At 39.8% G+C, this 72089-nt stretch overlaps 2 protein-coding genes across 2 annotated transcripts in view; one reads left to right on the top strand and one right to left on the bottom strand.

Moving 5' to 3' along the window:
• Positions 1-5040: 5040 nt before the first annotated feature.
• On the bottom strand, positions 5041-49433 carry aldh1a2 (aldehyde dehydrogenase 1 family, member A2). The gene is made up of 13 exons (XM_017711647.2): positions 49197-49433; positions 29536-29640; positions 28762-28902; positions 26925-27054; positions 19830-19891; positions 17992-18120; positions 16542-16655; positions 10869-10971; positions 8877-9061; positions 8212-8376; positions 7727-7884; positions 7280-7354; positions 5041-5891 (listed from the first exon to the last, which is right to left on the bottom strand). Exons 1-13 carry the CDS (start codon positions 49314-49316, stop codon positions 5819-5821), a joined length of 1560 nt encoding a protein of 519 aa, XP_017567136.1. The 5' UTR covers positions 49317-49433; the 3' UTR covers positions 5041-5818.
• A 9394-nt stretch (positions 49434-58827) lies between these two features.
• aqp9b (aquaporin 9b) overlaps positions 58828-72089 on the top strand; it is a 26576-nt gene continuing 13314 nt past the window's right edge. The window contains exons 1-3 of the mRNA XM_017711648.2: positions 58828-58967; positions 63972-64098; positions 71816-71953. Of these exons, the coding sequence (XP_017567137.1) occupies positions 58866-58967; positions 63972-64098; positions 71816-71953 (367 nt within the window). The 5' untranslated portion in view covers positions 58828-58865. The remainder of the gene's footprint in view (positions 58968-63971; positions 64099-71815; positions 71954-72089) is intronic.

The raw sequence follows: 72089 nt of genomic DNA on the forward strand, positions 1-72089 counted from the left end.
TCTTGCATTAGTTTCGAGAACTATTTGGCAAAGCGCAGAAAATCCATACATCATTAGAAGTGATTCATTTCTGCGGAAATGTATGTCCATGAGCCAACTGAGAAGATTTTACTGAGGGGCTTAATACTTCCTCCTATTCAATAGATGGTAAGGTTATGCAGATCTTTCATTATAAATCTTCTCCAAGAGCATAGGGTAATGATCGGTGAATGATACTTATCAGACACCGTAAGTGCTATGTTCAATAAATGTATTACGTGGGGCAAAAATATTACGATTCAAATCCTGATGGATGTTTTATCGCCACTTAACCTTGGACCGAATCCAAGATGGCTGAATTGGGTGGGGACATGGAACATCCTGCAGGCGGGGAGAGTGATTGTTTTCTCAATGAAATATGTATTCACTTGAAGCTTAATTCGGTAACTCCATATGAACAGCTTTGCCTAAGTGCACTGTGACACACTCTGAAGGATTTAATGATTCAACACTTTCTGAGATGATGCACGGACATTGTTAGGGTGTGTACGCTGGCCTTCAGGCTGACTTTGCCACTGTCCACCACCCAGTCATTGCCTTAGAGTTGGGTTAATAAAGTTTCTGTCGCTTACATTCTCTTTAGGCATCTTGCTTTCAGCTTTTCGGAGAAATGTCTGGGGATGTTTTTCCACACAAATCTGCAGATTGATTTAAACAGCAGATAATTTAACTCCAGGTGTGAGACTTTCTCAGGGTTTATAAAGAGAATGGCATTTTAATTTAGCAGGTTATCTGTCTAAAGGGCAAAAAAAAAGTTTGAAATGAAATTAAATGTCTCATTTTTAGACCGTTAGTTTTTTATGTTAGTTGTGCTCCAATATGTCCAGCTGATGCCCAAACTGTATGTAACTTTATTTTGAACAAAGTATCTATTCCAAGGTTTTAAAGGTGTCAGATCATATCAAATCAGGTTTATTGTCACATCAGATTTACACAGTTGCGAGGGTGAGTGAAAAGGTGCTTAACCCCTTTGTAGAATTTTAATACATATATATATACACACACACACACACACACACACACACACACATATACACACACTCTATGTTTCTAAGCTTGTAACATACATTGTGATATATCATGAATGAAATTGTATGAAGTAGTTGAACATGTCATGTTAGGCCTTCAGTTCAGTGAAGTTCTCGTGAAGTTTGAGCCAATGGTAGTGCTCGCTTGGCTGTGTCTGGTTAGATACCACAGGGGAACATCCTGACAGTTTTCCTTGGGTGTTTCAAGAATTGAACCCTTTTATTTCCTTATAAATGCAAAAATGAAATAAGAACATTACTACAACACTTGCGAGTTTAAATGCAGCAGGCGTGATGGTTCTACTAAATAAAAATGAGCAACACATTACACATATGTACTTCTTATTTTACAGAAATCGTTAGGACTTCTCTGATGACCTAGAAGGCCCTGAGGGTTCTGCAATAACGTTGTGTAGTGTTGAGTCTCCACCAGCTATTTTATTGCATAGGTTGCTCTTTGAAATGTTTCTACAAAATAGACTTTTTAGTCAATTATTACAAAATTGTTTTTTTGTTGTTTATTTGTGTGCCTGCACATAAAAGAATATAACCAAGAGTTACATTTAATAAAGCCTATTAAGAGGCAACACAATGTAAGTGGACTTGCAGTGTTGACAAGCCCATAAATGTTGCAATGCAACTCATTAAAACCAAAAGCAATATGATTTACAGGGAATAGTTTATTGTCAAACAACATTCTTCTGTATATATCATCAAATCACCAAAGGACTGAATGAAAACACACGTCCTTTGGCTATAATTGCATTAAAGCACCTCTGAGTTACACTTTGGGCCCCAACTCTATTGAAATGATCTCCTGAAAGGAATTTTTATTGATTTATCATGTTTTCATTACCAAAAAGGCATGTGAGCAACACTTTTATACCCTTCTAATTTTGAAATATCTGTGTGAATGTGGTGCGTTATGCTTGCATAGGGCTCGTGAAATTAATATATATCATTTCAGGGACCTTTCAGGAAGGAAGGGTCAAAGACACTATTGCAAAACTCTAGCCAAAGGAATTAAACAATGGCAGTAAAGCCCTCAGCTGCTCATACACTGCAGTGTGTTATAGAGCTGTAACATGCTGAGATTGCACTGACACTCCTACATCTGTTATCTCAGCTTGGAAATGGTTAAATTGCAGTCATAATGTGCATTTTTTTGTGGTGTGTTATACACTACTGCTCAAAAGTTTGAAATCACCGTTCAAAAGTTTGAATAACATAAAAACAATGTGGTTGCAGATACATGTATAAAATTAATCTCGTGCAACGTCACTGGTTTCAGTTACTTAGTAGGAGGAAGCTGTAAATAAAAATGATTTTTTTTAATGTGTTTAGAATGACGAGCAACATTGTGGATAATTCTAAGATGTCTGAGAAGGCTGTATAGAATTGAGAACTGAGTTATAATAAAATAATAATATCCAGAATTCATCATATTTCAAAAGTGACCATCAAATCTTATTTACGTTTACAATATTTATTGTTTATTATTTTTTATGTTTTTCATCTAAACGTCTACAATACCTGTGTATTAGTGAATAGTTTATATTACTTAATTCCACAGTGTTATTATTGTATATATAAAATGTTAATATGGCAGGTCATTCCACATTTTTAACAGTAGTGCATGTGTGCATTATTTTATCTGGCTCTCTATAAACTCTCCACAAATATATAAAATAGAAATATGAAAGATGATTAAAATGTGGTTCAGCTAGGCCATAAACATTTATGTTATCAGAAAAACACTAATATTAAACTGGCGACCTGTCCAGGGTGTATCCTGCCTACCGCCCGATGACCCTGTCAGAGAAGCGGCTTGGAAAATGGATGGATGGATGGATGGATGGATGGATGGACTAATATTAAAATAAATAAGATACAAATGATATTATACAATAAATTGTGGTTTTATGTGTGTCACTTAACCATTTCCAAACCCCTCCTTGAGGTGGTCCAGTATTATTTGTAGGTATTCAATATCTGGTTTATCTAATCAGTATTTTATTGTGTTAAATCAAGCTGGTGATGGAAATGAACACATTTATGTACAGCTAGGGGCATCCTTGAGAAATCTGCAGCCACATTATGTTCTTCAAATTCTCTCAAAAATTATAAGTGACTTTTTAAAAAAGTTACTCATTACTTTTTCCTATATTTATGTTTATTTTATTTTTTGTAATGATATGTGCTGTTGATACTGGCAAAAACACAATCATTGCCAAGATAAATGGTTTTAAACACTGTGCTTAAATGCCCAAGACTTTCCACAGTACTCTGTATATTGTAATATATTTTGTTTACATTTTGGAATATATTGACAGCATAATGCAACATAATCTAATTCCCTGTGGTCAGATCCTCACTGTGTGTCCACTGTGTTTTCAGTCTGTTCTTTCTTTCTCTCGCTTTTCTAGTCTCCTTCCCTCAGTCTCTCTCACCATAATGAAAGTATCTCCTTTTGTCAGGCATTGTGACTAAAGTGGTCCACTGGCAGGAGGCTGATGAGAAACTCAACTATGACTACAGTTGGGGAATTTTCTAAGGGGGGTTCTGATAGATTGTAATGAACATTTGGGTTTACTCCTTTTTCTTACTAAGTGCTTTATCTCTATCACTTCCTTGATTCCACTCATGGTCATTTCAGCTTCAAGGGTGTGCGTTGACAAAAAAAGATTGCTAAATATCCCCCACCCTCATTCACAAAAGATCTCTAATGTTGCAAAATGCCACTTTAGGCCTGTCACGCTTTTAAGGAGGAAGTGTGCTATTGCTTTGCAACAGTGTGTGTTTAGAGTGTAAAAATCCCCTTGTTATCTAAATGTGACAGCTTAGGTCAACATGATGTGCTTGGATCTTTGACCATTTCAGAAAACCACACCATATCTAAGGAAAAGTGTGTGTCATAGAGCAAAAGTCCACATTTTTCAAAAAAATTCAAAAAATTTTCAGCATGATCATTAAGATTATTAATAAACATCAAATAATCATCAAATCATTAAGATGTTACTCAAGTCATTCTAGAGAAATGTAGTCAGAATTGCTCAGGAACAGAAGGAACCGGACATCTGAGACATTGTTTATGATAGTTTTGAGATAAGATTATGACTGAAAATGATTAAATACAGAGGTACATGCAGTACCTTAAATTAAGATAACTTAATTACTTAATTTTTAGACCTCTATTTTACCATTATTAACATTACACATAAAAACTCAGAAGATAGGTTCACTGGTCATTTTTCATAGTAAATAAAATTACTATATTTGTGTTATGAACTCCCACTGGCTGTCCGAACAGCAGAGTCTCTTGCTGTCTTCAAACGCAGACTGAAGACTCATCTCTTTACACAGCACTTAAATGAGCACTGAATTATAAGCTGCACTTATTTTTATTGTACTTCACTGTGTATTGTAGTTTATTGTATTGTATTGTTTGTTATTGTATTGCATTGAATGGCACAGAGTTCCGTGTTCAACTCTTTCTTTTTCTCTTGGTGTCTGCAGTGACATCTTGTTTCTAGCCGTATCTGAGCTCAGGACTGTCTTTTTCTCTAAGCTATTGGTAACTAGCAAAGATACTTTCTCTAGATAGACAAAGCACTTCTTGTAAGTCGCTCTGGATAAGAGCGTCTGCTAAATGCTGTAAATGTAAATGTAAAAATGTTGTAGACCTTGCAACTCCTGGTTCCTACCAGCACCACTGTAAAGAAATCTGAGTCTGAGTTTGTTTACAAGGAACTTTTTCACATCAAACCACTCAGAATGACTTTGTTTACATCTCGACTTGAATTATGAAGAAATTTTGAAAAATCTGTGGAATTCCAATAGTTGGTTTAACTGGACACATTCCTTTTTACTATTGATTATAAAATAAAACACTGAAGCAGTTTTCAAAATGAAAATGTTTTAATGAAGGAAAACAAAACTATACTCATTTTTATATTTTACCTTCTATGTTCAGTACATAATTGTTTAAGAATGAAAATAAATGGACACCAATGAGTAATCATTTGTGTAAAATGCATTTCTCATATTAACATGATTTTTTTTTTCTGAGGTAAACCATTTCTGTTTACATTGGTCAACACATCGACATACAGAGTTATATAATACGCCATAAAAACAAAACAGCAAAAACACAGAACAATTAAACAATTACATTTTTAGAATTAATATTTAATAAAAGATCACATCCATCTTTTTCTTTTTTTCTGAGACAGATAACTTCAGTGGTCTTAGTACAAACTGAAACACAGCTGACGAGTTTTACACAGTGAAACTATAGTGAATTAAAGTTATGTATGAGGTTTGAAAGTGACACCTCCCCCCTCCCCCTTCCCCCTCCCCTCTCGAAGCCAAAAGGCCACCTTTTGCACCACATGGAACATGCCTCTGGCTGCGTGGTGCCAGAGGGAGATGCTGGTCGGTTAGTGGATGCAGGGCGTGGAGTGGTCTATACAGTGAGCCTCCCTCACCCTCTCCGAGTGCTTTAGTATGGTTAATGGAGCCGGTGAAAGGAGGCCACTACTGGGAGTTAATGTGGACATAAAGACTGCTAGTGGACGCTGAACACTGGTGTTATGGAAGTGGCGGGCTAGTGGTGCCGCTGGATGGAGATGGCTGGTGGTGTTAGCTTTAGTGGAGAATATGGTGCGGGACCACTAGAGACAGCCACAGGAGAATGACCAGTGTTAACGCCAGAGGAAGTCTTTCTTCTGTTGGGAGAACGTTTGTACACTTTACAAGTTCAGCATTGGCATCTTCACTGTGATGGTCTTCACCTCTGTGTACTCCCTCAAGCCATACTCGCCCCTGTAAAACAGAAAATACCGGTCAATATGGTGTCTCACCAGTTTAGATGGATAGATAGATTTGATACTTGGCAGATGCTCTTATGCAGGGGGACTGTAGGTGAACACAGCATTGCCTAAGGACTCTTTGATATAGAATGGGAGAAACTGAACCTCAGTCTGCCATGTGGTGTTATCCTTTAAACCAGTGGTCACCAACTCTCCTCTTGGAGATCTACCTTCTTGTTGGTGTCACCACCAACCCTAATCTAACACAACTCCTCATCTAGTCAAGCACTTCTGACAGCAATGATTAGATGGATCTGATGAGGTTGCCCACCGCTCCGGGCAAGTGTGCTCACTGCCCCCTAGTGTGTGTGTGCTCACTAGTGTATATGTGGTGTTTCACTTCACGGATGGGTTAAACGCGGAGGTGAAATTTCCCCGTTGTGGGACTAATAAGGGTCTCTTAATCTTAATCTTAATTAGGGCTGGAGCAGAAGTCTGCAGGAAGGTAAATAAAAAGCAGCAGGACTGTTGACCACTGCTTCAAACTATACACTATAGGGTTCAGACTTACACAAACAGCCTAAAAGCTACAAATCACATAAATACTCTGTATTAAGTTAAACTATAAACACTGTCAGCATTTTTTACGAAATGCTCATCAAGGAGTGAACAAAATGTCAGTATTTACCGTTATCATGATAAATTACAATTGTTTATGCTTTTCTGAGCACGTTGTGGATATTGTCAATATTTAAAGAGCATTGAACAACTGTAGGTTTCACTACAAAGACAGCTAAAGCAGGCCTGTTAAAATGGATTTCGTGCATTAAGTGAAACACTGAACAAAAATCTTTTTATTAGTAATATCAATATTATTGTATTTTTAAATGCGGCACAACTGGTGCTTTTTGTCTGTTCCTACTTATCATACCTCTGAAAAATAAAATATTGTGTATTGTGGGTGATGGTTTTGCCATACCACCCACCCATTTGCACTTCCTCAGATTTTAACAATACTTCTCAGCTTAACTAGTTTATGTGGTTCAAAATACTCCACATGCAAAGACACAGGGAGGGTGTATATACTTTGCATTTAATTATAGTGGACAACAATGGCAATGTGAATTTTATGTAGAATTCTGCATGTTCTAAACTTTGCTGTGAGAGATGTTTGGAAGAAAGGAACTATTGCTACTGACTGATGGAGTGGCCAAACTTTAGTACTGAATCTCTAAAGAAAGACTGCAGAAAGATGTGCAAATCTGTTCCATACATGATGCCTGAACATCTGTATAGGAATGTAGAACATTAGACGTCAATAACGTCAAACCCTTTGTTATTGAATTTAAAGAGCAAAGTCGGGCACGTTAGAGTAGGGAAAACACTAAAATGTGCACTTACAGTTCACGGCCGTTGCCTGACATTTTGAATCCTCCAAAAGGACACTGGCAGCTCAGGGCATTAAAGCAGTTAATCCTGAAAATGATAAAAAAGCAAACACTCCAGTTTAGTGCATTTCATCCTCCACTCATCTGGCAAATCTTCAGTTACGCATATAGATTTTCTGAGATCTTAGACCATTCAGCATTTTCTAAACATTTGTTTACTTATTAGAAAGTCTTTCCATGATAATGTTTAATCATTTCAAATGAGAAATGACAACAAACGAGACAGTCAGGATCTGGCTGTGCCTTCGTTTTTTGAAAATGTGTTTGTGTTGGAGCACCAAAACTGCAAAATGACACTTGGAATCTTATCTAAGCAGCATAAGAACTCATTGTTTTGATTTTATGCCTGTTGTAGTACAAATGATATGGCTGATACGAATGCTCTGTAAATATAACATACCAAACAGTGCCAGCTTGCACAGCTGTGGAGATGGCCATGGCTTTGCTTATGTCGTTGGTGAAGACGGCGGCAGTCAGGCCGTATTCTGTGTTGTTGGCTCTCTCAATGACTTCCTCAATTGTCTTAAACTTCATAATCTGCTGAACCGGCCCGAAGATCTACCACAGAGGGAGAACAGTCACATCAGCAAATGAGCTTCTGACACACAGCTGGAACTGCTGATTACAAGGATGGATTGTGTGTGTTCGGTAATGAGGAACAGTCAGAAAGACCAAAAACATGTTTGGTTTTCTTTAGTGTTGCTATCCCAATCCCAGACGCAAAACATGACAGCTTTCCATTTCCACAGACTCAACAACCACAGCGAGACACCAAACGGCTGATTTTCCAGATGCACATGCAACTGAACACTCCGTTTAGGGAAAAGCAGCGTTAGACGCTGAGAGCCAGTAGGAAGTCTCTGCGGTTCACTTGGGCAGCCTTACCTCCTCTTTGGCGATGCGCATATGGTCCTGCACATTGGAGAAGACTGTGGGCTGGATGTAGTAGCCTTTGGAGAAGGGAGCTTTCCCTCCACACTCCAGCTTTGCTCCCTCTTTGATCCCACTCTCAATGAACTCCAACACACGCCTTTGCTGCTCCAGACTGATCTGAGAGAGGAGAGGGAGGGAAGAAACGATGAGAGATGTTTTACAGTGCAGACACAGATATGCTCTTAATAATAAAGGTTCTTAAAAACGGTTCTTGGTTTGGACGTACAGTTCTAGGAGAAAAAAAACTGGTAATTGGTATTTGTTTGGTGTTGTGGAGGTTCTCTAAACTTTACCATACTTGTGTATCCCATGCACAAAAAAGGAACAAATCATTAAAAGGATGTTAAGTGAATTAAAATGTATGAGACTGCTCCAAAGAGTTCTCTTCAGCACCTTATTTTAAGAGTGTAGGCCAACACTAACTAAATTGTGTCCCTGTTCTTTCGAACTTCAGGCCCTTAACACTAAAGTAGTATGCTTGTAAGACCCTATTGGTGTTTATATATTTCTTGAATTCAAGCCTAAAGCAATGATGCCTAAATAGAATTCAAATCAATACAAGCTAGCACCAGCATATAGAATATACTTCTATAAATTTCAGAATCAAATTTCTGTACCTGAGGTCCTTGTTCAGTGGTAGGATCAAAGGGGCTGCCCACTATCCTCCGCTTTGCTCTCTCCACACTCCTGCGCACAAACTCCTCGTAGATGGGCTCTTCCACAAAGATACGAGAACCTGCCGTGCAGCACTGGCCACTGTTGAAGAAAACGCCCTGATGGGCCTGCTCTACTGCCAGATCCACTGAGAGAAAGAAAGAAAGAAAGAGAGAGAGAAAGAAAAATGAAGTATTCAAAGGGAGTTTGTAAATGGCGAACATATTTTTCAAGCCATGTTTTTCCTGGTAAAGTGCTGTAATTTAAACAATTATGAATGAGATCTGTGATTTAAATCCAATATGAATCTGCAATGTCCATAGTTTTCACAAAGCTTCTGTAATGTGCTGAACCCAGAGCTCCTGTGGTAACAGCAGTCTTATTTGAATGGACTTCAGATGGTAATGTAATACCAATACTAATAGACAAAAGTTCCTTTATTTTTAGTGACCTGAAGACTAAATGCTAGCCCCTTAAGTTACATTCCACTTGGAAGCTGCCACAGTTCCTTTATCTTCAAATTTAAAACAAGGACTACTGTAATCTACAGTATTTGTGGTGATGGTCTAATTAGAAGAAGGAAAATAAAATATCCTGAAAGTATACTTTTTACAAAGCAATGCCATTTCTGTCTTGTTGGGCATCCAGTTGAACTAATCAATTTTAGAGCCTAATGTTGTTTTATCTGACATTACCTGGAAGTTAGTTATTGATGTTTGAACCCACTCAGTTTTAATCTCAACACTGACGTTAATGCCCAGGCTATGACGTTTTGATCCGGGCTGTCTGAGGTAGTTCGGAAAATTTACACATGCAGTATTTAAATTTACTTTATGCAGTATGAATCAGCTAGTCGAGTCAGGTTTACAAATTACATTACCAAACCTCCTCTGGTAAAACTAATCCTGTTCAAACAGGGTTTAAGATTATAAAACATTTGGAATTCCATCAAGAATTTTCCATCCAATAAAACAAACATCAGAACTGAAGCAATACAATGAATAAATCCCAGTTACGACCTCACATTACTCACGACTACTTTTATGTTTTCACAAGAGTTACCATCAGTCCATATAAGTTCATAGCTGCACATAAAACACTCTTATTAACACTGTGCTATAATGGACTGTCCTCCAAGCTGATGGTGCATGTTACGTGATATCTGATGCCTAAGGAGGAGCTGCTCGGCTGGCATGCGAGGGGTTAATGGAACAGGGAGATTTATGGCTGTGTTGGGATGCGTCCGGCCAGGGCAGAGTCCATTCTACTGATTTACGGGCTGGAGGCAGCCCCACTCACGCCTGCTGAAAGCATTTAAAAGCCCCAGCCGACACCTTGATTTGGTGAGCCACTTAGAGCCACCGGTGTGTGTTCACAAAGAGTCAAGAGCTGGATCTGGGATCAGATTCTTCGAGGATTTATGGCCTGTTTACACAATCCTTATCACAACAAACTGATCCAGGAACAGCCTATCTGTTCTAGAATTCTTCAGTCACGGGCCACCATTCACTTAGCAAAGTTCAGCATGTTCAGAAACCTGAGACGTTTAAAGAACTCTCTTCTTATTTTTGAGGATCTTTTTTTTAACCTACTCAGATATGTAGGGTATTAAGCCCTTAAACTCTAAGGGGCCTGATCTTCAGTTTGTTACTCTCATAATTACATAACGAACATGTTCGTTTTTACAGTAATTGTCGAATAATCCATAGTACTGAATAATTAAGATGAATTACTGAATAATAAGCCTAGATTCAACAGGTTAAGCTGTCATCTTGTCCTGGACACGTCCAGAGACTTCAATAGTACAGTTGTGTGAATGAGCCCAGAAGACCCTAGTCTTTGATGTTATCAACAAGTGGCAAACAAAGCTGTTGGGGGGGAGGGTGGCACCTGTGCACATACTGTCATAGCAGGACACCAGGAGGGCGCCCATAAAACAGTGTCTGTATACTTACAATCAGCGTCTGCAAAAATGATGTTGGGATTCTTGCCCCCAAGCTCCAGCATGACTCTCTTCAGATTGCTCTTTCCAGCTGCTTCTTGGATCAGCTTGCCGACCTGTGGGGGGAGCAGAGAGCCGCTTTAGTCCGGGACCTCCGTCGTGGAACCCCCCTAAATCTCCACATCAGTGGGACGCTGTCATTAATAAATCCTGCAGCCCAAACAACCCCTCCGCTTCAGGCCCGCTGAAACAGGAGAGCGGCCTCAGCTCACAGCCGAAATATCTATCACCGGCCCCGGAGGCTGGGAAAAGGAAGGAACGCTGTGTTTCCAACGCAGAGGGGTATCTGCTGTTTAATCGAGAACAGGAAACACTGACCGCAAATTTGCGTAGGACGAGCTGCACTATTTGAAATGAAGAGCCTTAGAAAGGCAGAGGTATGAAAAAAAGACCTGTGTAGTCTTTGGCTAGGCTAATACTATAACCCTTAAACACACACCTCTAGTTGCTAGCAGCCAGTCACCTCATTTTCTACAGTGAATTTGTCTTATTATCAAAATATAACAAAATATGTATTACTGTAATATTTTATCAGTAACATGTTCTGAGCAGTAACACAACCAAAGCATTTTCAAGACCAATTTGTGTGAGATATAAATGCCAAGTTGCTAATGACCTGAGGCATGTACAAAATTTGAGGCATTTAATGACTCAGTGAAAGTATATAAAATCTTCTGTCTAAACTGAGGTATTTATTGGTCAACTTTTTCGAGCTGTCATCACCAGAAGCGTTTAATACCAGACTACTGTTTCATTATTTCGTATCATTTATAGGAAATAGCCTGACATACTTCACATCAGATTGGAATTTCCCAACTCTCCCCAGAGACTCCGCATTATGGATGGCCAGGAGAATGCGTGATAATCTTACGCTCTATTCCTGGCCTTTATTGAGGTTCCTGTAGATGCTGGGCCAGCTGTAGGCCTGCTGCTACATTGCCTCACTGTTCATCCTGAGCTTTCCCAACACTGTGTGAGAGCTGCTCTCCAAACGCTAGGCAACCCTCTTCCGCAAGCACCACTCCTGACCATAAACAAACATTTGGACATTTTCCACCCTTGTCCACTCAACACTACATGCCGAGACTGAATATTTTCTCTTTCTGTTTTCCATCAGATAGAACGGAGAGAAGCAGAAAAGGGAGACGTGTGAGGCGGGTGATGGAAAGAGGGATGGTGTTTATATCAGTCTTCAGTAACGAACATGGCCTAATTCCAGAATACACACTATGAATTGTGGAGCTGAAGTCAGGCTGTGGCTTTTCAAGTGCTCTGACTGACATGAGGTTTCTGTTGATGGCTAAGACCACTCCGAATCCTGTTTCTGGAGGAGCCCTGCCTTGCATATTTCAGTGTTGTCCCTCCTCTAACATACCTAATCCAACAAATCAGCTCATTAACCCTTAGAAGTCTCTGTTACTGCTGACAAACAAAAGCATGTTAACCTCTGTTACATAACATTTGACATAACTAGTGTTTATCAAGCCTGGTCCTGGAGGCCCACTGCCGTTTTTTGTTTTTTCCCTGCTCCCAACACGCCTGATCCAACTAATCAGCTCTTTTACAGCCTGTTGTAGGGTTAGAGTGGGTGTGTTAAAGCAGGAAAAGCACTAAAATATGCAGGACACTGGGCCTCCAGGACCAGGCTTGAGAAGCACTGGACATAACCATGCCCTGTACATGTTGTGGCAGATCTCATATGCTGTCATAAGGTGTCTGATTGATTATGTTCAGTAATATAACTGAGCAAATATAAATAGTCATGTTATTATTACTGTTAAATGTCTTGATGTCCATGATGTTATGGTGGATCTCAAGCATACCAGAAAAAATTTGCATGTGACAAGCTGTCATGAAATCAAACATTATGGGATCATAATGGGATATTTTTTCTCTGTCTCAACTGAGTCAAGCAAGAAACTCATGTCCCATTGTGTCATTTGTGTAAGCAGATATGTTTTTAATTTGTAACAATTGTTTCATGTACAGTCATCCATCCATCCACTTTCTAATCTGCTTCTCCGTCAGGGTCGCGTGTTTCATGTACAGTCACCCTTTATATTTCTTAAAAGTTTTTGTCATTCGCCTTTGTCTTTTTTTTTTTTGCATTTAAATAGCACTGTTATACCTCCCAAGTTCTAAGCGTTAACAGGCCTAGATTCATGTTGTGGAGGACACTTAACATGGAGCCCTTTGTTCAGCAACTTATGTTCATGAGTGTGTGAGTGTGTTGGTGACCACACTAGTGGGCATGTCCACTTTCGCCCAACCTAAAACCATCAGATCAACCACTCCTCCCAGGAGACACTTCTTCAGCCCCCAGTCAGCCTACACAAACACACACACGCACACCCCTACACACGTGGATGAGGTGAGTCAGAGTCTGTGCATGTACACACTCTCTCAGCACGAGCTCTCTTTGCCCATAATCAGGTCCAGATCAGCGGAGAAACCCCATACACATCAGAGAGAGACTAAAAAAGAGGGAGACAGGCACTAAAAGATAGAGAGGGACAGAGAGATATAAAGATGAGTAAGACTAAAAGAGAAAGGCAAGATAGAGTCAAAAAGAGAGAGCGATTACACGAAAGACAAAGGACTAAACAAGAGGGGGAAGGAGAGACACTTGAAAATAGTAAGTGAAGGAGAGCCTAAAAGGGATTGTAAGCAAGGCAGTCTAAAGATCTATAAGAGACTATAAGAGACCCAGGTGGAGACACAAAGAAAGAGTAAAAGAAGAGAGATGACAATACAACAATAAATAAATGTGAACAGAAAGAAATTAACTCAAGTTTTCACGTATACAGCATAATTTTATGCTCCCTCAGTTCAATTTTTGCCAACCTTTGCAGTTATTATGAACTCACTAACTAGTCTGTAGAGTCTCTGACGTTGGCATGGCAGCAACCAAGCTGACAGATTGTCCAAGCAAGTAGAACATTTTGACAAACATCATACGGATTAGTTTGCCTCTGCTTTTTTATGGATGGTGTTAGCATCTCCATTAGCAGCTCAAAACTGGATTACAGACATCAGAGTTATGTGTGGAAGCGCTCAGACATGTTCAGTTCTAAATGAAGTGATGAAGCTCCCCACGCTAGTAACTTTTACAAAATGGAATGTACGCTCAGTGTCATCCGTTGCCTATTTTGTGAGGAGAATATCTTTGTGCACTTAGAAGATAATCTGATTTTTATATAAACTGATTTTTTGACTGTTTTTGACGTAATGTAAACAAGGCAGCAAAATCTTCCTCAATAAATATGTAGTGTAACAGCAATTGTATGAAATCTCTCAGGGCTGCTGTCTTGAACATTATTTAAATGTCCAAGTCATGTAGTGTAAAAGTGTTAGATATGTAGTGTTGGACTAAATGCCAATGCCAGTGGTGTTTCACTACTGAAAAGTATTACTCAGTCTAGGCTCAGGCTTAATCTAGGTCTTGGAAACTATGAATGTTAGTTCTTATTACAGTGATGCTTTGGTGACATTGAAGCTAAATATGGTGATGCCAGTAAAGCTTGCTGAATCACAAGACTATGAGAGAGAGAGGGAGAGAGGGAGAGAGGGAGAGAGAGAGGAGGGTTCTTCAGAGGAAGTGCTGGGTGGCCTCTTCCAGCAGGATGAAGTGGGTGGTGGAGCACTGAGGGCTTCCACTGACAGGCAGTGAACGGTGGTGATTAGGAGTGCTGTTTGAGTGATGGCATATTTACACACTGATTACTGGCCTCTACAAACTTACGTCACTTGTGTCACCCTCCGCATGCTTGTCGGAAGGATGACATTTTGATTTGAGAAAACGAAGTGGTCATTGGGTTCAAGACCCGATAAGTGGGAAATATTCTGACTGTAATTTCCCACAGAAAGCTAAACTTTCACAGCATTTCCAAACACACTCAACCCACAGAGATATGTTCTGTGAATTCTTGGCCTGTTCACTTTGGCCACGGCATCTATTGGTGCAGGAAATATTGTGCGTCTACGTTCAGCATCTGATTCCTGTTTTTGGCTTTGTAGAACTTCTGAGTTACGCACAAACTGTGTAACTGCTCCATGCGTACTTAACAATAAGAATAAACACTTTTTCAAGGCAAGCCAAAGGGACCATAAACTTTAGCTCTTTTCTAAACACCATCAAATCTGACTCAATTTATAACAAATACATGTGAAATATATTTAGGAGCAAATCAAAACACACACTAAGAAAAGTAGATTTATGAAATGCTGTAATTGAGTAAAAGAACATAAAGGACGCTTAGAAAGCATGCAGTGCATGTTCTGAGCTAGAAATGATCTCTGTTTACAAGGAGATGTCGGAGCTGACATTATGTTGTCATTTGGCAAGATTTACTAGATCAAAGGAAGTCCATTCCTATGTTTTTTTCCCTGACTTTCCATGCCTAACATGGCGAACTCTTAGGAAGAACTGGTTTTATATTTACTACCTTTCTCTTCCAGTTTTTTCTTTTTTCCTCCACTGCTGACAGTCTAGGTACTTTCAGATTATGTAACAGCGATATATATATATAATATATATAATATAATATAATACCGCCTTTAATCAAGAGAGTCGTGTTTCAGAGGGACGTAAAGTGTTGTGTCAATAGTTTTTCCCACAGCAGCCAAAAGTATTAACATTAGTACCCTAAAATGGGTTTGAACAACACTCTCTAGCATAAAATACTGTAAAATTACCTATGTATTTACAAAAAGCTAGCAAGTTACAACTCTTCTTGTTTTATGTAATATGTACTTATTTATATAATAATAAAATAATTGTTTAGTATGTTATTAGCACCCTTACTACCAACGGCTAGGTTATTGTTCATAATAGACACATTCAGGAGATTATTAGTGGGGTTTCCAGGCGCTTTGGTGATGCATGTGTCTGTAGAAGGTAGGCGAAATGTCCACATGTCTTCAGAACTGCATCAAGGGGTAACCAAGAAGGATGAAGCTGGTGAGCAAGCTCTGTTCCCCAGGGCAAGGCTGAGCCTTGCCTCCCTCACACTGGTATTTAAGAATGGCCATATGAAATGCATATGATTAACATACATACTACTGTACATGCTAACCAGGAGGGCACTATAGTGTGAGGGCCAAACGGAATAGCTCACGCCCCACCTAGGGCCTATTTGTGCATGTGCTTACTGATTCCCATTCACTGCAAAGTGGAAAGACTGAGGAATGCTGCCTGAATATCAGCTCTTAATGATTATGCTAATGATTTTGACCTCACTTAAGGGTCAATGTGTATACTTGGTATAATGTGTATACTAGTGTATACTTGGCAGCACTATCTCACTCTGCTACTATACACTATGATTTTCCCTGTACCTTAGTATGGTTCTGGAGTCTGCTTTCCAATTCCGGTGGTTTTATTCTATAAATGATTTCTGAAAAGGCTATTTGTATGTGTGTGCATCTGATTGCCAGACTGTTTTGCATTGTGTGAGGTCTGTGTGGATGTATTTCCCATAGAAACCTCCTCAATTTCCATTCAAACTCAAGCACACAAACCACCAACGCCGGGCTCGCCTAGAGCAGGGCCTCATCCCCTGTCCGTCACTATGTCCCACCAGTGGAAAGGAGGATTGGGACGGTGTGATTCTGATAGGAAAATTACCTCCGTGGATCCAGTGAAAGCCACTTTGTCTATGCCCATGTGAGAGGCGATACTGGCTCCTGCGGTTGGCCCGAAGCCTGGCAAAATATTGACCACTCCTGGTGGAAACCCGGCCTGTGTAAACACAACGAGAGGAAACAATCTTCAGAAGAGAAAGAGAACGAGAGAGAAAGTGGCCCGAGCCAAGAACACCACAGGCCGTGGAGGGGGAATCCGGACCCATCCCAGTCTCCCTCCAGGCCCGGGGAAAGAGAGGATGGACAGAACATCAAAAGGAAGAAGAGAGGGCAAGGGTTACGGTCCCACAGAAAGGGAGAGGCGGAGAAATAACAACAGGAGAAGAGAAGTGAGGAAGACAGTGTTTTCTTGTGGGATGCACATCTTTTGGCCATGGTTGAAAAAGGTCCCAACTGTTGCCCAATGCTATTTAGGGCATTAGGCGAACTGTGTATGTATCTCAATACTGTAGGTCCAGCTAATTGTAATGTAAAAGCCAGTGCTTTGCACAGGGACGGCAAAGTGATGAAAGTGGGGTAATTTAAGCTAAGTACAATATAAATACCAGTGTAGGACATCAGTCAAGTTGTTAGATGAGCAACACCTCATTTAACTTGCTTACTCATTCACTCACGTTTAGCAGGCAGAAAATTGTTAGCAGTCAGATAGTTTCCCTGCTTCATAAGAGCAGTGCTTTGTGCATCTATGACACTATGTATCCTTAGTTGTTTGGAAAACTGCTCAAATGATTACTAATATTATTATTTTAAGTTTAGTATTCCAGTATTTGAAGGTCCGAGGCTCACTGGGGTTCACTACATTAACCAATGCGTTAGTTTACCCTTAGTGTAGCTTACATTAGCGAGCTAACAGGCATTCACAGTTGGATATATTGTGATTTAATATATATTTTGTGTTTAGTAAAGAACTGATGTACTTATTTTTTAAAAATGGTGAAAAAAATTAAAAATAAATAAAATATAAGAATAATAATAAAACAGCACAGTACTTATTTGGCTACAATTGGATACCTAGATAATTGATTTTTCTAGTTGGAAGCTGAGTTCTGAAAAGTGAACCTTTTAAAAAAAACATCTAAATGTAATACTTCATTAGAAATAAACTCTAATAAAAGTAACATTTTAATGATTTATACTCAAAAAATAGCACAAAGAGAATAGTAGTAATTTGTTACTTTCTACCTCTGTGTTTGAGTGTGGATACACGTCGTCAGTGTGTTTCACTGTGGCACTGTTTTGGCCATTGTAACATTTCTTTTGATTTAGGCTCTCATTGCTGATATGTCACACTGTGTTGGACTTCTTTGATCAGAACTTTGTGTGGTCACTGGCTTTGCTGTGTTATTGTGGATATGTTGTAGCGTCATAGCGTTGGACCTCTTTGATCAAGAGCCGTGCTATTGTGAGTGTATTCTGGCATGCGTAGGCTGTACCTCTTTGATCAGTGCACCCATGTACAGGCAGGTGAGGGGGGTCTGCTCGGCTGGCTTCAGGACCACCGTGTTTCCACAGCAGAGTGCTGGTCCCAGCTTCCACGCCATCATCATCAGAGGGAAGTTCCACTGTGCATACACACACATGAACACTTGTTTTTATACCTTGTCAGAATAAAGGGTCAAACACGTGTCTCTATATGTAATAACTATATATATATATATATATATATATACATATATATATATATATTACACACTCACCGGCCACTTTATTAGGTATTAGTCTGCGTACACATATACATAGATACATACACAGTTCGCCTAATGTCCTAAATGGCATTGCACAACAGTTGGGATCTTTTTCAACCATGGCCATGTTGTTATTTATATATATATATATATATATATATATATATGTGTGTGTGTGTGTGTGTGTGTGTGTGTGTGTATGTATGTATATATATCCCGTATATATATATATATATATATATATATATATATATATATATATATATATGTGTGTGTGTGTGTGTGTGTGTGTGTGTGTGTGTGTGTGTGTGTGTGTGTGTATATATATATATATATATATATATATATATATGACCAAAACCTCCTATCTCCATTTTTGACATTTTCAGTTTTTGACATGACATATAATCACCTACTGTCCTGTATATTGTGCGTAGACAACCAAAAATAAATTTGAAAGTATTTTTTTCCTTCTCCTGTAAGGTTACCATTTTGGAGATTTTGGTCCAACAGCAGATTAGTCCTGTTTTTCTGTTTTTTTCTATAAAGTCAGGACATTTTGTGTCCTTGAAATGTATTAAAAATAAACATTGACACACACATAGGACAGGAACTCCGTTTGGGCCAACTGTCAAATATGTTCATTATCTTTGTAGCCATGACTGTCACTCTCTCACTCAAAACTTCAGACTCCTACTCACACAAGCCTTAAACCAGCAATCGCTGAGTCACTCTGAGCTTTCACCCACTCATCTACTGTAAAATGCCAGTCAGTCTCTGAATCTGTAAGCTGGAAATGTTCATTAATTCCTCTTTACTGAAGCAGGATTAAGATAAATGCCACATGACTGACATTCTTCCTCTTAAGAAGATGCTTTAAGGGCTAATTTTAGTATTTCAGAGACAGCTTCTGTTTATGCAAGACACATCTTTTACTCTTTCCCTCCCTAAACACCACTTGTAGTTGTCATTTCATCTCTTTTTCGTTCTCAGTCACTTTTGGTTTCACTCTTTCTCCCCTATTTCTCTCTCCTTCCTCCCCCTCCCACTCTGAACCACTCTGTGTCCTGCTTATCAGTCCTCCTGACAAATAAACGTCAGAGACTTCCAGTAACCTGCTTAAAGTCTTTCAACAAAAGCTGTCCTTCCCCCGTCCCACGCCAGCCAAGTCACTAACCCACTCTTCTTCAGAACATCGGCCCAGAAAGGGGACAGTCTCTTTTCTCTAGGCCTGACCATTGCCTATAAGACTATGTTTACCTCAGCGGTTCCCACTCTGATCCTGGAGTACTCCATGTACGTCAACTCATAAAGGGCTTATTTACCTTATAAAGTGCAGGCTTATCATCCAGTTATTAATCTTAAGACTTATTATTCAGTAACTATTATGAATTACTTAGTGATTGGTCTAACCAATATGTAAGGCATGTAATAAGGCAAGTCAGGACCTGTCAGTGGGTCTTTAGAGTTTAAGAGATTAATCAGTTTATGAGCAGGGAAGACTCTAAATTATATACCAATGGGGAACTCCAGGACCACCACCAGCAGCCGCTGACCTACAGAGCCCATCATAAGCTGGTACTCACCGGGATAATCTGTCCACACACTCCAATGGGCTCGTGTCTGGTGAATGATAAATACCCTCCATCTGCGAGAAAGAAGGAAACAAGGCATCTTAAAAATGGCCCATCTGACACAGGTCACAGAGCTTTAACCCCTCTAACCTCAGGCTTATTTTTCAGTTATTAACAAAGATGCTAGTTACATTTACTCAGTTACATGCAGAAGTAAAATCTCAAAGGAACTGTACTTTCCTGAGTATTTTCAAATTATATTTTTACTGATACTTAATATTTACCTTTTATCCACTACTAACTCCTTATTTTGTGTGTTTAATTTCATTCTGTTGTGGTGGTGTCAGCGTCTGGACTATATAGTTCTATATAGAACCTTTTTGAAAATGTTTCTATATAACACCAAAAAGGGTTTGTCTCTTGTTACACGCTTGGCATCATAACAATAGAAGCACTGAACCATATACAACACATTCTCTGTCAATCTGAAGAACCATTTCACCATGCTAAGAACCATTTCAGCATGAAATGGTTCTATATAGAACCATTCCTTTTACTAAAGGACCCTTGAAGAACCATCTGTTTTAAGAGCAAATGATATATTATTCAGTAACTGATGTAAAAGCGAAGACTACAGCCTCTTTAAGAAGCGACTGAATAATATATTTATTTTAACTTCAGTGTTTTAAAGAAAACTGCAGACAAAAATATTTGAATCAACTTCACATTTGTCATCAACTGACACTCAACTACTGCACATATGCCCACATTTGCCATAGTTTAATCATTTTGAAAAGTATCCATTAGTTCATTTAAAATCTCACACCACTGCGAATTAGGAACAATTATGAATTATGTAAACTATATAGAGACGCATCCATCAGTTGAACTATGCCTTTTATTTTGTGCAGTAGCATTGATGGAATATATGTTGATGGAAACATGTATGACTTACAACGCAAAGCTGGATGGATTTTCATCCTTGTAGGTGAGCAATCAAGTCAACATTATAAAAAAAGTCTTCATATTGTGTTTAAATGCTATTTTTAGACAATTTTTGATGTAAAGAAAGCTGCAGTTGTGTTCGTTTTATCTTGGAACGGCCGTCTTTGTAAAGGGATGTGAATTGTTTTTGCAGCAGGAGGTCCTCACCCCTCCTCTTCCACCCCTCATTGTTCACTAGCAGCTCAACACAGTCACAACATTTCACACACTGAATGCCAAGAGTCTCCTAGTTCATCTGATAACAATGTTACAGGGAGAAGTCCAAGTCATTTTCTATTCCACTGGTGGAATGGCCACTAGGGGGCCTGCAAAAAGAGACTTCATAGTAAATTACAGAACATTATCTGCCAGCCTTCAGTTAATGACGATGAAAACTGCAAGCTTTTACAGCGCTCATGTGTGGACAAATAATGCAGAACAAGCAACATTGGCAAATAGCTGTTCTCAGATAGAGCCTGGAGGAGAGGAATGTGTGCAGTGGTCAGGAATGGTGTTCCTTTTTCATATCTGAGTTGTACAAAACAGGAGTAAATCATGACACTGTGTATTTATCTGACTCCAGTCTGTCGTTCAGCGAGGCCTACGTTACACGGCCCTGGTTGAAGCAATCTGCTGGCGTGAAGCATCTGGACTCGGGACAAGCCAATGATTCATCTCCCCTGGTGGCCAGATAAGAGCGGGCCAAAGACACACATGCTGTTTGTTTGTGCTGTAATTCTATTACGGATTAGATTGGAGATGAAATAAAGCGAAACGCAGCGAGTTCCCGCTAGGCAAGTTTGGTTTAGCAACACAACAAAGGCCCAGCGGTGCGCTCACTCGCTGACGGAGGGATTTGCTGTTCCTCTCCCTTCCACTCTTCTGTTTTATTCCTTCATGCGCTGAAAATGAAAATCAGATTGTAACGAGGCGCACCGGCGTTGTGTCAGGAAGTGACGGAGTGAGAGAGAGGGAGTGTGAAAGGGAGTCGGTCTGTTTGAGTGTAATACTGAGACAGCTTGAGAACAGAGAGTGATATTGAGAGAGTCCTCCTGAAAATAGTGGTCTGGGATCTTTTTCAAGCAAACCTCACGAGTTTAAACAGTTGTTCTGCCAACTGGTAAAGATAAAGTGATACAGAAGAGATTTACTTGCAATGAGGAAGTGCGAGCGAGGTGGGGATTGGGGGTTTGGGGGTCGAGAGGCTTTGAACAGTTATTTGGCCAATTGCTGATCGCCAATTCACTCTTCCCTTCAGAGCAAAGCAGCACAGAAGAGACTTATTCGAAAAGAGAATGTGTAGGGGGTGGATGGGGGTTGCAGGGAAGGTTGTTCTGCCTCTTCTCTTACAGGAGCAAACACCCACCCTACAGCAAGGTAGAAGAAATTTTGGGGTGCATCTGGGGTGGCAGTCAGATTTCAAGGAGTGTCCCGGCGGCACCAGCCACCCTTTTAAAACCACGTCATGCATGAGAACCTGCCACACATGTAATAACATCATTGTCTGAGTGTTGGTAACCAGGAAAAACAGGTGGGGCAGTGGTTAATTTGATTAGTTTTTTGATTATGCAGTGGCAGCAGCAGCGTCTGAGTGTGTGGATTGCACAGCGTTGTACAGCAAGAAGCTCAATGGTGGTCAAGCTGGTCCAGAAGGCTGGCGAGTAGTGGGCACCCGATGAGTAAAGTAAAGGAATTATGCTTATTATCTAGCAATTTCCAAAAACCATGGTTGCAGAGATGATATATGGGATTCTGCAGCTGATCCATGTTTCAGAAGACGTGTGAAACTAAATGTAGTCATTTCAGGTCCAGCAGAAAGTGGAAACCTCCGACAGACGCTCTTAGAAAAAAAAAATGCCAGAAATGTTATTTGATTAGATACTATAGAAGAATCACTTTTAATTTCCTAAGAACCTTTCAGTGGATATTTCTGAAGAGAATCGATTGTTGTAATTGCTCTGTGAGTGTTATGAACCTTTTTGAAGTTTAAAGAACCTCCACTTAATGTAAAGGTGCTAGGAAGGACTCTTAAATTGGCACAATTACGTGAATGTTTCTTTACACTCACAAATCTCTTTTCCAAACTTGAATGGTCTTTAGGGCAGCAGTACGCAGGGACCCCCAGAAGGTCCATTTTTTTGCTCCAAGTCAACTCTTAAAGGACAGGGACAGAGTAAAAATGGATCAGCTGTGGGCCCGTTATGAGTTTGAGAACCACTGTTTGTGTTACTCTGTGGCATTGCTCAAAGATGAAGAACCCTCAGTGGCACCTTTGATGATGTATAAGATTCTGCAGTTGATCCACGTTTCAGAAGAACTGTGTGAAACGTGTGTTAATGAGCCCCTCGCCTAAACAGGATAAAAACTGAACTAAATTATTTATAAAAGTTTTTATACTACATATCCGGCTATAGAGATTGTGTTAAAAAACACTCAGACTTTTGCGGTTTTATCAAGTGCACACGGTATAAACTAAAGAGCTCTGTATGTGTCTTTAGAATTTACAACCGTATTGATCTGATTCATTCATTTCTTCAGGCTTCAGGTACAACAGGCCTTCCTTTCTAACAGACAAACAAAGCACATCGCCTGAACAGCTCTCACTGTTTCGTACCACATACTTATCATACTGAAAGTACAGCCTCTGTTTCCATTCTCCATGCTCTGTCACTGTCCCTAGGGTAAGTCCAGCTGGAGAAATCTTTAAATAACTAGACACTCTGAAATCTGTTCACAGCTTTAAGAGGTTCAGGCATGTGTTTGCCGGTCAGACACTTGTTATTGTGTGTGTCCTTTTTTTGACATGTTTTATGGCTGTTTTCTGCACACAGGCTGTCCTTGGAAAAGAGATAATCATCATGCTGTTATATTGTCATTAAAATATCACTCTGATCACAGAAAGGAATTAAATAAATATTCTAATCACTGGGGTTGAATTGGCTCCACAGGCTTTGTTTAAGGCCAGTTTGGCTCCATATGTATGAATTTAACCTGGAGATCTTATGAAAACAAACAGGTGTAAATGTGCATCAAGTTGCATCAGTCTGAAGTTAGCTACTGAATGGATGGATTTTCAGCCATTATTGCTGGAACAGTATCTAAAAATAAACATTTTGCAAATAAATTAGACTTTTTTTATACATCATGTGGGGGTGTGTGGTCCAGAGAATAATCAGTAGCACTAGACAACACAGAGATGTATTAGCTAACTCTGAGAAGTGATATGTTAAATAATAGAACACTTTCTTATCCATTTTAACACTTTTTGTGTCGTATCATTTTCTGTTTTAACACATTCTGTGTTAAGAGGGACACAAAATGTGTTGTCTCCAAATGAACACACTGATGTGTCTAGTTAAAGACAGAATGTGTTGTTTTTTAGCACACTCGGCAGTTTCAGTTTATACTGATGTGAATTTGGTTGGACGTGGATACAAATACACTGAAGTGATTGGTAAGACATAAAAGAGAAAACTCTACTTTTACATTTCTAACCGATACTGTTAAGGTTTAAATGTAAATTTATGAAAAATGAATGTAAAAAAGTATGTTTACTTTTACTAATACTCAAGTAAAGTAATAATCTTCCAAAATAATACTCTCTAGCAAAGTACAGTTACTTAAGTCCTTCAGTTCAGGGCAAAAGAAAAAGTCACCTGTACAACAGTGCAAATTTCTACTAGCACCTCTTTGGGATTCTAGTGGTAAGTTAGTGCTAGGTGAAATATATTTAGCCTGTCTAGATTAAACATGTACATTTGAAGCTTGTACAAGACATTCCATGTATTATTTATGTATGTTACTGAAGTAGAAGTTTTATAGTGACTCTTTCAGTAAACAGTCCTGACATAGAGCTGCTGCTGTTTTCCATTCCTAACAACTGACTGAACCCAGGTTAGTCTACAGCTCATATTGACGTCATATTAATATTTTCTAAATTATTCAACTTGAATTGGAAAACTGAACTGAATCAGATCGGTGTGAAAATTGGGATTTCCTGAAATGAATCATTTCCTAAAAAAGCACAATCCAGTGTCTGTGATGTCAGTGTTTTACAGCTTTATTTAAAACTGGTGGCTTTGCTCTGAAGCAAGTGAGTCTGCCAGAGAGAGAGAGAGAAAAAGAAAGAGAGCGAGAGAGCCAGACCCACAGTTAGTGGACAGAGAGTGATGGCGACAGACAGTGTTGGAATGCACAGCAATTACCCAGACGCCCAACAGTGGACACCTAATGTCCTCTCCTTTCCTCTCTTTAACCCGTGTGGCCCTCATATGGGGCCTCTGAGAGACGGCTCCACTGTCAACCCCAATTCACTCTCACACTCACACACTCACACATACACACATATACACCCACAAACTAATGGCTGAACTCTGATATCAGCGCTACGAGTCCACTGCTGTCCTGTAGTCTCCAGGCCCCCCATTGCGTTTCTTTCAAACAGCTAAATTAGCCAGAACAGCTCCCCAGTACCCCCTCATGCCCCCCTGTGCCCCCCCCCCAACCCCAGAGCTGTCACCCTGCTCCACCGGTGGCGGCACTCGGCAGGAGGGCGGCCATTAGCGTGCAGATTTATAACTGCTGAGGGAGTCCGGTCTGTTTACCCTCCGAACACCTCCATAACCCCACAACATCTCCAGCAGGCCTCTGAGAAAACCCCCAGTGCCAAAGCACCAGCCACTCTCTCTACTACACTCTACTACAGTCCAGACAAAACCACTATGAAAACACCACTGTGCTGAAGCTAGAATGAACATCTATTGTCTGCAAAATACCACTTTCCAGTCAGACTATAGGGTACTTGAGCCATATTTAAAGGGGTATATAAGGCTGGGAACTACACTGTCATCTGAACGCCTGCCATTCCCCCACCAAGGCCCACATGAAACAGGCCTGCCACCGGCTTTGGATTATTATTTATTACATTCCAACTGTTTTTGTCTTACATACCCCTACACCTCTTTAAATATAGCTCATGTACCCCACAGTCAAACCAATATCTTCCTAAATCTGGTCATTTCACGTCCAGCAGTAAGTGGCAACCTGAGACTGACACTTAAAAAAAAAAAAAAGATTCCAGAAATGTTATTTGATGAAATGCCATACAAGAACCACTTTTAATTTCTTAAAAAGCTGGATACTTTGTTATTGAATGATTTTTATAATTGGGCTCTGTGAGTGTTACAAACCTTTTTAAAGTGTAAAGGACCTCCACTTAATCTAAGGATTCTAGAAAGAACTCTTAAATTGGCATAGAACCTTTAAATTATGTGTATCACTTTTCCCAACTTGAACATACTTTACTGAGGGAGCCTCAGATGGACCATTGGTTTGCTTCAACTCAACTCACAAAGCTTAGCGACAGAGTAAAAATGGATTAGCTGTGGGTTCCTTGCAACCAGATTGAGAACCTCTGTTTTAGTGAACCAAAAGTGGTTTGAACCCTTGGCACCTTGGTTGTTCCAGTGATATTAAAAACACATGTTATTAAACATGTATTATGCATTATGAAACTGGATATTGACTTTATTTCAATGATTTGCCTCTAACCAAAATGCTGTTACTGAGAGCATGAAATTCAGTTTCCTTTAATGAGACACATAAGCCTGAAACTGGTGATATCTGTGGTTCGTCTCCTTATACAGTTGTTTTGTCTACTCACAGTTGTTTTGTCCACTTGCAATTATAACCACATATCCATTAATTAGCTTTGCTTGTTGATGGTTTTCCTGCTTGATCGCAGATTTTTACTACTGACACAGGCTGCTGGGACTCTAGATGTTTATTGATAGACATCAATATCGCACCAATATTTTAACTGTTATTTAGTTTATTAATTTTATCTTAACCACAATTGACTTTTTGATTCTTTTTTTTAAATCTGGTAGTAACTTTTATTTTGTAAATAAAATTTACTACACAACGTTTCACAGTATCTTTCCTCATACCACCTCATAAATTTTCACTCACGACTTGGGGTATAAGTACCCCTGCTTGGGGATTGCTACTTTATTGCATAAAGAGCACATAATTCTCAATCGTGTATATGCAACTTGTGTCCTTTGTGGATTTGTGCTGAATGGCAATGGGTGGGGGGTTCAGTCAGGACGAGTGTCACCTTACCGGTTGGAATGGAAGTGCCGTGGATCTTGTCGGCCCATCCAGCGAAATATCGCAGTGTCTTAATTGTTCCCTGAAGGTCCACAAAGAAGGAGGAGAGGAAAGGTTTCCCGCCGTTTAGTGACTCCAGGGTCTGAGGGGAGGAAGGACAGATGAGGAGAGAAAGCAAGGGAGTAAAGGGTGGGATGAAAAATCACACACGGGTATAAAATTTGACTCCCCCAATACTGCATTTAGGAATTATCCAAGCTAAAGTGCACACTTTATACCCGCACCTAGGGGGAAATGTAATACTTATATAGCCAGCATTTCAGAGCAGGCTTTGTTATCTCTGTGTCAGGAAGCCGTGATTTCTTATCAGAGTGGGATTAGCTTGATATAAAGCACAATCGTAGACGTAACATTTCTCCTCTGGAGTGATTCACTCTGACACTTGTTCACATTTGAAGAGGGAAAAAAAGCCATCTAAGGCAAAGATTCAAGCGCAGCGCGAGAGAGATTTATTTAAAATGGCTGCAGGGCTCTCGGGAGAGCGTTACACAAAGAAAGCCGCTGCGTTTTTGTTTTTAAATCTTTTTGCGAACAGGTTTATCCGAGCTGGAAGCCAAAGCAGATGTCTCCTGTGGAAGACAGACGTGGCGAAAAGAATCAGCCATGGCACAATGCCTTTCTTTTAAAAATTTCACTTTGAGTTCGAGGTTGTATGATCGTTATCACCCAAAGGTCACCCGTCCCACCCCGGCCGGTGCCGCCGACAAGGGGTTTGGGACATTTGCAGGACAAATCAAAGTTGTTTCGGAAAACAACAAAGCTCTGAAGCTCCTGCCATGACCAGACGGGCTCTCATTAGACACTTGCTTATTGTTGTGAGTGTCTTTGTCTGCTTTAGGCCTTGGTCTGCTGAATCTGTCTGCTGCTAACTGCTAACCACTGCTGCCTAGAGGGAGAGTAAATCAGCATGAAAGCTCTTATTTCTTCAGTTATGGCATTCAGGTGAGATCTGAGGGATGAATGGCTGTAGAGGAATGGCCTATATCACCTGTCCTTCCAATCAACAGCTTTCCAGTTCATTCTGCAACCAATGATTCAGCAGTGCTTGATCGAAGCACAAGGTATATTGTCACTGTCTTCAGACAAGTTTGTTTTTTTGTTCTATTTTTTCACACCACAATGAATGGAGCAATAGAAATGGTCCAAAAATAGCTTGAAGTAAAATGTTATTACAGTAACCTCTTATAGCTGGATCCTTATTATTATAATTATTAGTATTATTATCTTCATTATTATTGTGTTTTCAATCTTCAGACTCACTATTCAGTAACTACACTCTCAGAAATATAGGTAGTAAACTGTCACTGGGGCAGTACCCCTCTTGTCACTGATGTGGTCCCCTCAAGGGTTCACCTTTAGCCAGGGAACATAACTGAACCATAATCTAGTGAAATTATATGTTCCAAGACGTACTGACTCCACACACCCCGTCTCGCCTCCAGGCTTTTTATTTTATTGTCCTGTTTTAAAACATTAGATTATGAAAAGGTACAAATACCTTCTTTTTTTACCTGAAAAAACTTATATATGATACACAGTGGGACCTTAAACCACTGTTCTACCTTGATGTGTACCTGCACAGGTAGATTATTTATGACAATGTGCTATGTAATTATTATGTAGTTGTATAAGTAAGCAATTGGACCCTTAAGATATAATAATAATAATAATAATGCAGATATTTTGTAATGGTTTCCAATTAATAATGGAATAATAAGCCACAGGATGTGGCATATTTTTTCCCCTAATATCTTCCGTTGGAAATATTAGGTTTTCTTATGACACTCACAGCGAGGTAGAGCCGGTCTCGCTCCACCAGGTCTGCCAGCTTAGAGAGAAGCCTCCCTCTCTCAGAGGAGTCCATCCTCCTCCACTCTGAACCCAGAGAGAAGGCCGAGCGAGCGGCCTGCACTGCCTTATCCACATCAGCCTGGAAGAGAGGGAGAGGAAGAATGGCAGAGAAAAATAGACAGAGGAGGTCAATTCAAGTAGTCTTTATGATCATTCCTCAGTGTAACTTTTATGCAATGGAATGATATGTCATTCTCTCGAAGGAGAGAGAGAGGGCAGAGAGAGTTTTAACACTGAGGTGTAGCGTTCTCCTGTAAACAGGTGTTTGTGCATCTCTGGGGCACATGAAATCCAGTCTTTCCGGACGAGTCTCAGTAGCTCTAACAGTCGCACGTCCAGCAGCCTTCCTTCGCTGCTTCCTTCCTTCATGCTGTTTTAACATACACCCAGCTAGGTGTTGCCAAGCGGATGATATGTTACCATTATCATAAATTACACCATGATGCTCTTTTCTGAGAACTATGATAGTCAGTTCTAGAGCACTGGGCAGTTGGATGCTTAAATATCAGACATTTAGACCAGTTGTAGCATCTTTTTCACCACTGTATTCACCACTGTACTGTTCTCAGCACCATTACAATGATTTGTGACCTATTATATTTACGTCTATTTGATTCGTTGTTAAAATTGAATTTTCCTCATGGAAGCCATCAAAATGTCCCTGTAATGCAATCATGGGAATATTCAGTCCTCCGAAGGAAGGTAAACCTACCTTATCTGCCTCCTGGACGTCACAGATTTTCTCCCCTGTGGCGGGATTGTATGTGGAGAAGGTTTTTCCGCTCACTGAGTCGTACCATTCATTATTAATGAAAATCTGCAGAGGGGGAAGAAAAAAAAGAGACACGAGGTTCAGTTTTTACAGTGGTGGGGCCTCACAGACAAGACAGATTCCTACTCAGGCTCTTCATCCAGCACCGAAACGAACGGGAAAAAGCCAGAACTGAGTCAGAGCTCATAGGCACCAAACACACACAAATCACCAGCTAATGCACAAACGATATGAACTGACTGAAACAGACAATGTAATTTGACTGATGTGTAGTTGAGGATCAGTCATAAAGCTCTCTGGGGATCAATCTGTATGTGTCACAGCTCTAAAGCTGCAGTAAGTGAAGTTATCATGATGAACACTGTCATGCACCAGGATCAGCACTATCACAACTACTTTAAACACTTCATGGTAGCTTTGTAGGGTGAATACTCTGAAAAAAGTGATGCCCTGATTGTAAAAAGGCAATGAATACCCAAATGAGAATGAAGGAACTGTTTATCTAGAGGTTTTTGAATCAATCCGATCCAGGATTTTGTGTAATACATCCTTATAGACAGTGTTCTTCAAGGGTTCTTTAGTAAAGGCAGTGGTAATATATAATTACATACAGAATTACAAAAAATCGGAATCCTTAAATAGTTCACTTTTGTTCGTCTCCACAGTGGAAAACCTGCTCTTTTTATGTTTACACTATGTATGTTTTGGGGATTTGGACGTCTCTGGTGGAAATGTGTAACTGCATGCAACGTCTCCTTCCCCAAGTGGATGAATCTGATGATTGCGAGCACATTGAGAGTATTCAAAGAGAACTTGGTCAAAACTTGGTGAAGGATGTGTCTATCAAGGATGTAAGTGAATTGTCTACTGCCATCATATCTTCATTAGTGTAATGTTTATAATAACGATAATAATTTTGTAATTGAGACAAAAACATAGATTGTTTTTAGTACATAAAGATGCATGACGTCAAAAAAAACTGACATTTAAATGAATATTTTTGCCTTTAATGGGGTGACACGCAGCAGTGCACACACATCATATTTTAAGCTGTTTTTATTCTCCTGACTTCTATTTCTGTCAGCTTTAACAAAAAACATGCACAGTGAAGCTTTAAACATAACCTTATAATGTTTAGTATAAATATAATGTTATAATGTTAGTTTTGATGGTGTCATAGAACCTTTTTTGGTAGTATACAGGGCCATTTTTGCTAAAAGTGTGCGACACTAGTCAACAAATCAGTCACATCAAAAGTTAGTTACCAGTCATTACAAAACCCAGAGCTGGAAACTGGATTGGGATTCATGGTCCTGGTTTGAGGGCCTCTGATTTAGATAGTATTGGGATATAAACAGTGAAGATGAACCTTTTTTTCTTTTTTTACATTCAAAAACAACCAGAGAATGTTTTATTTTCGCTGAATTTTGTTGAATATTACAATAATCAATGCAGTTGAATCACCACCAGACTGAAGCATAATGCTGCATCAAAGCATTTTTACACTACTAGCTTGCACTGCCAGTGTTTGAAGGCTGAGAGAACAGTGAGTGTGTGTGTGTGTGTGTGTGTGTGTGTGTGTGTGTGCGTGTGTGTGTGTGTGTGTGAGGAGGAATCTGTGGGAATGTGCAGTGTGTTTCAGGGCCGTGGTGGATCTGTCTCTGGGGAGTGATCCAGCCACCAGACAAAGGGCAGCAGGAGAGACGAGAGGAGATAAATCCCTATCACACACACACACACACACACACACACACACACACACTGTCTTAAAAACAAATGTCTGGATAAGTGCACACACACACACACACACACACTGTCTCAAAAACAAATGTCTGCATAAGTGCGCACACACACACACACATACACACACACACACGTACATCCTTCATTTATTTAATTTTAAGTTTTCTATCTTTCAGGAGGTGTTTTGGAGTAGATTAGATGTGAGATAATCCACTTGTATAAGGAAGGAGAAAGTCAGGAGGTCCAAAACAGGGCTTTCCAAAACTCACAAAATAATTAAAAGCTACAGAGAAAATGAGACTCCTAACAGTCACCTGGAAGACTTGATACACACCAAAACTGTCCCCTTCAGATAAACAGCTGTTGAAGCTTTGAGAGAGGAGAGAATCAACCTGCTTCAGATCTGAAAACATCCACAGGTCTTTCTGTCCATCCATCCACTGTGAGAAGACAACTCAGTGCTATGGGTCTGAAAGGTTGTGCAGCTGTTCGAGAAGAACCTCACTGAGAAAAGGAGACAGACACATCAAGCAAAGGAGCTGAACAATGGGCTGACCACCACAGAGTCCAGACCTCAACACCACTGAAGAAGAAGCAGAAAAGAAAATGCAACAAACTTCTAAGACTGAACTTTGGAGGTGTGGCTGTAGATTTGGCTGAGAAACTGAAAAGGAGTCTCCTGAAAAGACTGGAGCTGTAATAAAGGTAAGAAGTGGACACACTAACTACTGTAAATAAGTAATATTGTGTTTAGTTGTCGAGGCCTCTATGTAAAATTATTTCATATATATTTCCTGCTTTTTTCCTGATGCTGAAAAATGTATAACTTGTACGTAAAGGCCATTTTAGCTGTAAATTATATAAATGAAGGGTGATCTCTGATTTTGCACAGTACTCTACTGCACAGTACATCTGTACACTCAGGGCTCCTCACACACACACACACACACCCGTGCAGGGGTTTCACAACATCGCTGCTCATTTACGAGATAATAAAACACGTGTGGCTCTGCGCTGGCTCTGGGCTGCATTAAAGGAAGCGGCCCGTTAAACAACCACCTCACACTCAAATGCTGCATTTTTCAGGCTCGATAAAAGGAGAAGAGAAAATACATCGCTGTACAGCAGACTGGAGAACTGGATACATGCTGCTAAAAATCCACACAGCTCTTGTTCTGCAACAAGCGAAACCACACAAAGCTCCTTTTCCAAATCCTCAGATCTCCTGGCAAGTAAGAACTTTTCAAATTAGAGTCTTTTTATTGGTCACATACACTTACATGTACTAGGTGTTTGTCTTCGTGGAACTGGTGCACAGATGGACAATACAGAATAGTAAACATATGAGAGTAAACAGGGTGTAAGTGTTGAACTGAAGGGGATTGTGTTGAAACACAACAGTTCAAAGTGGAAATGTAGAGCCAAAAATATATTTGAGTGAAAATGAAAACATTTCTACATTTGTATAAATTTTTGCTATAAAAGTAAAAAGCAGTCCTGTGGCCACTAAAGTTGAATGTTTCAGCAATAAATTTAAAGCTGTAATTTTATATGTAAACTTTGCAACTGTCAGAATCAGGTGCTGAAAATTAAATTCAGGGTCTAAAACTCAAATTTATGAATGAATTGTAGATTTTTGTGTCACTTTGTACTTAATAAAAAGTAAAAAGTACACTGTAATTACTGCTACTATATAATCAAAAGAAACATACTATAGGAAAAAATGTAATGCATAAAAAAGTTAAAAGGAAAAATATGAAGTTATAATGTTAAGTAAACGCATATAATAGTAATATAATAATAGCACAATGCAAATATTCCGAAATGATACTAATAAGTACTACTTACTACTTACTGTTATTTTTTACAGTCTATTTTCCACCATATGTAATATTTCTCATGAGATGTCATAAGACTGTTCAGTGTATTTCTAGACATTTTACGTGTCTAGAATAAGTGATCTTATTAAGTGAAGTGATCTTTCTGAGCTGTTGGATAAAGTTATAAAATACTCCGTATCAAATATTCTTACAACCAGTTCAAGGGAGTATAGCTGTTGAAATTCTTCAGGTTTTGCTATAACTTTTATACCGATCTGCCACAGATAACATAACATGCAAACAGTGCAAACCAAGCTGACATCATCCTGATTAGCTGGGTGGATGCTTCAGTCACGTTTCAAATGAAAATGAAAACACATCAGTCCTCGCTCTGTCTAGTCTGTTCCATCTGAGCTGAGCTGAGGCAGCAGACATGAAGGATAATGAAGCAGAAGTTCTTATTCAGATTTCCCATTCCACCTTAAAGGGTGCTGCGGTTACATTCAGGTGCCTGTACAAGCGCCCAAATGGAAGTGCTGCTCCATTTAAGGTGGAGCGTAAATGAAAATTTAAACAATAAGCAGGTGAATAAGAAGTTTGCTGACCTGCTGGGCTAGTGTTAGAAAGTAATAGGTTTATTTATATCACAGCTTTCAGAACAGCCTTGAATCTCCAGAAATGAGAACCTTACAGGAGGTGGAAAATACATACTCTACTTTTAATGTAAGTCAATGGAACCAGACTTTTCTCCCCAGTTATTCTGGGCTGTTTCTTTGGGCCTGTTCATCATGAAATTTGCACACACTGTAAAGGACAACGGGTACTTTCAAATTATGTCAAAAACTGAAGAACGAGATACAAGCTTTTGTTCCGACAGCAGCGACATATTTTAATTGCACAGTAAAAATATTTTAGATTTATTTTGCTTGTTAAAATGGTTCTTATTAAAAAGTGAAGGGGCATCCTAGAATTATAAGCCTCTGTTAGCAGCCAAAAATGAGTTTACTTAAGGGTCTAAATGGTTTGATTTGATTTATTTGATAGTTTTAATTATAAATTGATACAAATTTCGGGCTGTATCACTCACTACTGCTCACCGCCTCCTCAGATGGAGAAATGAGCTGTGTTTCCTTACACTTGAGATGCTTTCATTGGCCAAGATATCTTTTTTCTGCAGTCCAGGTGTGATAGCAAAGCCAAAACGATGCCAAATATTTAATCCGAGCCTGCAGAGTGTGTAAACAGATGACGCTGTTGCTCCACCGGCCAATGGGCATGTGTGTGTCTCACACACTGATTGGTTGGAAATTGTTTTCAGTCTCTGGCAGGCGCTGTGACGGATGAGGTGTTATTAAAACACACATTGGCTCCAACTCGCAAACATATACATTTACTCACGCTCTGCCTTCAGTCAGGCCGAGGGAATATCTTCGTTTCAAACAAAAGCCTGAGGCACGGTTAAAGTGTCCCGCAGCCTCAGGGCCTCCGGCGTGTTTACCAGCGTAAACTCTCAGGGCTTAAGTACAGTTTAATTGGCTGTAAAATGTAAGGAGTGTTTACGTTCGAGTGGGTATAAAATGATAGTTCATTTGGGAGAGTTTCAAGGCTCTGGGCCTTAAGGGGGCAACTCCCTTCTCTCTTTTCCTTCGTCTTCATTTCTTTCGCTCTCTCCCCCCTCTAAACTTGGCCTGCTTTCAGGTCAGAAACCTTGGACATGAGAATCTGGCTGATGGAGGCTGAAGGTGTTCAGTATCAGTCTGTACCACTCGGCACTCTGCGCTTCAATTCATCTGTGTTACACTCCCTCTGCACTGACAACACGAAGATACGGTCTCTCTTTCCCTCTCATACGTGTACGTATCTTCACAGTGTGAAGATTTCATGATTAATGGACCAACAGAAATGCTCCAGAGTGACATGGAATGAAACCTTACGTTAGAATATTCCTTCTGTTAGAACAAAACCTCACATCTCCAAAGAGGTAACTTTACAGGAGAACGAAAAAAACGTACTTCACTTCTAATGTACGTCAATGGAACCAGACTTTTTTCCACAGTAATTTTGGGCTGTTTCTTTTGGTGGATTCATCATAAAATTGGCACACAACATAAAAGGCAACAGGTATTTTCAAATTATATCAAAAGCTGAAAAACCATGTCATGACGTGATGTTGTATATAAACACTGTTAAAGTTTCAGACCTTTTCTGTCCATACAGTCAAATATGGAAGCTAAGCTGAAAAAACAGCCCAATCTGAATTTGTTGTTCTTGTGATGTCACAAATTCCAACTCCTCGATGTCTATTCAGACTACAGCAGTTTAGCTCCGCCCAGTCACCGCCTCTTTATCACTGAAATGCTAACTTTATAGAAGAAGAGAGAAAACTTTAAACTTTAACTGGCGTGCAGTTTTCTGTGGCAACAAGGCAAATAATGATTTAGAGAGAGATCAAGAGAATGAGAGAGATAAAGAGGCAGAAAAGTAGAGAGAAAGGGGGAGAGAGAAGAAGAGAAACAGTGAGAGAGAGAATAAGGAAAAGGACAGAGAGATGGAGGAAAGAAGAGAAAGTGAAGAGAGGGTGAGATATAGGCCGATAGAGAAGAGAGGTAGATAGAGGCAGACAGATAAGACAAAGAGAGAGAGAGAAAAGAGTGAGATAGATGCAGAAGAAGACGGAGAGAAGAGATAGAGATAGAGAATGAGCAAAGAGTGAGAGGCAGACAGAAAAGATGGAGAGAAGAGAGTGAGAGAAAGACGAGACAGTGAGACAGACAGAAAAGACAGCAAGGGAGGAAAGAGAGTGAGTGAGAAAGAGAAGGAGACAGAAACAGAGAGCTGTTGTTACTGTGTCTTGATTGTTATTAGTGTATATAGTGTGTGTACGCAAGTGTTTTAGTGATGCCCCCCTGATTTATGTGTGTTGCTTGTTGCAAATACCTTTGTCTCTCTCTCTCTCTCTCTTTCTCTCTCTCTCTCTCTCTCTCTCTCTCTCTCTCTCTGTCTCTCTCTCTCTCTCCCTTATATCAATGAAAGGGGCACAGTAGTACATTTAATACTACCCTCATTAAGAGCACTTCATAAAAGTGCCAGTGTCCTTATTTTCTATTACAAAGAACAGAGAGTCCTATAGAGCAGGGAATTAGTTTTTAAATTTATTGGGGTCGCTTTTGTGGGACGTCCTAAATCAGATGGAGGCCACCGCCAGGCCAGAACGGCACCACCAAAAAACCAGAGAGCGCCGGCCGCCACCTAAATCACCAACAGAAAAGCTACGAGCATCGCAGGCCTTTTGGCCCAGACTTCCCTGAGCGCAGGGGGCGCTAGCACTTTTGTCTCATCCTATTGAGAGAGTTGATTAAGGGCGACAGGGCGGCGCAGTAAATCAACTCTCGAGGTTTCGTTAAATCACACTTTTATCGGAGAAAAAAGGAAAGGATAAGAGCACGAGTGCAAAGGTGCCGGATTTCAGATCGATCACTGCTTTGCTTTTCTTTAGAGGCTTTTCTTCTGGACGCTCAATGGGCTGACAGGGAGATCAAACAGCTTTTCTTCAGACTGAAGATATTGGCTGTCTAAGAATCTGCAAATGTTAAACGGTTTGAGACGAAAAGATCATCGTTCAGCAGCAAAGAAGGTTAAAAAGAGTATCAGTCTGGCTAAAATGGCTGAATTTTTATACACAAAAGCAAAAGCCAAGTATGGTCATCAGTGTAAATAAAACAGATGTAAGTTGACCAGTGCAATGACCAGACTTCTCAAAAAGCATAGTTGGTTCTTGGTTCGGACATAAAGTTCTAAGAAAAAACTTACTCACACGTAGTTAAAGAACCATCAATAGAAAGATTATTTATACAAAAAAATGGTAAGGGAAATGATCTTTTTAGTCTATATATAATATTTCTATATATTATATATATTATATTATAAGTCTATATATATACACGCCTATGTATGTATATATGTATATATATATATATATATATATATATATATATATATATATGTGTGTATATACACACACATACACACACACAAACATTCTGGTTCCATTGACTTACATTAAAAGTAAAGTAATGTAATGTGTGTGTGTGTGTGTGTGTGTGTGTGTATATACATATATATACATACATAATCTATTAGCAAATCATTCTACATCCTGCCCCCTTAGTACCTTTTTTTGAGGGTGTACGGCTTCTTTGCCTCCTTTGACGCAAATTAAAACTGTCCTAGTGTGGTGGATACTTGGGGTTTTAAATCAGATTTTTAAATGATGTTTAACATTAATTTTGTCTCAATTTATTGATTTCCCTAAATTGCTTATTGCTCCAGTTGCAATAATAATTTCAACATGTCTTAGGACGCACAAACACTTGCATATGATTTCACAACTTTTTTTTGCATTGTAAAGAACCAAAAATTGTTCTTTTGTGGCACAAGAAAACCCTTTTCAGCATTTTCATTTTCAAGAGTAATCCAAAAGCTCTCATTGTTTACTAAGCATGGTCAGTCAGGTGGACGCACTGTAACTGGCCGTACTGTAACTCAGGTAGTCGGGGCTGATGGGAAAAGTGGACACTGAGGATGTTTCAGTCAGAGGACAGCTGCTAGCGTTTAGAAAGCCAGCGTTTCTGTTCAGGCTGTCAGTCTGAGGCTCCTGACGGTGCCTGTTTGCCGGGCTAATAAGGTGATGAGAAGTAACCTATTATAAACAGATTTCTGGAGTCACTCAGCTCAGCACGTGACGTGCGCAACACTCTGCTTCTACTTTACTCAGCTGAGATTTTTATCAAGGCCCGGGACTTCACACGGGAAAAAGCAGGGTTATCGGCCGGGATTGCAGGGGCCCGAGCTGCGGACCTGTGGGAAAACTCCAGAGCGGGCCGGGGAAGGAGAAACGCGAGAGAGAGGCGAGAGAAACGACTCCAGCGGCTCTCTGGAGGCTCGACGCAACAGCAGGAGGAAGCAGTTGGGTCGAGCCAGAGGATGCCAAAGCTCACGCCACGACCGGCCAGAGCAACATCTGTTTGGCCCCCAGCACCTTCCTTCTCATGGCCCGCACAGATGAGGAGTATTTAATAGCAATCATTGCTGAAGCTTTTCTCAGTCCGAAGAAAAGAAATAAATAAAAACTGAAATATATATGCCGTATGTCTGTTTATACTCAACAGGCCAAGATTCCAGCAGCAGCAGCCGGATCCTAGCAGGGCACCTGCAGAGTCTGCACAGGAAGTTTCATATCCTTCCCCGTCCAGTCACTGCTGCGTTACTGGACACTATTCAAGACACTGATAACTGTCAACATCACAGTAAAGAGACGGCGCGAGAAATTAGGAGTCAGACACTGTCAGGTTTTCTCCTCTCTCTCTTTCTCTTTCTCTCTCTCTCTCTCTATCATTGTCTCTAACTCCCACATCTCTCCTTTTTTCTTTTTCCTCTTCTTCTTTTCTCTTATTTTCTCTCCGTCTCACTCTTTTTCTCTCCTTTGCTTTCTCCCCCATCTCTCCCTCCAACTCACTTCTTTCCCTCCTTTTCTCCCCTTCTCACTCCCTCTCTCACTCCCTCTCTCTCCCTCCTTTTCTGTCCCTCTCTCTCTGTCACTCTTCTTTTTTCCTCTTCGGTCTCTCCTTCTGACCTTTTCTCACTCTGCTTTTCTCTTTCTCTATTCTCTGTCCTTTTCTCTCTCTCTCTCTCTCTCTCTCTCTCAATCTTCAGTCTTTTTCTCTCTCCTCTCTGTCTTTTTTCTTTCATCTCCCTCTGTCTGTTATTTTCTCTCTCTGCCCCCCCCCCTTTCTTTCTCCCTCTCTCTGCCCCTGCTGTGTAATGATTTATCTAAAGTTGGTGATTCCACTGTATTGATTTTGAAATGTTAGAATGATGCTGTATGATGTGTGTTCGCCAGCTTTCTAGAGCTCCTCCAGTAACACTGGTGTAATCAGAAATATTGTCTGAAGAAATTTGTCTGATAGAGTTCAGTGTAATTGTGAACTCTGATGCATCAAACTGTTTCCTAAACAATCATAAGTGAGTCATAATGAGGTCAGCGATTTACACCCCAATCTGCTGACCTGTTCTCCCACAAGTGGCAGTGCTGAGGAGGCCAGCCGAAGCACATATGGACGAGACAAATGAAAAGGTTAATTCTTCCTGTGCTGAAAAACAATACGCACTCCAGTGGCCCTTTAAGGATTGATTAGCTAGTTTGGCTAAATCTCTGGAGCCTAAATTTCTTTTCTTAAGAAAAATACATGGGGAGAAGGTGGGAGAGCAAGTTTAAGAGTGTTGCGTGATGACAAATATATCTTTCCAGAACATGTTTATCCACGGAGAGAGCGGGAAATAAAGGAAAGGCCAAAGACAATAAAAGGGAGAGGTAAGAAGAGAGAGAGACTTAGTGAGCGAGAGAGATGAGAGGAGTGGAGAGATGGATAGAGAGAGTCCTCACTGTGCTGCTTATAATAAATCACCCCCTCGCAGTGTACCCTCTAGTTTGGGTGCTGTTTGATGTGGATCTCGGGGAGCGATGGTGCGTTTTGAAGTGAAAAACTCCAGAAGTGGGGGTCAGGCTCTCGACAGCCAAGCCCGCTGACCCTCACAGTCAGACGCGGCCATATATTACACCCCGCTGGACAGCACCCAAAGTAGGGGCGCCCCGAACGCCCCCAGCTGCACTAGCTCACCTTCTGACGGATTGATGGAGCCTCGCTTGTTCATGCAAGCTGTCCCCCAGATTAGCTTACACAGCCTCCACTCCAGCCCACACCCGGCTGCCCGGCTGGACGCTTAAACAGTGACACCAGAAGGCCGAGAAATTCAAGCATGAACAGTCCACGGGACTGTGAATTTTAACCCTTAGAAGGCAAAAGTTATCATTATTGATGAATTTGATTAGCATATTAATAGATATGTTATTAGATACTAACATAATGAATTAGTTGTAAATTCAATTTATGTTCTGTATCAAAAGGTTACGATATGAGCTTATTTTTGTTTGTTTCAGCGACAAAATCATGACAAAGCTGCAAATTATGCTTGTTCTTTCCACACGACTGCATAACTATAATATAATAAATATAAAGAAGTTTTTTTCTAAAATCTAAAGACATTATTGTCAAATCCTTTAGAGCTGAGCCTTCAGCATTGATGAAAAGTTAGCGTCACTTTTTTATTTTGCCATGTTTTTGCCTCGTTGACATCAACATCACATAGAGAATTAGACGAAGACACAATGAATTCTGCAAGCTTCTGGTCTGTAATGGTCTGAAAATGAGTGAGTGAGCACCCATCCCCCTTCAGAAGTCTAAGATTTACTCTCTTTAGGTCTGCTTCACTAACAGAAAAACACGAGCACATAATGATCATGGTGGGAGGTGAAATTAGAGCAAAGGGATTCCTCCCGGTCTCTCTCCCATAGAAAGGTCCTGGAGCTTCAATCAATTACTCCTAAACACGCAAACGCACGTATGTACCTCTCCTAATGTCTCTTTCCCTCCCTCGCCATCTGAGAGGCGCAAACAGAGAAAACATCAATAACTCCCCATCAGAGAAGCCTAATTTACGGCTTCCTCTGTGCTGCTCTCTGCCCAGCGGGACACTGGTCAGACAGAGACCACCTTTAGTAGATCTGACTGCCTTGCCAGGCCCTGGAAAGGGCAATAAGATAGGGGTGTAAAAGTGCATGGATCTGCAGGTGTTGGTTCAAATGAATGCCATGATAAAAAGTGCCATGAGAGGCTGTGCATTATAGTTATGGGTAAAATCAATCAGTCAAGTTATTATTAATAATAATTTTCCACCAAACAATGAAGTTTCACATGGCCACATGGGATCTTATAATGAGAACATTTGGAGACAATCATGAGAAATGTTGGGCTAAATGTGGGGATGTAGAAAAAAATGTGAAATTTCTGATAGCTTCATGAATACGGAGCTCAAATTAGGGGGCGCTGGTGCGCTCATCAACATTGTCTGATGGACAGTAAGCCTGTCGTTATCACATGGAAGTAATGTAAGATGTGCACATAGAACACATTACATGCAGTAAAAATAAACCTTACTTTTTGTAAAGCAAAACAATTCTGTAAGCTAATAATCGCTTTTCAGTAGTCTTGTTTCTGTTATTTAACATCTGGATATACTCCTCTGGCCACACAAGACTAATTAACCATAGGCTCCTTTTGCCAAGCAACATAAGCAAATTTTATAAAATTAACATTATAACAAACTTTTTAAGGATGTGCAATTGATGTGTGCCACCATGTGCGTGCATATTGATCATTTTACAGCAGCTTTGAATGTGGCTCAGCCAATCAGCTTTAAGAACGCATTTATAATCAGTTGGCTGGCCTCCACTTATTTATTGGACAAAACTGTTTTGGACAGGCTTTTTTCAAATGTAAAAGACTTCAAAAAATCTTAATGTATTGTAGTTGGTTGAAATATGCTACCTTACCAATAGATGCCACTAAATCTTACGCACTGCACTTTTAAATAGTCACGTTGGTGGATTCAGTGTTCAGTCCTGAATCTTATCAAAAAGATCAAATCGTGGTTAAATTTGAAAGTTCGTGATGCTCTAAATCTTAAATGTTAAGTCCTAAAGAATCGTATTTGTAATCAAATCACTGAGGTTGGGCGTTCACACCAACACTACTGCAAGCACAGAGCAGCACAGAGCAGCGCAGAGCGGCAGAATTTTACAGCAGTGCAGGACTTTGACATGTGTCAGAGAGTCAGTGAGAGGCTGAGGCTCAGTTTAAAGGGGCAATCAAAGGGCAGCATGAGGATAAATAAAATCCTCATATCTAATCTCATATGTACACACACACACACACACACTAGTGTGCACAGAGTAAAAACACTGACAGTGAACACAAGTGTGTATTACCATATGTGTGTGTGTGTGTGTGTGTGTGTCGACATGGGTGAAAAGGTCACAGGGAAGTGCTATGGGAATATCTGGAATAATAACACCATAATAACTGCAATCATAAACTTGTCGGGACAACTAGAAAACAGCATTGTAACTTTAATGAGGAAATCTGATATTACAGGGAAAAATCCTCAGTAACACGACTGTAGGGCAGCATTAATAAGGCTACATTTTACCTATATAAGCGCTTGATGACAACTGACGTAAACCTACATAAACCTTCATGAAGGCTCATTCTAACAGTAGTCGTAACAGTAGTTATAGCAGTTAGCATAACACCGTCTGACGTGAAACTAACTTTATACTGACCTTATAAATGCTCTACAGTGGAATATTACTGGTAACTCTTTATGCACTTGTAGTCTCATGCTTTCTACATTATTATTTATCTACCAGATATTTTTTTAATAATTATTTATTGACTATAAAAAATCCAGCTACAAAACCTATTTCTTTGCTTTTTTAAGTAAAACAGTTTGATGTAAGCATTGTTAAACTTGCAGTCTAGACAGCTTGTTCTGAATCCATGAAAACCTATACATACTCCCATTCAGCCCACACTGGTGCTATATGTCACTGGTGAAGGAGTCGGGTAATCACAACGGAGGACATTTACATGTATCAGCCCCAAAATTGGACGTCAAGGGAAAACATCTAGGACACAGACCCTTTAATACACTTCCCTGAGATCTGCATTAAAAACTCCTTGTGCTGGAACACTACAATAAGAAATTTACATTATAGCTGTAACTAGACTGTGCCAAGTTTCTGACTTGGGGACAAGCATCTCTATCAAATCTAAGCTTAGCAGAGACTCTGTTATCTCAATGTAAAACGCAGCTCGTTCTAGGTGTGTGAGTCAAACCTGTGCACACTGAAGGAGGGGTACCGACTTCACCCACACTCGCAGAGCTGATAGGAGAGTGATATACTACATTTGGCAACAAGGTAAAGACCCGTCCAGACCCAGTATAGCAGGAATGGAAAATAAGGAGTACTTTAGGATTTAAATAAAAAAAAAAACTTTTGGACTACGACCAAAACTCAAGCAAATGTAAAGGCATCCTCTCCGCTCTTGGTACAAACCATTCTGGTACAAACTGCTCTTTCTAAACAAGATTTTGAACTTTCAGTCCACACCACAGATCTGTGTAGAAGTACACATTGAGATATTTTATCATCATTTAATCTGATGACTGTTTTGTGGTATGAAAAATCATTTGCAGTTTTTTTTTTCATCAAAACAATTAGTAAACAGTCTGCACCTCTTCATCACAATAAGCAGAGAAAAACTGTAAGAGGAGAAAGAAACAGAGAGAGAGAGGGAAGAAATAAAGAGATAAGGTGAAGAGAGAGGTAGGACGAAGAGGTTCTGGTTGAAGAGAGCAGGATGAAAGAAGGCAAGAAAGAGAGGGAGAAGAGAGAAAAAAGAAAGAAAAGAGCGAACAGAGGCAGGGAGAGCAAAGAAAGAGAAAGAAACCTTAGGGAAGATGGCAGAGAGAGAGAGAGAGAGGGGGAAGAGCGAAGACAGACAAAGGGAGACAGATAGAGTTGGAGAACAGAGAGACTGAAAAAGCAAGATAAATAGGAGATGAAGAACAGGAGAGAAAAGAGAGTGGAAGAATGAAGAAAGTGGGAGAAAAGAGAGACTGAAAAAGAGAAAAGAGTGGAAGTCAGTAACAGGCTCTAAGTGATGCTCCTTTAGGTGAAGGTCATTAATCAGAAGCAGCTCCCTTTCTATCTCTCTCTCTCTCTCTCTCTCTCTCTCTCTGTCTCTACCACACCCACACTTGATAACTCAAATTCCTGAGGGTTAACACAGCAGGTCCTGCTCCACTGCCTCAGCCCTCAACCGGCACCATTCCTCAGGAGAGCCGGTGAGAGAGTACAGGTGGAGATATGTGGAGGAGAGACAGTGTATATATCACATATTATTAGAAGTGGGCCTCTATCTGCTAATGCTGCCCTTTGCCTCCACTGTACAGTCAGTCCAGTCACCTCGCAGCACTCTACATGCAACGGCCCGACTATCACTGCAATAAAGTTATTCACTCTAAAACAGCGGCAGTCAGACTGAGCTGGCCAAACAAACACATCCAGGACCTTCCTCCTTACCTGATCTCTGATTTACTCATTTTGATTTTGGCCTGTAATGTATTTCTAAAAGCCGTTCATGCAAGACGTCATGAGGCAAAATAGTACCTGGAAAAACTTACTATTTCTACCATCGTCAACAAACTCAGAAGACACGTGTAGGTTCACTGGTGGTTTTGGATAGTAAATGAAGTGGCTATATGTGTGTTGTAGACATGGTGACGTTTGGTTCCTATCACCACCACTGTAAAGAAATCCGTAAGTTTCTCTACAGTTAAGCATTTCACTTCAAACCACTCTGAATGATTCTGTCATATGAAAACTAAGCTAAAAAACAGCCTGTTTAATGTTGTTATGATGTCATGAAAATCGGTGCATTTACATGTACCCATGTATTCATCCCACCACACTTTAGCCCTGCCCACTCTCGGGTTAGACAGAATGTCTCAGTCTACACTGCAGTGGTATCTTGCCAAGTAAAATTATCTTAGATCCTGCTTGGACATCTCTTATCTTGCATTTATTTTTTCCCTGGGGCCCTTTAATGACATTTGTCATAATTCATAAGCATTTTCAACCTCATTTTCAAAATGGAACAGAAACAGGCTGTTTTTGTTACTGTGTCTTTACGACTTCCATGTAAATGAGATCTGTTCTGATTGGCTACCTAGTATGGTGCCTTGTTTAGAAAGCATAAATCTTGTCAAGTGAAATGATATTAATTCTAGATGATATATCGAATATTTCTTATTTTGAGATGGATGTGCACTTACTAGACCATTTAGCTTGTTTCTAGGCATTTTGTTTTACCTGTTTTAAATAATTTTATTAGGTAAAAGTATCTCAGTGCACTGTTAGAAATGAAGGTTCTGTGCAGGTGCATTTTTCATTCATCAAGATACAAACAGTGTAAATGTTCCCTCAAAGTTAAACAGGGTTTTAAGGTCCGATTGTGAACCTTAATTAAGTTGTTCTATTTGAAAAGTACAGAATTGTGCCTTTTATAGTCGAATGCTTTAGAAAAGAACAGTAGAATAAAAGCCTGGAGGCGAGGCGGGGGGTGTTGAGTCGGTACAACTTAGAAAAAATATTATGGTTCAGTTATGTTCCCTGACTAAAGGTACTGAGATGTACCCTTGAGGGTCCTACACCAGTGACAAGAGGGGCACTGCCCCAGTCACAGTTTAGTACCTTTTTTTCGGAGAGTGTATGGACAGTGAAACAGACAGTGAAATATGGACAACTTTGAAGCTGTTTGTCAGATACACAGTTTATAGTTACCAGTCTTTGGTAGCAAGCCTAAAATGACGAAACATAATGGTGATTTTCGAAATTTTAGCATACTTGTAACTCAGTATTTCCCAAACCCAGTCCTCAGGGACCCAACGGTCCAGATTTTTGCTCTGTCCCACCTAAACCCAGTGGTCAGGATCTGAATAACTGCAATAGTTGTGCTGAGAGCTGATAATCAGTAAAAATGCAGCCTGTTTGAATTGAGAAACACTGTTGTTGTTAATACTGTGGGTTGCATCAAAGGTCACATGTTTGAATGTATCTGAAAGCATAAAAACCACATTCCAATATAGTTCTGCTCGTTATAATTGTGATATGTATTAAAATGTACTAAAATACATTGAACCCTTAATGTGGCATGTTTGAAAGGGAATTCCACTGATTTCTCAAATATTTCTACATGTTGAACTGGATTAGATGTAAACAGTCATTCAGAGTGGTTTGGTGTGAAATGCTCTGTTCTAGAGAAACTTACGGAGTCACAATGGTGGTGATAGGAACCAGATGTCTGAAGAGTTTAATGTCTACCTCTCAGAAAGTTGTTACACATTGCTTTACAATAGTTTTTGGTCATCAGTGTAATGTAAATGCCTTAGATCCGGCAGTGACTGTTACGTCTGTTACTCCATTTACTCGTTTTCATGTACTCGAGTACTTTTGAGAATGTTAAAGTAAGATTGACTTTGACTTGAACAATGGGGTTTACTCTGTTTTAGCCCCTCATGCAGATATACTAATTCTCAACACTTAAAGAACTAAAAACACTTTAGCCCAAGACTTTAGAACTAGACCTCTCTACTTTTACTACTCAATTTAACTCAACATTTTAAAATACTTCAACCCAATACTTTATATCCCTTAAACCCTTTACACTTAACACTCTACCGAACACTTCAGAACACTTTAACTCAACACTTTAAATCAATTTAACTCAACATTTTAAAATACTTCAACCCAATACTTTACATCCCTTAAACCCTTTACACTTAACACTCTACCGAACACTTCAGAACACTTTAACTCAAGACTTTAAATCAATTTAACTCAACATTTTAAAATACTTTAACCCAACACTTTATATCCCTTAAACCCTTTACACTTAACACTCTACTGAACACTTCAGAACACTTTAACTCAAGACTTTAAATCAATTTAACTCAACATTTTAAAATACTTTAACCCAATACTTTACATCCCTTAAACCCTTTACACTTAACACTCTACCGAACACTTCAGAACACTTTAACTCAAGACTTTAAATCAATTTAACTCAACATTTTAAAATACTTTAACCCAATACTTTACATCCCTTAAACCCTTTACACTTAACACTCTACCGAACACTTCAGAACACTTTAACTCAACACTTTAAATCAATTTAACTCAACATTTTAAAATACTTTAACCCAACACTTTACATCCCTTAAACCCTTTACACTTAACACTCTACCGAACACTTCAGAACACTTTAACTCAAGACTTTAAATCAATTTAACTCAACATTTTAAAATACTTTAACCCAACACTTTATATCCCTTAAACCTTTTACACTTAACACTCTACCGAACACTTCAGAACACTTTAACTCAACACTTTAAATCAATTTAACTCAACATTTTAAAATACTTTAACCCAACACTTTACATCCCTTAAACCCTTTACACTTAACACTCTACCGAACACTTCAGAACACTTTAACTCAAGACTTTAAATCAATTTAACTCAACATTTTAAAATACTTTAACCCAATACTTTACATCCCTTAAACCCTTTACACTTAACACTCTACCGAACACTTCAGAACACTTTAACTCAAGACTTTAAAAAGAGCCTAAACCCAACACTTTAAGTCAACACTTTAGCACACTCTATTTAAGACTTCAGAACAATAAGTCAACACTTGAAAACACTACTTAACACTTTAGAATGCTCAATACTTTAAAGCATTTTAACTTAATACTTCAGAACACTTTTCTTAACACTTCAGAAAATCTTTTAAGTCAACACTTTAGAACACTCAACACTTAAGAACCCTTTAACCCATCACTTTAGAACACTACACTTAACACTTTTGAACACCATAACACTGTAGAGCATTCTACAGTTTAGAACACTTTAATTCAACACAACACTGTATCCCAAGATTTTAGAACACTCTATGTAGCACTTTAGAACTCGTTAACTCAAGACTTTAGAATACTCAACACTTTAGAACACTTTATACCAACACTTTAGAACATTATAGTTAACACAACACTGTATACCAAGATTTTAGAACACTCTATATAACACTTTAGAACATGTTAACTCAACGTGTTAGAATACTCAACACTTTAGAACACTTTAAACCAACACTTTAGAACACTATACTTAACACAACACTGTATACCAAGATTTTAGAACACTCTATGTAACACTTTAGAACATGTTAACTCAATACTTTAGAATACTCAACACTTTAGAACACTTTAAACCAACACTTTAGAACATTATACTTAACACTGTATCCCAAGATTTCAGAACACTCTATGTAACGCTTTAGAACGTTAACTCAATACTTTAGAACACTTTAAACCAACACTTTAGAACATTATACTTAACTCAACACTGTATTCCAAGATTTTAGAACACTCTAACACTTCAGAACACGTTAACTCAATACTTTAGAACACTATACTTAACACACCACTGTATACCAAGATTTTAGAACACTCTATGTAACACTTTAGAACATGTTAACTCAACACCTTAGTATACTCATCACTTTAGAACCCTTTAAACCAATACTTTAGAACACTATACTTAACACAACACTGTATTCCAAGATTTTAGAACACTAACACTTTAGAACATGTTAACTCAATATGTTAGAACACTATACTCAACACAACACTTTAGAACACTTTAAAGCACTTTAACTCAATACTTTAGAACACTCTAATTAACACCTAAGAACACTTTTGATCCAACACTTTAGAACATTCAACATTTTAAAACACTTAAACACTTTAACTCAGCACTTTAAGAGCACTCTGAACACTTTAGAACACCTTAAAACTTTAGAGCATTCTACAGTGTAGAATACTTTAATTCAATACTTTAGAACATTTGAAGCCAACACTTCAAGCACTCAACTCTTTTAACTCAACACTTTAGAACATTCAACACTTTAGAACACTCCACTTAACACTTTAGAAGACATTTTAGAACACGTCAACTCAATACTTTAGATTACTCAACACTTTAGAACCCTTTAAACCAACACTTTAGAAGACTTTAACTCAACACTTCAGAACTCTACATTTTAGAACACGTCAACTCAACACTTTAGAACACTTTAAACCAACACTTTAGAACACTATACTTAACACAACACTTTAGAGCACTTTAAACCAAGAAGCTGGAGAACTTTAACCCAACACAGATCACTTGTATTTATACTTCTGTTTATCTCCGCACAGAGAACTTTAACCCACCACAGAAAACTTCAATCCAGCACTTTCACCAAACACTTTAAAACACTTTAGAACACTTTCGCCCAAAACTCTGAAGCACATCATAGAACTTTAGCGCAACACGGTCACCTAAGAGCTCCTTTAACGGGACGGGAAGGTTCTGCTGGCCCAAACACTTCAGAGCACTTTAACCCAAGAGGAGAAACTTTAACTCCCTTTAATCGGCGCGTGAGCCATCAGCCGATGCGCGAGCGGTTCCTCACCCACCTTGCTGTGTTTGATCTCCGGGTTGGTCAGCGGACACGGCGTGAGTCTCAGGGAGGCCATGAGCGCTGCGGGCTCGCGCTGCGCTTCGCCATCGATTCCGGCAGTTGCGCTCGTAGCCATCGCGCGCGCGCGTGTGTCTGAGTGCGTGCGTGAGCGCGTGCGTGTGTCTGAGTGCGCTGCTGCTGCTCTGCGCTGAGGCCGCTTGGATCCCGTCCTGCGCGTGTGAGCAGGTGTGAGCGGCGCTGCGTTTTATTGGGCGGCGGCAGTGCATCTATTTACATACAGGCCCCGCCCACTTCCACACACCCGTCACCCGTCAGGACGGACTGCGCACGAGGTCTAAACAGTCCGTGGTGGAGCTGCTGGAGCTGGGAGTGTGGTGGAGCGAAGCCATGTGTGCTGCTCTCATTCAGAGCTGATCACTCAATACATAAAGCTGCACTCTTCTAAAGACGGTTCTCCAAGGGTTCTTTAGTGAAGACACCGGTGCTATATAGAACCATGAACACTCAAAGCACCTTCTGTGTGATTAAAAGGTTCTTCGGCATCACGGTAGGGTTCTTCGGACTGCTGGAGAATGTGCTGTAGATGGTTCTATGTAGTACAATGCAGGGTTCCATTGTTACAATGTCAAGAACCTTTATTGGTGCTGTATAGAACCCTGTACAACACATTCTCCGTCAGCCTGAAGAACCATTTCACCATGCAAAGAGCCTTTTGAGCATGCAAACGCTTCTGTGTGGAACCCCCGGTTCCGAATAGGACCACACCCTTGAAGAACCGTGTTTATTAAGAGTGATAAGGGACTATCGACCAGCAGCACCAAAAATGGTTCATCTATTGTTACAAGCTTGACATTGAACCCAATTCTGGTGCTATATAGAACCATATACAAGAACCATTTCACCATGCGAAGAAACTTTTAAGCATGAAATGATTCTACGTAGAGCTTGTGGTTCTAAGTAGAACCATTTTCTTTACTAAAGAACTCTTGAAGAACATTTTTAGGAGTGTAGTACATTACACGCACCCTTAGTAAAGGCAGTGCTTATATACAGAAAAGTGGTTAAATGGTTCTATGGTGGAAAGCCTGTTGTTTATAGTTCTTTAAAGAACCTTTTCAGACGGTCTCTATACAGCAGTTAAAAGGGTTCTGCTACATTATCAGAGAAGTGGTTCTGTACAGGCTCATTTGTGTTTACCAAACGATGTAAATGTACTCTTAAAAGCACAGCATGGAGCTTAAGGTCCAGCTGGTGAACCTTCAATGAGTTTTAAGTATAAACCACATTCGCTTAAGGAGCATCTTAAACACGTATAACTGCAATGGAAAACGTCCTGTAACTGAAGGTCTCCAGGGTCCTCGAAGGAGCCGCCCCACTGAGAGTTCAGCACATTTATCGTTCATTGTTCCAAGTGAAAAAAACTTTTTTGGTCCTGTAAAAAAAGTTTTTTTTGCTTGAAGTGCAGTACATGTAGTGCAGCCAGCCTACAGGGCCGCTCCTGCTATCAGAGGTCAGCGCGGTCACTTAAGGCCTCCAAGCCTCCAGGGGCCCTGAGTCGGTATCTTGAGCGAACGTATTCAGCATCAGTATCAAAATTCCTGTTTCTGTTCATAGAAAGGAATATGACAGCAGGGGAGGTGGGGGTGGGGGTGGGGGGGTCTCCTACACAGGGTAGGATGTTGCTTAAGGCCTTATATATTTACAGTCATATACATTCGGGCACCCCTGGTCAAATGACATGCTGCTGCGGGATCAAAACCTCGTATCTCCGAAATAGCAACTTTACAGGAGAAGGAATAAACACACTGTACTTTTCATGTAAGTCAATGGAACCAGAGTGTTTGGGCCGTGCCCTTTGGTTGGTTCTTCGTGAACTTCACTCACGGTGTAAAGGACAATGGGTACTTTCAAGTTATGTCAGAGACAGAAACACGACTGTGGTCACAGCGCCTGTTACCCTGGACATTGTGTGTACATTTCATTTCATACATGACTTGGGGGGGGGGGGGGACTCTGGTTCCATTGACTTCCATTAAAAGTGAAGCATATCCTGTAAAGTTACTGTTTTGGAGATACGAGGTTTTGCTCCCACAGCAGCGACACACTTCAAAAGGCTTCATGGGTTCTTCAAGATGTATTTTTTGATATGTATGATGGTGTATAGAGAACTTTGCACCCATGGTTCTGTGCTTAGACGGTTCCTTTCTAAGTGAAATCTGTCATTTGTTTATGGCTCTTGAAAAATAACCCTGTAAAATGGTACCACAGAACCCTTTCTAGTATGTAGGGTTCCACAGAAATAGCAATAGAACCTACAGAGTAACTAGGATGTATATACTAGTGTATATACAGTAGACAGACACAGAGACACGCACTTTATTCCTGTTTAAGGGTTGAATTGTTGGATATCAGATCCGCAGCTTCAACGTTTAAAGCAGTTAACAGGTCAAAACAGTGAATCACTTCTGCGTCACACGAGGGTGAAAGTGTTTCTTTGTCGAAGTCCGTTTGCCTCTCAGCTCACACGCGCGCCCATCATCAGGATGTTCCTCGGCTCTCCACCTCCAGCCATCGCACCGTCAATAAACATACACCGCGTCTGAAGCCCCTCTTAACACCCCGGAGTGTTTAGGGGCGAAGGCGATGAGCTCACACACACATTCACACTCTCACAGTGGATTTCCAGCCGCCGCATCCCGGCAAAACACGCGGGCTTATCAGCCGAAAACCTCTGCACAAGCACAGCGAACCACGGACCTCGCGCTTCACCTGAGTCAGCGAGGCACGGGGAGGCCCGGAGAGCGGAGACCGCCCTCACAGACCGACGCGCGGACGCAGAGGAGCTGCCCGGTCCTGTGCAAAAGTTTGGGCACCCCACGTTCTGTTGATTGAAAACGCGTCAAAACGACTGGGTGCGTCACGCACGCGACCTGCCTCGGTCTCACAGCGCTGGGTATTCGGAGCCAGCGAGGTTCCCGCCAAAAGTGGTCCCGGTTTAAGTGACGTTTCGTTCCCAGAATGCTGTGACGTGGTTCGAACTCGCTGCGCGCGGCATTAAAGCCCGTAGAACAGCAGCGGAGTTTATTCGCGTGGCTTTAACACGTCACTAGGCTAAAACAGTGAGTTGTGACGGGGAGAGCGGCGGAGAGGAGCCGGGCAGTGAGAGGGGAGGACTGGGCTGCTCGGTCGCTGTTGCCCTCTCGGACGGGAGCGGTGACACTGGACGGCAGTAACACTGATCGTTTGTAGGCGCCCCACTGGGAGGCTTTTTATCCATCAGCATGCACCCCCCACCCCCCATACACCCCCCCCGTCGAGGAGAGACGTGTTGACAGAGTCTGCTTCACATCAAAGAGACACCCGGAAAAAAGTGACGGTGATTAATTAGAGCAGGAGAAGGCGACGCTTCACACTCCGCGCCTCAGACCGACAGCGCAGCCGCTCCGCTCCGCTCCACAGCGCCCTCTGCTGGGCTGAGCGCGTCTCCTCGTCACTGTGTTCTCCTTTCCTTTACAAAGAGCGCCCCCTGTCGGGTACAGGGGTCACGGTCGTTTTAAAGAAGCCCGAGAGAGTTGGATAGTTTTCCAAAGAGCGCCACCTGCTGGAGCAGACAGTTATCGCTTTGGCTTCCATAGACCTCCATCTGCGGCATCTGTCTGCTCTCAGAGACACGTTTCAGTCGGTTTTCTACGGAGCCCCGCTGGCGACATCCTGTTTAAATAAACTTAATGTGTGACCACGACTTAGTAATCCTAATGCACGGCCACGACTCAGTAAGGCATGATCTCGTTCCCATACCTAACTAAGTTGAGGCCACGACTTAATGATCTCATTCTCACACCCTACTAAGTCGTTGCCACGCATAAGGATCTCGTTTCCATGCGTTAATAAGGAGTGGCCACGCATTTTTTATTTAGAAGAGATGTCACCAGCAGGCCTCTGTAGGTTTTCAGCTCTGAATATTTCTATTTTCCTTCTTTTTCATTTATAAAGATGCCAACTGTTTTATTTTAGTTTGTCATTAATTTTCTTTCTATTTCTGTGTAGTAAAAATATCGTGTCGTTTTATTTTCAAAGAGCGCCCTCTACTGGACAGAACACATCTATTTTAAAGCCATCCGTCTGTTGGCGTTGATCTTTTTTGTCTTCTCGCAGTTTTAGTGTTCTGAACAAATTGATTGTTGTTTATGATGACGAGCAGGTGGCTTTCCCCGTTTTATTTTAAAGGCCTTCTCATCGTTGGATGAACTTGCTGAAGAAAAAAAAACTTGCTGAAGAAAAAAAGCAGAAATAATGAGTTTGTCCAGCAGAGGGAGCTCTTTAAAATGAGAAAGTGGAATAAAAAGACTGAACTTGGTTAAAATACAAGCTTAAGATTAAGCCAGCACTTAGGCAGAAATGAGCGTCTTATCGCGAGTGAAGGTTTTGCTGTGTAGAATAGTTTTTAGTCGATAATCACTCTGAACAATCTGCTCTGTCGCCGCTGCAGAGGCGCTGTTAGCCTGGATTCGCTTGGCCCTCAGTCGTCAGACCACTAAAGAAGAGCTGCCTGTGTCTCAGAACATCTGTTTGTCTTGTGCACATCTGACTTTAGCTGGGAAAGCGTTCTTATATTTGAGACCTCAATCTCGTTTGTGAGCCAAATCACAGAATTTATTCCATAAATAATATTCCCAGCAATGTTGTCCATTCCCGTTTTCTGTCTCACTTTCAAAGAGTTCCCTCTGCTGGACGAAAGGTAGAACTGCACACTGAACTTTGTGTGTGGTTTGGATTCACCAGCTAAGGCAGTTAGTCGGCTCACACTTTCAGTCGTATTATTGATATGATGTCAAACTCAGAATCATTAATATAGTTTAATAATGAGAAATGTTTTCCTATTACTCAGTAATTAGAGTATTTTATATACTATATATAGTTATGATGAGGCCAAATCTGATCTCAGTGTGTTCACTGACTGAATGTGGCTGAATGTCTGGAATGGATCGCTGACATTCTCCTGGGATCTGTTTGGGGTCAGCTGATCCAGTGTTTTGCCACTGGATAATATGTGGATTATATATTATATGGATTATATGGATTATATAATAATAATAATGAATAATAAACAGTTGTGCGTTTATACTCTTGGGTAATTACCAACAGCACAACTAAGATAAAAATGAGAAACGTTTGAAACACCTGTTCATAACTTCTGTGATGTCATTTTTACCAAAATGCAAAAAGAGATTCAGAAAAAAATAAAAATGGAATAAAAAGTACTTGTTGGGATGAAAGGGGAGTTTAAAGGGATTAAAACAAACGTAATTAAGAGAGTATAAAAATAGAAGTAAATGATCTCAACATCTACAAGTTCACACAAACACACATAAAATTCAAATACAAAAGACCTAAACACCAAATTAGAAAGAGAGAGCCAGAGGGAGTGAGTGAGTGAGAGAGAGAGAGAGAGAGAGAGAGAGAAAGAGAATGAGAAAGCGAGAGAGAGCGAGTGAAAGAGAGAGAGAGAGAGTGAAAGAGAGAGAGAGAGAGAGAGAAAGAAAGAAAGAGAAAGAGAGCAAGTAAAAGACAGCGAGAGAGAGAGACAGAGAGAGAGAAAGAGAGTGAATGAAAGAGAGAGAAAGGAATGAGTGAAAGAGAGAGATAGGGAGAGAGAGCGAGAGAAAGAGAGAGTGAGAGAGAGAGATCAGTGAGGTTGGAAGGTGAGAATAGAGAAAGAGAGAGAGTGAGAGTGAAAGAGAGAGGGAGAAAGAGAGAAAGAGAGCAAGTGAAAGAGAGAGAGCAAGTGTAAGAGTGAGAGAGAAAGAGAGAAATAGAAAGCGAGAGAAAGCGATTAAAAGAGAGAAAGAAAGAGAGAGAGACAGAGAGAAACAGAGCAAGTGAAAGAGAGAGTGAGAAAGAGAGCAAGTGAAAGAGAGAGAGAGAAAGAGAGCGAGTGAGAGAAAGAGAGAGCGAGTAAAAGAGAGAGAAAGAGAAAGAAAGAGCAAGTGTAAGAGAGAGAGAGAAAGAGAGAGCGAGAGAAAGAGCAAGTAAAAGAGAGACAGAGAAAGAGAGAGAAACAGAGCGAGTGAAAGAGAGAGAGAGGGAGAGAGAGAGAGAGCGAGAGAGAGAAAGAGAAAGAGAGCGAGTGAAAGAGATAGAGGGAGAGAGAGTGAGAGAGAGAGAGAGAGAAAGAAAGAGAAAACGAGAGAGAGAGAGAGAGAGAAAGAGAGCGAGTGAAAGAGAGATAGGGAGAGAGAGAGAGAGAGAGAGAGAGAGAGAGAGAGAGAGATCAGTGAGGTTGGGAGGTAAGAATACCCTCGGGGGTCTTCCTCAGCCTAAGACAGACTTGGACAAAGGAGTTAAACCTTCATGCAAATTATTTGTAAATTAGACCAATTATGCATACAGCTGCTGATTCGTCACCACATAGCAGAACTGGTTTGGTTATGGTTATGGTTATGGTTATGATGCAGGTCTGGTTTGGTTCAGAAACAGAACTAAACACAGTGTCACTAATAAAGATCAGCAGCACCTCAAGCCGCATTCTACCACATTAATATCAGGGCACCACCATCAGCAGTACAGTCGCTAGTATAGGGTGTATAGTGTTGCGAGGTGTGAGATGCAGTGAGCGCGGTGTGAGGCGCGGCCGGTGGGTCCCTCATGCACATTCTACTCGCTCTCAGTCAGGCCCAAGGCCTTGAAGGCTCTAGAGTAATTTCTACAAAGTCAACTTTCAATCACTTCTGCAATGCGGGAAATGCCCGATTCCAACTACCACAGGCCTCGCCACCATGTCAGGTAGGATAGTTTACATTTCCATTAATTACATTAACGTTTAATCAATTTTGTCTTTTGCCGTAGTTTATTATAATGAATCAGAATCACAAAGACGCCATTAAATTCCATTTTAAAATATTAAGTGTGGTTCTCTAATAACTCGGTTTCTGAAGAATTCAAAGACCAGAATTTGTTGCATAAATTATACATTCTGTAAAAGTTACTGTCCTATGCAAAAGTTTGGGTGCCCGGGTCAAATTGCATGTTTTGTTGATTTTCTCAGTGTTTCTAAGAGGATTTGTTTTAAACGTTATTGTGTCTGATTATATGTGTCCTTGCCTACTTTCTTCATAAACTGGACTTTTGCACATGACTGTACATGACAAGTTGATGCAGGATTCAAGGAGGGCTTCTTACCCCTAGATCCTTACTGTAAGGGTCAATGTAAGTAAGTAAGTGATACTTTTTTGATCCCACAAACGGGGAAATTTCACCTCCGCATTTAACCCATCCGTGAAGTGAAACACCACATACACACTAGCGAACACATATTAGGGGGCATTGAGCACACTTGCTCGGAGCGGTGGGCAGCCCTGTCCATGGCGCCCAGGGAGCAGTTGGGGGTTAGGTGTCTTGCTCAAGGACACCTCAGTCATGGACTGTTGGCCCTGGGGATCGAATCGACAACCTTCTGGTCACAGGGCCAGATCCCTAACCTCCAGCCCAGGACTGCCCCAAATGAGGAGTATACGTACATATACAGCTCTGAACGGACACCTCTTATTGGATGCGCTGTAGAAATATGGAAGGATAGGCAAGAGGTGGTGGTAGGCGTTTTTATTGTTTTTTTATTGTTTTTTTATTGTTTTATATCTTGGTTAGACACAAAAATAGCCTTTTTTAAGACCAGAACTTGATCGATTAACTGAATTTACAACAGATTTAATATTTAACGCCCACGTCATGGCAAACCCTTGCTTTTTTAAAATAAGAGATGTAGTTTGTACACAGTGTTAGTTCCAAACCGTTCACCCTCCAGTCCATACAGTGCATATATGATAACTGAGCTGCCCATTTTGATTTAATTGTTTCTGTGATGTCATAAAAACCAGCTCATTTACATATATCCATTTATTCAGCCTATAGCACTTTAGCCCCGCGTATTTAGAAGAAGTTATAAGGAGTGTTTCACCTCAGAAGGCTTTTGAAGGAGGTGCAATACAGGACTGGCAATTGGAACAGAGCTCATTTGCATATTTCTGTCTTAAAGGCACGGTGACAAAAACCTGAACAGCCTGAATAATTCTAAGAGATAATGAGAGGCTGGAGAACTGAATCATGGCTGTTTTTGGTACATAAAACATAAAACCCACACATAGGTTATAAGTGGACCTCAGGGTCAAAAATAAAATTTACCAAAACTGTAGGATGTGGACCCTTTAAAAAAAGAATGAGAAATATTTTCCACGCAACAGCAGTTAGGATTAAAACCAGTTACGCCCTTCCGCTCAGTACCGAATCGCTAATGAATGTTATTCATTTAGACGGTTTCGGAGACCCCCACATTCTCAAGCTTTCAGGAAGTACAATCTTTAGTAAAGATAATGGTTCTATTTAGAACCATGAGTTCTATATAGAGAATGTGCTGCAGATGGTTCTATATAGCATGTTTTTGAAAAGGGTTCAATATAGCACCAAAAAGACTTCTTTTATATATATATATATATATATATATATATATATATATATTATATATATATGTGTGTGTGAGTGTGTGTGTGTAAGGGTCAATGAGGAGTATACGCACAGTACTGTGCAAAGGTTTTAGGCATCTAAGCAAATCACAATATACATCAGAATAAAGTCGTATTCATAATTCAAATAAACATAAAACAAAACAAAAAAAAACCCAAGAATTTCTTGGGTCCATATTTTCAGAGACTTGTTAATATCATCAGTTACATCATGAGCTCAATTTACTGAAGCACTGATTGGTCAAACCAGGAGCTGCTTTTTAACTACATATAATACAGAGGCTTGGAAATGGTTAAACAAACACACTAACATCCAGAAAATCACTATTTATTATTTATGTGTATATAATCATTATTAATTAATATTCTATACATTTTGTTTATTCAAATATTAACACTTTTCTCAGCAAATAAACGCAAACTACACCAATAAATAGATTTGGAAAATGTGTCTTGGGTGCCTAAGACTTTCGCACAGTACATCTATATATACATCTGTATATCTATATATGCACATATTTCACTGCTAAACAAAACCTCGTTTTCAGTTTTTGGCATAATGTAAAAATACCGGTTTCCCTTTACGTTGTATATAAGTTTCATGATGAATGGAGCAAAAGAAATGACCCAAAACGATTTGGAAAAAATTCTGGTTCCCTTGAAAGTAATTTACATTAAAAGTAAAGCAGGTTTTTTTTCCTTCTCCTATGCGTGTGTGTGTGTGTATGTGTGTATGTGTGTGTGCATATATATATATATACATATATATAAATATAATATATAATATATATACTATACTATATATATATAATATATATAAGGTTCTATATAAAACCGTATACGTCAATCTAAGCATGCAGATGGTTCTATACAGAACTCTTGATTCTAGATGGAACCTTTCCCTTCACTAAAGAACCCTTAAAGAACCATGTTCTGTAAGAGTAATAGGGTTCTGTCTGTCTTGACAGCGTTGCATCAACCCAGTGCAGGAGGCGGAATATTACTAACCAATCCTGGACAAGGGGGCGGGGCTGTGCAGAAATACAGGTGGAAATTTATAAATAACGCGACAGTGGGCGTGGCTTCACCCTGAGCGCTTCAAGGGAGGGCGCAGAGCGCGTTCACAGCAGCGCTCAGAGCAGAGAGAGATGGAGCTGGAGAACAGGAGGAACCTGAGGGAGAAATGCGCCCTCAAGCAGGACATCCTTAAAGAGTTCCTGGCTGAGATCCTCGGAACCTTCGTGCTGATAGTGAGTACATCTGTCAGGAGGTTGAGTTCTGTGTGTAGGAACAGAGGTAGAGCTGAGGATTCCTCTCCAACTGCACTTATACAAACAATGCAAGCCTTAATCCAGCACTGTAGCTGTAATTTACTGTGCACTGGCATTAATGTTACACCGTCCTGGTGGCTTTTCTGCTTTGAAAACATTGTGCAAAACGCTTTTATGTGTTTCTGGTCACAAACAAAAGCAGTCATTTCACTGCACTGTAAAAACTGACTTGAGCTTTCAATTTTTAAAAAGTGAATGAGTCTGATTTTAAACTGGTTTTCACATTATTAGTTGGCAGAATCTCATTCTTGTTTACATGTTTGCGCTGATGTTGTTTATCCTAATTGTTGTCAGTTTAGCCGTGCAATGAGCTCGAAATCTAAAGGCAGCCATTTACTGTGTTAACACTTTATTTGGAGGGTCCACTTTAGATGCTTTGCTGATACTTCATTTGCTTTCAAGTTACATTCAACTGATTGTACTGAACTGACCGTAATTGTCTGTAACTCTAAACCTGCTTTACTCCTAACCTCAACCTTAACCTCAACCCAGCTCTCACCCTGGTCCTAGCCCTAACCCTGGTCCAAATCCTAACTCTAACCCCACCGATGTTTCAATGGATAGTTTGTTAACAATTTGACCACCTGTAGGTAATCAATAGGGGACTATAGTGGACTATCCAAATAAAGTGAGACCCTTACCTTTTAAGTTAAAACAACTTTTTTAAAGCACGCTAAAGTGTTAATGCTGAGAGAAAAGTGGTCAAGAATGTCGAAAACTGTACAAATCCATGCTAAAAACTAGAAACGGACATGTAAAGAGCAGATAAACAAACAGTAGATGTAGTTTATAAGGTCAGTTTTGAAGTGTGATTTTTAAGTCCGGGTTTAAGTTGAAATGCTGTACAACACAGAAGTGTAGTTTTTCAAGTCATGCATTGCGGTGGATTCAGCTGTGTACGTCATTTCCTCAGGGTTGTGCTGAATTGGGGCTGGGTGATATGACTGTATTTATCATTATCGTGATAAATTACATAACTATGCATTTCTGTGCATGTTACTGATACTTAATGAACACTGAACAGCTGCATGTTTAAATACAGAGAGCAAAATTAGACCTGTTTTAATGTATTTAATACTGTGAAATGTTGAATAAAAGTTATTATATTTGTAGTTTTTTGATTGATATATATATATATATATAGAAGAACCTTATAACATAAAAAAAAAATATATATATATATATATATATATATATTTTTTTTTTTTTTAATGTTATAAGGTTCTTTTATGTCTTTCCAACTTATCAAACCACAGAAAAACATGTATCATGCATTGTGAAAATGTCTTAATTGAAGTATCGTGATGTTTTTCCCACATCGCCCATCCCTAATGCTAAATTCTGATGAACACATCTGTCATCAGTGCCGTATGTATACTCAGTTAAAAGCCCCCAACCTCTGGTCACTGCCTTTAATTGGTGTACAGCCTGTAGATTGTGTGAATTTTTTAAAGGTTCTTCACACACGTGCAGCTCATTTCTTACATGGGTTTTTAAAGAGCCCATATGCTACATTTATAAATTTGTGTGGTTTTATATACTAAAAATAGTTGTAATAAAATTTTATATGACCATTTTCCAGCCCGTCTTTTTCCTTTAGAATTCAACAGTTTTGTTAGTGTGCCTGTAAGACTGACATATGTTAATGAGCTGAAACACTCCTTATAACTTCAGTGCAAAGGGGTGGAGCTAAACTGCTGTAGGATGTGTAGATGGATGCATGTAAATATGTTGGTTTTTGTGGCATCACAGACACATTGAATTCTAAATGGGCTGTTGTTGCAGCTTAGTTTCCATTTATAGCCTGCACCAGAGGGAGTGGTACGTTTTGAAACTTTAATAATGTTTATATACTCCATTAGACTCTTTTTTCTCAAATAAAATTTGAGATAAAATTTGTTTTCCTCAATACGGGCCCTTTTGTTAAGGGAGTGGTTATATATAGGACCATGAAAACTATGAGAACCACTTGTATGTTTAAATGGTTCCTCTTTAAGATGGAGAAACTGTTGTATGTCGTCGCTGTCCAGTGAAAAACAAGTATCTCCAAAATGTTAACTTTACAGGAGAAGGCAAAACCACTCATACCTTTGTTCAAAGTGATTTTAGAGCACTTCTATTGGTCCGTTCATCATGAAATGTTTACATAATGTAAAGGACGGCTGGTTTATTGAAATGGTGTAGAAAACGAAAAATCAACAAAACTGGAGATGCATGGATTTCATGATATGCTTCCTTAAAGAAACCGTTTGCTACTCTATAGAACCCGTTTTGCTTAGAACCCGTTTTGCTTTCATTCCAGACTCATCTTCACTCTTGTGACCCCTCATTTTAGTAGGTTAACCTTGTCTGACCTCATTTGTTGTCTGACTCATCAACGATTAACGGTGGTCTCAATTAGCAACATGAACACAAATATTAGGTGATGTATTCTGTTAATGGGTTAGTGAATGCAGTGATAAGTGACATGTACACTTCAGTTACTTTGTTAACCAAAGTTTTGATGCAGCTTTCAACCAGTCACCCGAGCTGAGAATGAAGATCTATATCACTGCTATCGGAACCAAATCTCTCTTTTTTGTTGTTTTTCAGTTTTTGGCATAATTTGAAAATGCCTGTTGTTCTTTACATAGTGTTTAAATTTCAGGTTAAATGGACCAAAAGAAACAGCCCAAAATGACTTAGAAAAAAGTCTGGTTCCATTGACTTACACTGAAAGTAAAGTTTGTTTTTTCCCTCTCCTGTAAAGTTGCTATTTTGAAGATACAAGGTTTTGTTTCAACAGCAGAGATATGCTGTTTCTGCATTATTTGGTGTTATTACTTAGTTATAAGCTTAGACCCAACATAGTAATATTATAATCCAGTATATCACAGTATACAGTAAAATGATATGATAGGTATGCCATAGGTATGAGGGTTGAGTCATCTTGTTTGCAAGCTTATGAGCAAGAAACTGGACTAATTAAATGTCCTTCAGCCTTTAGCCACAAAATATTATATTCTAAATAAATATGATATGTATGACATTGACCTACACAGTCATTACTGATGCAGTTCATTTTATATAAAAAAGCTAAAATCAAAGTGTTCCTTATATTAAAGGCCCATATCATGGAAAAACCTCATTTTTGATGTTTAATGTAGCATAAACATTATCAGGACATCAGAACATACAATTCACTCCCCAGTTCGAATAGTCCATGTATGGGGCTGCAAAAACAACTCTTTCTAAAATTTGCCCCTTTATTTGTGATGTCACAAAAACTAAAACATTGACAAAAGCCACTTATTAAGTTGGCTTGAAAATAGAACCAGTTTTTGATGTACAACCATCAAATTTTGCACATATAAAGGAATAGTGTGCTTTTGCTTTTTGGACGGATCTGACTTATTAGACTTGAAATTGATTCATTCGTTGAAAATGAATGGCCAAACGTTCAGAACATTCAAACTGCCCTCAAGTGAATGTCACAATCTACATCTCTGACACAGACATTCATACACAGTACACACAGACTCACATGCTTATATCCTAATGCACAGCAATATCAGCACAAATAATGCATTTAAGTTGGCACATGTATTAGGTGGCAGTAGCACTGAATTTATTAGGTAGCACTGAATTTAAAGTGGCAGTAAATTTAAGGTGTCAGTAAATTTAAGGTGGCAGTGAAATTAAGGTGGCAGTAAATTTAAGGTGGCAGTGAAGTTAAGGTGGCAGTATATTTAAGTTGGCACTGAATGTAAGATATTAGTTCATTTAAGGTGGCAGTGGATTTAAGGTAGCAGTTTAAGATAGCACCTGGCAACACATTACCATCCACCATGGATACTGTAGCAACTGCCTAGCAACATCTAAGCAACACTTCAGCATCCATCAAAGGTCTTCCACCATATTAATTAATTAGCTGCCTTTTTCAAGCCATCTTAAAGTTTGCTCACAGACTTTCCCTTTCTAGTTCACCCTGCAGCTGTTTAGATCTGCACATTCACATCAATGTTATAAGGAGTGTTTCATACTGGACAGCTTTTTGAATGAGGCACAATACAGGACAGCCAACTGGAACAGAGCTCAGTCCTAAAGCCACAGTGACAAAAACGGCCAATTTAATTCTATTTTGATAGACATATAAAAATGAATTATAACTGCACATAAAGCAAAACAGATGTCACAAGTGGACGTCAGGGGAAAAATAAAAGATATAAAATGTAGGTTATGGATCATTTAATATTACTACTAATAATGTAGTTTATTTAATATGAACAGTCACATTCCTTAGGTTTTTAAGTGTTATTGTCTTGTTGATGTTAACAGACGCAGTAGCATGTCTTTTATCTGGATAGCCTTAATAATAAGGTTATTAAATTATCAGTGATAAACAGTGTAATGACTCAATCAGTCACAGGCCCTTTAATTGTCAGTATGTATGGTGAAATGTAACCATGGGCAGAAAGACTACCCTTTTACCTTCATAGTGACCTCAGTGAAGTTAAGCTACTTTAATCAGGGGGGTTGGGTCGTCTTGTTTGCAAGCTTTCGAGAAAGACACTGGACTAGTTAAATGCCCTTTAACCCTTAGCCGGGCTCTCCCTGCACCACCAAAAGCCCAATAACAGCACTAGAGCCTCAAATCTATTTAGCCCATAGAGTCCTGTTTGGGTTCTATCAGTGTTAATTACCGAATGGAACATTATAGGAGTGGACATCTTTGTTGTTCGCTCTACAGTAAGCTGCATTCTTTGATCTTCTAATTAGACCTGAGGTTCTGTGGAACAAGAGACTTTTTCATATAAGCTTCATCACTGGAGAGGAGACGTGATTACTCCACTGTGTCCTGCCCCTCTGTTTCTGAGAGCTGATTTGTTGTGCCCGTCTCTGCCCCCATATCTGACCCCGTCTCTGCACTCTGTCCTGTTTCAGCTCTTTGGCTGTGGCTCTGTGGCCCAGACTGTCCTGAGCCGAGGAGCTCTGGGGGAACCACTTACCATCCACATCGGCTTTACCACCGGAGTGATGTTGGCCGTCTACATGGCCGGAGGCGTGTCAGGTAACTGCACACACACAACCATTAATATGCAGTGCTATGCAAAAGTCAGAGACCAGTCAAAAATGCCATTAAGTACAAGTTAGTCATTTTTTAAGCACCACGAGAAAAACAGAAAATATGTATCTAACAGAAAATTACACAGAAACCACCCCAACTACAAATAACATTTTTAGGTTTTTAGTGTGTCAGCACAGCCTTTATCACAGCTTCCATCCTTTCAGGAGACTCACTTTCAGTTTTTCAAAGAAATCTGCAGGGATGTTTTTCCACATTACTCCAAAGTTCAGTCTTGTAAGTTTTTTTTTTGGTTATGCTGCTTCTCACAATAAGTAAATAAAAGCATTCAGTGATGTTGAGGCCTGATTCTGGGGTGGTCAATCCATTGTTCTGAAAATGACAGTAGCATTTTTGGTTTGATTCTACTTTATTTGTCTAGTTTCTTTGCTCAGTGAGGCCTGGGTCTTGGCCTTGGGCCCCATTTTCTCTGTAGCTTCAAACATCTTTTTCTTTTTTCCATTTATTTTTCCCTTCCTCACACAAGTGGATAGTTTTATATCTAATTTCTTCAATCTTAATCTTATTATATTCTTAAATATCCTCAGGAAATGAATCATTTGTCTTTAATGGCCATTTTGACTGGAAATTTATTAAATGAAGGGTGGTCTTTGACTTTTGCACAGTACAGGACCAGCGTCCACACCATAAAATAGTTGTAGACAATGCATAGAAAAATAGACAGTAGTTAACCAAGACCAGTGGACACTAAATTAATATGTAAGGAGCTAAATATATAGAACTTATTTACACAATACGGTGTGCTTATATATGGCAGATGACAATAGAGGGGCATATATCTAATGAGAATGGGGTTTAAATAGTAAAATAATGAGAAAGGCATAACAGTCTAGTCTGCATGGTAAAACTTAGTCTAGGCAGAAAAACGTGGGAAAGCAAAGGTTGTATTTAGCCATCTAAACTGTGAGGTCTTTACTTTGCTGTGATCTTTGGTCAGTCCGGGCTCTGCTCTTTGATTTAATGCCCATCAAAAACCTTCATCATTGCATAAACATGTATGATACTCAGCAATTTCCTATACTGTGAGAACTGGAAAGGGAGGATAATTTGAAGTCTTTGTACATTTAGATTGAGCTCTTTTTCCATGTAGACCGTTAATTTGCTTTCCATCACTTAAATCAAAGCATTTCCTTTACTTTAAATACAAATAGTTAAAGCAAATGCATGTTGAGGTTGAAAGATGAAATATGAGTGTGTTATGTGTGAGTTCTGAATGTTACCAGGGAACTTCAAATAAAGTGTTGATTATTATGATGAATCAAGAATGCATATCTGTCTCAATGTAAACATCTTTTACTGTCCACTCTGATCTGTGGTGTGGGGTGGAAAAGGCTTCCTGACCACTAATAATAAGCTCCACACAGCTGGACTTAATATGCCCCATACTGGGCACTCCATCCTGACCTTTGTCTGCAGCGAGGGAGTGGTGGTCTCGGTTTAGAAAGTAATGAAGACTCCCGCTTCATATGAACTGCAGGATTAGAGAATTGCACAATGGAGTGAAGGGCAACGTCTTACTGTGTTGCTGCTCTGTGCCAAGTAAGAGTGCCTGATATGACAAAAATATCACAATACTTGAAGGTGTTTTCACAGTTCACAACATGTATCATGATATTCAGCTTTTAGAAAAGTCTATGAATACAGACTCTAAATTGAGACATTCCAGTATATTTCAGTCATTGAGCTGTAAACAAAACCATTCAGAGTGGTTCGATGTAGAAAAACTTACAGACTCAGATTTCATCACGGTGAATCAGGGGTCACCATGTCTGGTCTTTTTTTTTTTACTATCCAACACCACCAGTGAACCCACACGTGTCTTCTGAGTGTTGACATGCATGCTCATAATGGTAAAGAGAGTAGTACATTTGAAAATGTAACATTTCTTTGGTACTATTTTGCCTTACAACCTACCTCTCTGCCATGAACAGGTTGAAAAATACACGTTTTCCACTAAAACCTTCTCAAAACTGCCATAAACAATATCTGGGGCATTAGACAGCATATTTATGATCATTTCATGCAATAACTTTCCGTGAAGCTTTTAGTGGTGGGCATCTGACTCCCATCACCACCATTTGTGAATATTTCTGAGTCGGTAAGTTTCACTAGAATAGAACATTTCACCCCAAACCACACTGAGTGACCTTGTTTACATCCTAACGATTGAAGTGTGAAGAAATTTGGAACATCTGGTGGAATACCACTATAATGAAATAAGTCGGTATCCTGTCAGCTGTGTTATTTTGCAGTTTATTCAAAAAAAGGTAACACTAGTGGAACCCTCTTTGGTGCTATATAGAACAATTTGTATAAAATCTTATACAGTTTTTCTGCTATTTATGTGTAATAAACAAAGAGATGATACCCATGATAGAGAAGCGTACTAGGATGTAATTTATCACAGTAATGATAACGTATCATCATAATGCCGTCCTTTTGTGCCATCGGTCTTTCAAAGTCCAGTCACACATGAGCCACACAATGGCTAGAGAGGTATAAAGCCCTCCAGCATTGGGCTGTGGAGCAGTGGAGCTGTGTTCTCTGGAGTGATGGATCTCCAGTATCTATGGGATGAGTTGGAGTGATCAAGAACGGACTTTCCATCATCAGTACCTGACCTCAGTAATGCTCTTGTGGCTACAATCAAATCCTCATAGCAATGTTCCAACATGTAGTGTAAAACGTTCCCAATAGAATAGAGGCTGCTATTGCAGCAAAGAGGAACAGACTCACCCTAAGCACCCTTAATTTCTGAAGAAACGCTGGATCTACTGAAGGACAGTGTAGCTGTCCTTTTGGACTTTCATCTAGATGTTGTCCACTGGCTTGGTTTCCTTCCCCTGAAGGTGTTCAGAGCTACAGTACAAACCTATGGAACTTAACCCATACTTCTAAAAATTATGGTTCTTCAAGGGTTCCTTGATAGAGAAAACGGTTCTATATAGAACCATGAACAGTCAAAAGAATCTTTTGCATGATAAAAGGGTTCTTTGCATTATGAAATGGTTCTTCAGATTGATGGAGAACGTGTTATATATAGTTCTATATAGAACCTTTTTGAAAAGGGTTCTATATGGCACCAAAAAGGATGCTTCTTGTAACAGTAGAAGAACAGTTTTTGGTGCTACATAGAACTCTTTTCAAAATGGTTCTATACACAGCCGTCTAATGCACATTCGCTGTCAATCTGAAGAACCAGCTCACAATGCAAAGAACCCTTTTATCATGCAAAGGGTTCTTTTGACTGTTCATGGTTCTATGTAGAACCATTTTCTTTACTAAAGAACCCTTGAAGAACCATCTTTTTATCTTCTCTCACCTGCCGCTGTGCAGAGGTGATACATTTCGAGACATATAGCTGTGTGCAGAAGTTTGTGCTCCCCTCGTGTAATGACACTGTTGTGAAAATGAGCTAATTAAATTAAATTAAATCTGAAATGCAGCCTGTGCAAAAGTTAAGGGACACTTTATGTGCTATAAGTTAACTGCGTCTCACAGTGTAGAGGATGTGTGAACTTATTTTCACTTAGAAAATCAACAAAACATGACATTTGAGGTTAGTATTCAAACCTCGGCTTACAGCTTTGTATGCATCAGTGACTAAGAAAATATTATGATTATGAAATAAATTTGGTTTGATTATTTTTTTTTCATGTTATTTTCATTGAGCAGTGTATGCTTGCTTAAATGGACGAGCCACACCTAATATGCACATCTGAGTGTTTACTTTATTGGGTACATTCTTTATGGATTCCTGTAATCTATAACAATTACAGAGACGACTCAGGAACTCCTTCTAAATGTCACTTCTTTTTATTCCTGCTGGGGAGTTGCTGAATAAGGCAGTGTGTGGGCTAAATCACACAGCAGCATCACTGAAGCGCCATGAACAGTAATTTGAAATTGGACTGGCATTTAACATTATCAGTAAAGCGAAATGACGCATGAAAATGAAAACACAGCACTTTTTTTTTTTTGCAGACAACAGCCAAATCTAGAATAAAGCCTAACTACAAAAACAACATGCAGCCACATGATGGAGAGCTGCTACTGTCTAGTCAGGGCTGTATTAAACCAAATGACTAATACTGAAAGTAACAACTCATAGAAAACAAATCCTGGAAAATAAATGGTCATATTAAACTCCACAGACCCTTAAAAGTGAATTGTTTTTGCTAGTTTGTTGTGCAATTTTACAGAATTGTTCACAGTGGTGGTGTTAGGAACCAGAGAATAGTGCTTTATGATAGTTTTGGCCTATATATATATTCATGGCAGAGAGGTGCATGCAGGGTGTTGTAAGGTAAAACAGTCCCCAAAGAAAGCTTCTATTTTACCCTGATTAACATTACATATAAAAACTCTTTTCATGGACAGCAAATGAAATGGTCATATTTGCATTGTAGACATCTCTTCTCATGGTTCCTATCAGCACCACTGTATAGAAATCAGACCACTCTGAATTACTCTGTGTATGTCTTAGCAGTTGATTTATGCAGAAATTCCCCTTTAAGCGGGAATTCCCCAAAGCGGGAAGCAGTTTTCCTTGAGCTTGTGGTCAGTGATCAGCTAGGCCACTCTTCACTGTGTCAGTGGTCACTGGTCAGTTAACCGACTTTTCTTGTTGCTAGCAATCACTATCCATAATGTTGCATTAGCAGCCTGAGTGGGCGAGTTAGTCCAGTAACCCATGTGACCGAGGGAGGCTTACACGCCCAACACTGACATGTGTGATGATGATCATAGGTATTGAAGTAATGAGCTTTTCTGGGGCATAGGACCCAAGCAGGGCGGGGCAGGGGGCGTGTGGGGAGGAGGCACGAGGGAGGGAGAGGCCACAGTTTTTCATTTGTTTTTCCCAAGCTTTAGAGGGGCTGGGAAGAGGAAACGAGGGCAAAAGGAGGACGGTTTTACTCGTTGTGTAGTGGAGTTAAAGCAGGGTCACTCCTACGCCCTACAGTGGCCTAAGAAGACTAAGGCAGATTATGTCAGAGCCAATTCCCATTGACTTTTTCAGCCGGTTGTTGTGGACAATGTTTGTGAACAACAGTATGGATTAGCTAGAGAGGAAGCTGTCTGCTGTCATATCATAACCTCTACTTTGCTTTTTGCATGTGTAACCATTTCGTGATAAAAAGCTCAATAGGGAAAAGGTGACAGATTACATACATAAAGTTAGGAGCATACAGGATTGTGCAATACTCAGAGACCACCCTTTCATTTCATTTGTAGTCAAGATGATTCTTAAGTATCTTTAATCCTTAATCCTTATGAGTTATTTTCCTTGAACATTATCTTTAACAAATTTACACAGTAACAGGCCTCAAAACTAACTATAATGTCAAGCTTTTCACTGTTTAGTGTTTCCATACTTTTAATGCAGCTTCTCATTTCAAGAAATCTGCAGGGATATTTCTTCTACACCTCCAAAGTTCAGTCTTAGACATTGGTTGTACTTTCTGCTTCTCACACTTTGAGTAATCCCAATTACCAATGCCTGTCTCCTTTTCTCAGTGAAGCTTCCTGATAGCTACACGTCCTTTCAGACCCACAGTGCTGAGCTGTCTATTCACAGTGGAAGGATGGAGAGAAACACCTATGGTTGTTTTCAGATCTGTAGCAGCTTGATTTTCTCCTCTCTTTCAAAGATGAAAGCTTTAAGTGCCGTTTTTCTGATGGGGACAGTTTCAGTCTCTACCAGGTCTTGCACCTTTATTAGGAGTCTCATTTCTTCTATAGATTTATATCATTTCTTTTACACCCAGTTTTAATGTGTAAAGAATGTGCCAGCTGAAAGCAGTGAGGCCAGAAGAGATAACACTAACATTAGGTGTTGGTTAAAGACCTCAAAGGCTTCCATTGATCCAAATAGCTGATAATGCCTCTTGCAACCAACATATGTTGGTCATCACTGTGCTTTTAACCAGTATGCGATCAATGAGCACAAAATATGGATCATTTAAAATGATGCAACAAATCTATCAGCAGTTTTGACCCATTAGTAAATCAATAGCTACAGTGGGCAGTGATTACTGAGGTTAGGAACATCAACTTATTCTGGTTCTAATATCTTATATACCTTACAGGGACAAAAGTGTTAGGACACCTACACATAACACCAACAAGAGCTTTTATGAATCCCATTCTAAATCCATAGGTATAAATTTGCAGCAATAACAGCTTCCATTATTCTGGGAAGATGTTGGAGAGTGTCCCAAATATGTCTGATGGGGTTGAGGTCAGGGATCTGTGAGGGCCATTTGAGTTCTTCCACACCAAACTCACCCATAGACCTTGCTTTATGCACTGGGGCTCAGTCATGCTGGAACAGAAAAGGTTCTTCCCCGAACCGATCCAACAAAGTTGGAAGCATACAGCGGTCCAAAATGTCTTGTTATGCTGAAGCATTAAGATTTCCCTTCACAGGAATTAAGGGTTCTATTCCACTAAAGATGACAAATCAGAGGAAGAGACGTATCAGAGATACAGGTTTAGATTTACGTACATGTCATATAGACATCTTGTGGTTTTCCTCTTAGAAACATCATTTTAAAATAATAAAAACATTGATTTGTGAAAAAGAAAGATACAGTTCATTAGTCAGTGATTACCCTCTCTCCACTTCCACTACGACCCTCTAAAGGCGACTGTCTAAATATTTTAAGCTTTTAACCCCTGTGCATTTTAAGGCTGGAACAATAAGCATCAAAGATGAATGAACAGCGGTTTTCCCAAGCACACGTGTTTTACTCAGCACACTCAAATGGAGCTGTGGTTAGTTCATGCATGTCCATGTTGTTCATTCTCAAATGCACACAGAAGCCTTCAGATCCAGCACATACTGTTCATACTTCACGTGGATATTTAGACTAAATCCCTGAAAAACAACCCCATATCATTATCCCTCCTCCACCAAACTTTACGGTTGGCACAATGCAATCAGGCAGGTAACATTCTCCTGGCATTCGTCAAAACCCAGACTCATCTATCAGACTGGCAGATAGAGAAACGTGATTCATCACTTCACAGAATATGTTCTGTAACTTCACGTGTTCTGACACTTCCTGTCTGTGTTGCTGTGGTTCCTAAACGCGTCCACATTTCAATACAACTTAATGTATAGCATTTAAATCACAGTATTTGTAAGAACAGTCACATTTTCCCCATGTTGTTTACCCTAGTGTTGTGTGTTTCAGTTATCTAATTCATCTTCTAATGTGATTATTAATAGATATTTGGTTTCTGCGGTCTGTGTAGTTGTGCTGTAATGTGATGTTCAGTTTACGGTGTGATTGATTAACAGTATCATGCTGTTGTGAAAAATAGCATGATAGTTCTTTAACTATGTAACAGCATGCATGAATGATCAGTGTGCATGAATTTGTCATGCCTGCCTATATTTTTACATGTTACTCTGCACAGTGTAACAAAACTGAGGGTCCTCAGGCAACTCAGATGCACATTAGAGCTCTACATTAAAAACGCATGTGTGTAGAAACACCACATTTAGATATTTTACAGTATTGTAATGAGTACTGGTAATAAATGGTAAACTACTGGATAAATAGCTGCTGTGGTGAAATCACTGTTATGCATGGCCTCTCATGTCTCATTGCTTTAATGTCTCTCTGTGTTGCAGGAGGGCATGTTAACCCAGCTGTATCGCTGGCTATGGTGGTCCTGGGGAAGCTATCGCTGAAGAAATTCCCAGTGTATGTGGCTGCACAGTTTATCGGGGCTTTTGCTGGATCCTGTGCTGTCTTTGGGCTTTACTATGGTGAGTGAACACTTCATAATACCCACAGGTAGCTGGCCAGTGGACTAGCACTTTAATGTTCACAGAACCATACAAGTATCAGCTCAATATCTCAAACTAGGGCATAATGTGTTATACTGTATTTGCACTCGTATAT

The sequence above is a fragment of the Pygocentrus nattereri genome, chromosome 25, assembly GCF_015220715.1.
Source record: "Pygocentrus nattereri isolate fPygNat1 chromosome 25, fPygNat1.pri, whole genome shotgun sequence".
Classification (NCBI taxonomy): domain Eukaryota; kingdom Metazoa; phylum Chordata; class Actinopteri; order Characiformes; family Serrasalmidae; genus Pygocentrus; species Pygocentrus nattereri.

Bases quoted from the DNA above. Each gene is read 5' to 3' on its own strand.
- aldh1a2 (XM_017711647.2), bottom strand. From the start codon at position 49,316: ATGGCTACGAGCGCAACTGCCGGAATCGATGGCGAAGCGCAGCGCGAG. The intron at 27,055-28,761 runs GTGAGTGTCATA...TCCTCCCCTCAG, and splicing joins GAGACCGGCTCTACCTCGCT to ACCCTGGAGTCACTAAACGG. The intron at 19,892-26,924 runs GTAAGGTGACAC...TCTTTCTCGCAG, and splicing joins CGGCACTTCCATTCCAACCG to ATGGAGGGTATTTATCATTC.